The following is a 72,089-nucleotide window of genomic DNA, read 5'->3' as shown; positions in this document are numbered from 1 at the left end:
TTGGAGGTTTTAGAAGCTAAAAAGCAAGGAAGAGATCATACAATTCATATAATAACAACTAAGAACAAGGCTTTAGCAGAAAGAATTAATGTCTTAAAAGAACAAGTGGCATTGCTACAGGAAGCACTGGGAAGGTAGAATGGCAATGCATGAAGGCAGATGTGCAAAACATAAAGAAATTTGTAGTGGAAAGTATAGAGGTGGTAATTGTGAAATCATCCCAGGATAAAGGGAAAATGATTTCTCAAATAGACAGCCATGAAGAGAAAGCAAGGGAAGAAAGGAAAGGAGATTCCACCAAAGTTTCCAAAACTTGGGTTCAAGTTATTAGCAATTTTGCTAATAAGGAAGGAGAAGCAAAAGGAAGGAGAAACAAACATTCAGGTTGACAACATGCAAAATAGAGAAGGAAGGAAAGACAAAATACGGTAGAAAACATAATTATTAAAGGGGTGAAAGACTACATGAGAAAAATGAACGTACTCTTGACCTTGCAAGAGACTTCTTGAAAGACAAGTTTCTATGGCAAGGACAAATATGTCAAGCATGGAGGGTGGGTAAGTTTAACAGTGAGAGAGCCAGGCCCATAAAAGTCATCATGTTTAGCTTGCGTGATAAATATATAATTCTAAGCAAAAAAACATCTCTTGAGGGGTTCTTGCTTTTTCCTAGAAGAATATTTAACTCTAAAACAATATGAAGAAAAGAGGGAGGAAATGTTAAAGGTTAGGGCAGCAAGAGATGAAGGCAAGAGAGCATGGATTTATAAAGGCAAATCTATGATAGCGCGATTTGGACCTCCTTCCAAAACAGAGTAGCAAGATGGTAATAAAGAAGAGGCAACAAACTCTTCAATAGGAAATCAGGAAGCAAGGTCAGTATGGGAAAGCAGGGACAGACTCAAATGTGAGTCTTGCATATCAAAATAAATAGCAATCAAGTCATACCCAAGTTTCCTTAAGACTAGTTTGTTGGAACTGCAGAGGCTACCCATGGAGATGAAGACCTGGGTTAGGGCCTATTGCGGAAGATAGAGACATAATTTGCCTCATAAAAACACATGAGCATGAAGGGTGCAAGACACCTCTTTTTGAATGATACTGGAAGATGGCAGCGTGGAACAAAGCAACAGGGAATGGTAAAGGCACGGGGGTATCATGGTTTTAGTAAGGGAGAAATAAGGTCTTCTCTTTCAGTTAGAAAAAGAAGACTCAAATAAGCAATTCATTTCGTTTAAAATATCATAAAATGGAAATCACATCATAATTGCAGCATGCTATTTTGAACGGCTATGTAATTTTTTTAAGGCTTGTTCGATAGCCGAGTTTTATGCTCTTGTTTTAAATATCTGTGTGGTTTAAGTAACGAGATACTCCTCTTGGTTTATCTATAAATTTTGAGAATCCCTAGTTTGGGGTTTCAGTATATAATTTGAAGTTTATCATCAACAAAATCTTTATCATTTGATAGTTATATTTCTTTATTTAATAATTAGTTCTTGTATTTATTTAGTTATTTATGCACATGTAGCTTAAATCAATTCTTTTATTAGTTAATGTCAAAAGACTTGTTCTATTACTAGCTTGTTGTTTAATGCTTGCATTTTCTATGTTTGTGTTTGTACCTGGGTCATACATTATTTCTTTACTACCATTTATTTATTTGGCTTTGAATTTACATGGTTATTTATTTAACATAAGAGTGAAACCATCATGTGATTAATTTTATTTCAACAATTATGACATGTATCTTTAGAGGGAGGGAATTCAACCCATTGGAATTTGTTCTTCGATTTCAGGTATTAATATCTTAGTTTAAGAAGAAGGATTGTCTCCTAAAGAACCTCTGGTTTAGTATCGAGACTAACAAGCTTCCGTTATTACTACAACACACCCAAAATGGCCATAGTTGTTTATTGTTAAAACCTATTGGGACGTACTCTTCTTTCTTAACGCTACTAGCCCTCCTAATCCCTATTGTTAGTTACCTTAACCTATATAGGAATACATACAAATAAGAATTATATTTTAATCAGTGAAAAAGTTTAATATTTCACACTGGAAATCAACTTTGCAACCAGTTCTACCTATTTCTTTTAGTTCAACATAAAAAGAACCTTCAAGTATCTTTTTCTAATATAAATAAATTATATTACACATGCACCTTTAATACAGTGAGATTTATGTGAGTTATACCAACACTTTTCTTTAGCAATACCATGTTTAAACTGAACTTTCACAAATTTATTTGTTTGCTCATACTTAACAAACAATCAATCTTAGAAAGGAAAAGACCCTTTCACATATTTCAATAAGAATCGACTCTCTTTTCAAAAAATAAAAATTGTGTTTAAGATATCATAATATTTTCAACTAAAAATTACTTATGTGTCTAAGTTAGCTCTACCAGAGAAATAGAACCACAAAGAGAATCCTTTAACCGCCCAGCCTATGAGACTAGAAATTATGTCTAGGTCTCCCCCCAAGCTTCTTTGAGTTTCCAGAGCAGTTTAAGACAATGACTATTATGGGACCTCAAGACCTCGAGTCAAGTCCAAAATTTCATTCCAAGGTTTCCATCAAGAACACCCTTCAGTAATACACCTACTCAATTGATAGTGTCCTATTACAGTCTATTCTATTTTCCTTATTTCCTCCTACTTCCCTCTCTAGCGACTCATGGCTTTTCCCCAAATGAGATGTTTTCTTTTTAATCTCTCTAGGGGAAGGGAGTAACTATCTAACTATTTGGAAACTCAAGATTTCTCTTTTCTTGAAGTCTTTCATATAATTTCTCTGACTTAGCATAACTTTAAAACAAAATAAAATTGATAAATAAACTTTTATAATCCAAGTCCTTTTACCAACCTATACCAAATCCAAATTACCGAGTCTTGCATAGTAAAAAGTAAATGACAATTATTTACATGCCTAGGGGTGTTACATCTTCCCCACCTTGAGTAAAACACAATCCTCGATGTTTACTCATGCCCTTGAATGAGTCAGGGTATGATTTCCTGTATCAAGCTTTCATCCAACTAGGTGACCTCTTCCGGGCTAAAGTGCCTCCACTTTATTTTAACCAAGGTGATATCTCACCTTCGTAGATTTTTTTCTCTCCAACCGAGAATATGTAGAGGCTCTACGAGGAATTATCCGTCTAGTTATACCTATTCCACATCACAAAATATCATTAGATTATGATTATTTAATAAAAATCATTAATTATCATGGATAGATTATTTATTAAAAAATTTACCTCCACCTCTTGCAAGTTAATAATATGTTTAAAGTCATATACATATTTCTTTAATAAATAGATGTGAAACACATTATACACTCGAATGTAGCTAGGTAATGCAAGCTAATATGCAATAGGTCTAACTCTTTCTATAATTCGGAAGGGTCCACAATATCAAGGGGCTAATTTCGCACATCCCTTCCACTACAAGGTGCTTCTCTTAGGTTTCACTCAAACATACACGTGATCCCCTACCTAAAACTCCTTAAAATTCCTTTTCTTATTTGTGCATTCTTTCTGCCTGCCTTGGGTGGCCATCAAATTCTATTAGACCTTTTTCACAATGAGCTCAACCTCTACTAACATATCAGGTCCCAACATTAACTTATATTCTAGGCTATTCCAATTAATGGGTATTTTGAACCTCCTTCTTTATACGACTTTGAAAGAGCTCATCTTCAACAATTTGTGATAATTCTTATTGTATGTGAATTCCACTAAGCGGAGGTACTCCTCCCATTTACTTGGTTTATCCATTACACACATTCTTAACATATCTTCCAACACTTGGTTTACTCGCTCCATATACCCACCGGTCTACCTGTGATATGCAATGCTAAATTGAACATAATTGCCTAAGTCCGTAAAGAGAGTTTTCCATAATTCTGATGTGAACTTCACATCTCTGTCAGAGACCATCACCTTTAGCATTCTATGTAGTTTGAAGATTTATCGCATAAATATATCCACAATTTGCACAATCTTGTATGTAGATTGAATAGGGAAAAATGGGCTACTTTACTCAACTTATCTACTACCACCATGATTGAATCATTATGTTTCTTAGTTTTAGGCAAGTTTGTTATAAAATCCAGAGTAATTACTTCCCACTTCCACTCTAGAATGGGAAGCGGGTGAAGAAATCTGGCTGGATGTTGATGTTCAAACTTGACTTGTTGACACTCCAAGCATTTGGCCAAATATTCAATGATTTGTTTTCTCATTTCGGTCTAGAAATAATTTTTCTTTATGGTAGAAGATAGTTTACGATATCTGAGATGGGAAACATAAGGTCTTTTATGAAATTCATCCAATATTAATTGTCTAGCAACCATTTGATTGGGAACATATAGTCTTCCCCTAAATGTGAACAAATTATCTTTATTTGTGCCATACTCAGTATGTTGTTTAGAAATATTTACTTGTTTAGTTTGTTGCCACAAAAACATATATTTCAGATCCTTATTCAAATCCTCCTTAATCAAATCTAAAAAATTAAATTCTACTTGACTATATGAAATTTTGTATATGTGATGTGATTTTCTACTTAATGCATCTGTTACACAGTTTTCTTTCCCTTTTAGATGCTTAATGTCAAAATCAAATTCACTTAAAAAGTTTGTCCACCTAGTTTTTCATACATTAAGACTAGGTTGTTTAAAGAAATTGGTTAGGGTGTTATGGCCAGTCCTTTAACACAAAATGTTTACCCAGTAGATAGTGCATCCATACTTTCAAAGAGTGTACTACTGCAATTAGCTCTAAATTGTAAGAAGAATATCTCTTTTTGTGATATTTCATTTTCTGGGATTCATATGCAATTACCTTTCCCTCTTGCATCAATACTCCTCCAACTCCTTCCTGACATGCGTAAGTGCAAGCGACGAATTCCTTCTCAGGGTCTACAATTTTTAATACTGGTGTTGTGGTTAAAAAATGTTTCAATATCTCAAAACTACATTTACAATCACTGGTCCATTTGAAGGTTTTTCCTTTCTTTTGCAATGAAGTTATAGTATAAATTATTATAGAGAATCCCTCAATAAAATGACAGTAATATCTTACTAAGCCTATGAAAGATCGGATGTCAACAACATTAGTAGGGACGGGTCATTCCATAATAGTCTTAATCTTCTCTAGATCAACAACTATCCCCTCTGCAGAAATTATTATCCTATGTATTGTATCTAATCCTTATAAAAGTCACACTTACTTTATTTGGCTTACAGTTGGTGTTCGCGTAATGTTTGCAAAATTATTTGCAAATACTTCTTATGTTCCTCCAAATTCATTAAGTATATAAATATGTTATCAATAAAAATCATAATAATGTTATCAAGATAGGGATGAAACACACTATTCATAAGACTCATGAATGTTGCCAGGGCATTGGTAAGGTTGAAAGGAAAAACCCAAAACTCATAATGACCATAACAGGTTATGAAGGTTGTTTCAGGAATGTCCTACTCTCTTACCCTTATCTGATGATATCTATATCACAAATCTATTTTAGAAAACACCATATCCCCTTTTACTTGATTGAATAAATCATCGATTCTTGGAAAAGGATATTTTTTCTTAATAACTAGCTTATTAAGTTATTTGTAGTCAATGCATAGTCTCATATTACCATCTTTTTCCTAACAAACAAGATAGGTGCTCCCCACGGGGACACACTTGGACAAATATAGCCCTTTTCAAGTCATTCTTGTTGAAGCATCTTTAGCTCAATTAATTCAAGACTACTCATTCATTAACGAGTTTTTGACACAAGTGAAACCCCCAGAATTAGTTTTATGGTGAAATCTATTTCTCACTTTGATGATAGCCATAGAATTTCTTCCGGAAACACATCAACAAAGTCCTGAATAACTATCAAACTTCTTAAGGAGGTCAAATTATCTTTTGAATTAGTAAAACCCACTTGAACTGCATATATTTTACATCCTTTCCTAATACACTTACCTAGCTGGGAGTGTTTTGTGTAGGAATTTACAGGGTAAGTTCCTCAGACAGAACACCAAAGGACACTGCTCACAACCAGATCGCAGATCAATACACCAGTATTTTTGACGTGGTTAAAACCCTCAAAGAGGGAAACAGTCCATGGCCTGAGCCAACGCAGCCACTTCAGGCAATTTATTAATAAAAGAATGAAAATTTACATAAGCTTCTCTCATAGACGGATTCCCTACAAATGACCCTCCATGCACTTTAAATAGAAATCATGGACCAATCGGGTGTCAAGCCACAGATCAAGTGTCGGTAATACCGAGGAGAGAATGAACTGTCGGATCACTACATATCATGATCGTCGGATTGTAAGTTACAAAATGTACAAGGTAAAGAAACACACTTTACCTAACTCTATACTAGACCAAGTTGTACTTAACTATTTCCTATGTGTCAGAATATCCTAACATCCCCCCTTAAGAACAACTTGGGATAGGATTGAAGGATTTACAAATATGACACAGTAGGAGAAGGAAGGAGGCACTAGAGCCTATCCCCCCTTAGTGACAACTTCCTGAACTCCAACCATAAATCGAAGTTTAGTGAACTTCGCCTCTATGAAAGCCTTTGTGAAGATGTCTGCAACTTGATCATCTGTTGAACAATATTGCACTTCAAGAACATGGTCGTGAATGAGCTTTCTGATGAAGTGCATGTGTAGTTCAATGTGTTTGCTGCGCTGATGTTGGACTGGATCTTTGCATAGTTGAATGGCACTTTGATTATCACACCAAAGTGTAGTCGGATGCTGCTGCTGAAAGCCAATCTCTGACAGGATCTGACGAAGCCACAAGGCTTCCTTACTAGCTTCTACGACACCACGATACTCTGCTTCTGCTGATGAAAGAGAAATGGCACCTTGTTTCTTGCAAGCCCATGTAATAGGTCCTGAACCAAGAGTGAACACATAACTGGCAGTAGATTTCCGATCATCAGGGTCACCAGCCCAATCGGAATCAGTGAAACCAACCAATAGAGGAAATGCTTCGGCACTGTAATGAATCCCAAACTGAACTGTACCTCGAACATAACGAAGTATTCTTTTAGTTGCTTTCCAATGACTTTCACATGGGTTTTGCATAAACCGAGCAACAAGGCCAACGACAAAGGAAAGGTCAGGTTGAGTATGGGTTAGATACAGAAGTTTTCCTACAAGTTGACGGTATAAGGTAGCATCAACTTCAGTAGAAGTACAAGTGACTGAAAGTTTGACTCCAGACTGGAAGGGAGAAGGGGCTGGCTTACAGTCTTCCATGTGAAAATGGCGTAGAATATCACAGGCATACTTGGAATGGGAAAGGGAAATACCCTCCTTGGATTGCAAGACTTGAAGACCGAGAAAATAACGTAAGTGTCCTAAGTCTGTCATTTCAAATTTCTTTTTAAGGCTGGACTTCACATGGTTTATAAGGTTGGGATCACTACCGGTAAGGATAATATCATCAACATAAAGAACAAGAATGATAAGGGACTTGCCCACTTTCTTGGTGTAGACAGTATTGTCAGAATGACACCTAGAAAAGCCAGATTCTAAAAGAAAGCTATCCATTTTGGCATACCAAGCTCGAGGAGCTTGCTTGAGACCATAAAGGGATTTCTTAAGCCAACATACAAGGCTGGAGTCTGTTTTTATGAAGCCAATGGGTTGTTCCATGTAGATTTCTTCATGCAAGTCCCCATGCAAGAAGGCAGATTTAACATCAATCTGATGGACTTCCCATTTGAACGAGGCAGCAAGGGAAAGAACAAGGTGGATAGAGTTCATTTTGGCAACATGGGAGAAGGTTTCAGTGTAGTCAATGCCTTCAACCTGTGAAAAACCTTTAGCAACAAGACGAGATTTATGTTTATCAACTTTCCCATCTGGTCCATACTTGGTTCTGTAAACCCATTTGCATCTAACAAGTTTTCGTCCCTTTGGTAGAGGAACAAGATCCCATGTATCATTTGCCAATAATGAATGATATTCTTCATTCATAGCTGCTTCCCAATCTGGATGGCCTGAAGCTTCTGCAAAGGTGTCAAGATCATAATTTACTGGAGCTTGAGCCAGTAAAGAAGAGGCTCTGTCAAACTGAGAACGTGTGCGTCGCTGATCTGTAGGATCACCGACAAGATCACCTGCTGCATCTCGAGTAGCACGAACCCATTTTGGAAGCTGAGGAGTTGAAGGAGGATCCTGAGATGGTGGGGGAGGATTGTCATCCTCACTTTCATCATCTGAAGAAGAAATGTTTTCAAAAGTAGAAGAGATAGGGAGAGGTGGCACATCCGCCGGACTAGGCTCGCAGGACGATATATTTTCATCAAATTTTACATCTCTTCTAATGATAACATTTTTGGACTTAAATGGAATAATTCTATAGCCTTTGACATCTTCAGAATATCGAACAAAAGTACATTTTTTACTCTTAGGTTCTAAAGCTTTATGCTTTTCATCTGGAATATGGGCCCACGCTTCACTTCCAAAAACACGAAAGTGACTTACATCTGGTTTGATTGAGCTCCATGCTTCTTCTGGAGTGATATTCTTTAAAGCCTTAGTAGGAGTGCGATTTATTATGTAATTTGCACAGTTAATTGCTTCTGCCCAAAAAATAAGACCAAGTCCTTTAGATTGTAGCATACAATTAGCCATTTCCTTTAAAGTGCCATTCTTCCTTTTAGCTACACCATTTTGTTGTGGAGTATATGGAATAGTATGTTGCATTTGAATTCCATTCTCAGTGCAAAAGTTGATGAATGTGTTTTTAACATATTCTCCGCCATTATCAGATCTTAGCTTGAGAATTTGATGTCCAGATTGTTTTTCAACAAAGGCCTTGAAGGCAAAAAATGTGTTAAATACTTCACTCTTGAGTTTTAAGAAGTATACCCAAGTGCGTCTGGAGAAATCATCAATGAAAGTTAAGAAATACTTGCACCCAGAGAATGACACAACTGGAAGTGGACCACATAAATCACTATGCACAAGCTGTAAAGGGGCTGAGGCGTGCCAAGAGGCACGTTTTTCAAAACTGTCCCGATGATGTTTTCCGAGTACACATCCGGAACAAACACCATCTCTGCAAGATACCATAGGAAGACCTGTCACCATATTTTCTTTACATAGATTCTAAAGGAAGCGATAGTTTAAGTGACCAAATCGCTCATGCCAAAGTTTGCTCACTTCATCGTTATGAGCAACAAATACTGAGGGAAGATTTGATGACCCAAAGTTGTGAAACTTATACAACCTTGTAGAATCATCAGCAATGCCAGTAGCTAAAATCTTTCTAGGATCTCTTAGGTCCTTGATTACAACATCATGAGGTGAAAATTCAACGATTTTACCTTCACCTGAATGAGTTATCTGATATACAGATAGAAGGTTGCAGGATAAGGTTGGAACACATAATACATCATTAAACTGACCATTGTCTAGATGAACATTTTCAGTTCCTACAACACTAAGAGATCTATCATCACCAACATATATATTTTTGGTGTTACAATCATTTAAAGAAGAAAACATGGCTTTGTTTTTGGCCATGTGATAAGAAGCTCCAGAATCAATGAGCCACTCATGAGAAGAAGAAGATACATTTAGTGCATAGCCAGACCAAGATGCTTGACAACCACATGCAGAAAGTGCCATTCATGAAGATGAAGTTGAAGTTGAAGATTGCTCCAAATGGATGTTATGTTTCTTCATCGCTGCTTCCAAGGCTTCCATCTTCTTAAAGCATTTGGATTCTAAGTGGCCATCTCGATTACAAAAGTTGCAATGTCTATCAGTCTTCTTCCATTTGTTTTTATTTGTCTTATCATTTTGTTCAAATGATTTTTCATTTTGAGGCTGAGATTGCTTAGGACCCTTGTTTGGTTTATGACCATTCCTTTTAGGATATGACTTCTTAGGATTCTTTGAATTTGGTTGCTACTGGGCGGCTAACGCTTTCTTGGAAGAGTTTCCAAGATTAAGAAGACCAAGGTGTAAGAGTTTTTCTTGTTCTCTTATTAAAGAATCACAAAAAGAGTCAAAGGAAGGGGACCTGTAGTCTGTTCCTTGAGAAATGAAGGTTTCTCTTGTAGAATGGAAGGTGGAAACAAACACAGAGTAGGCTGGTCCCAACTTAGTAAGAATGGAATAGATAAGGTTACTATCTCCTTTCTTAAGTTTAACACCTTCCAAGAGATATCTAAGGGTCTTGAACTTGGACAAGAAATCTTCAATGCAAGAAAAATTATTAGGGTCCAATGTAAGCAACTCATTTTCAAGTTGATGGGCTCTAAGTTCATTTTTAATCCCAAAAACTTTATTGATTTGTTTCATTGCTTCATCAGGAGTATCAAGTTCTACAATATGGAATCTAAGATCTGGAGAAATAGACATTCCTATCAATCCACGTGCTTGATCTTGCCTATTTTCCCATTTAGAAACGTTATCTTCATCCTTCAGTTTCTTTCTTGGCCTGAGGCTATTCTGTAGACACCTTTACTTCTAAGTAAATCCTCAATGTAGGACAACCATTGGAAGTAGTTGGTGCTGTCAAGGGTAACTTGGTATTGACTTTCCATTTCAACAAAAAATGAAGCTAAAGATGCTGAAACTAAGTGTTCCAATGGATAGATCTCAAAAAATTAGGCTGGTTTAAAAAAAACGGCTCTGAAAACGGCTTCCGGATGAAGAAGTTATGGCTTTTTGAAAAAAAAGTTGATGAAGTTGCCGACGAAGGGCGGGAATGTGCGGAAATGAAAAAGTCCGCCCCCACAAAATGGAAACTTGAACCCAAGACCTCTTACTCTCTTAAAATAACTTTGAACCAATTGAGCTATACAAAAAATTAGAGAGAGAGAGAGAGAGAGGGGGGGGGGGGGGGGGTGCTTTGGGTTGCGTGCTTGCTTTGAGAAAGCTCTTTTTCACTACAAAACAAAAAACACAAAACCAAACACGGACATGCAAAGAAAACGAACCTTACGGCTCGAAGTTAGCTTTAGCCGAAAAAATAAATATTTTCAAAAATGAACCTTGCGGCTCAAAGTTAGCTTTAGCCGGAAACTAAATATTTTTCTCAATGTTTCTGATTTTCCGAGATCACACTAAGGCGCAGCGGAAAAGAGCATACGCATGAGAAAAATCCTTCCTTTCTGTTTCTGATTTGCCCAGATCGCATAGAGTCGCAGAGAAAAGAGCATACGCAGAAATGAAAGGTATAGATCCGGTAATAAAAAAGGCTAAATAAACCGAAAATCAAAATAAACAGAGAGAAAATAACTGTAAACTGCAAATAAACACTGTATACCTCCAGATCTTAAAAATGACGCAGCTAGGGCTACCGGAAACCTTTTCGCGTGAAACGAAAGGGTATCCTCACTGGAATAGATGCTCCCAACACAACAGAGCAGTCCTCTCGGCCCGAAAGTAGTCAGAAACAGTAGATCTAGGAAATGGCAGTCGGATGCAGTTCTACCGGCTTCAGATTTGGATCACCAACGGACGCGGCCCTCAAATAGCTCTAATACCATGTAGGAATTTACAGGGTAAGTTCCTCAGTCAGAACACCAAAGGACACCGCTCACAACCAGATCGCAGATCAATACACCAGTATTTTTGACGTGGTTAAAACCCTCAAAGAGGGAAACAGTCCATGGCCTGAGCCAACGCGGCCACTTCAGGCAATTTATTAATAAAAGAATGAAAATTTACATAAGCTTCTCTCATAGACGGATTCCCTACAAATGATCCTCCATGCGCTTTAAATAGAAATCATGGACCAATCGGGTGTCAAGCCACGGATCAAGTGTCCGTAATACTGAGGAGAGAATGAACCGTCGGATCACTACATATTGTGACCGTCGAATTGTAAGTTACAAAATGTACAAGGTAAAGAAACACACTTTACCTAACTCTATACCTAGCTCTATACTAGACCAAGTTGTACTTAACTATTTCCTATGTGTTGGAATATCCTAACATTTTGAAGAATTTGGTATCTACAGATAAATACTAATTCCCTAGATAAGTAGTTGTATCTATAACAAAAATTTAAAGTGTTTTAGTCTTTTATTATAAGCAATAGATAAGATGAGAAGAACTACTTGTAGTTCCTCTTTCCTCTCATCTCATTTGTATTGATCCTGTTGCTCCTTCCTATACTTAATACACTTGAGAAGTACCCTATAAACACAACAGAAAACAAAGAACCAATCAAAGCACACGATCTATTGAATATAAGTGAAAGGAATCAAATACAATTCACACATATAAGCATTATGAAACAATACAAACATATGAGAGAAAGGTTCAAACACTTTATTAGATAGAAGAAGGAATTACAACCATTGGTGTCTGATTCAAATTCGTTCCTCCAGCTTGGATCCCATCCACATCACATCAAAATCATGACAAACTAGTAGCATTACAATACTTGCTTCAAAGCCAAATCTCATAGCAAAATTATCTCCTTACAATTCAACATAATCCAACCCCTTATCACTTAGATGAGTGATCAATTTATAGGAAGGTGAAGGAGGTTTTGTCATAAATGGTGACATTGAATGGCCTTCCATACTTAGAATAAGTTCCATGGAGGAAGGGATGAGAGAATATGGTACACCTTAACTCATTCCTCATCCATTTTTGAGCTCATAGGAGTTGATAAGTGAGGGAACATTCTAGATTAATCCAAAAGATAAGAATATTCCCCAAACCCTATGTGAATTTCTCTCAATCTTGGCTAGCGCAGGTGAAAGGAAGCCTAAGTGCTCTACGGAGCACCCTAGCAGTGGACTCAACTGCTTTACAGCGCACCTTTACAAGGGCTTACCTGTGCTGGTCCCTCTAGAGGTTATTTCTATATGTCTTCAAGTCATGAAACTGTCTAGGAAGGAGGCATTCAAAGGGGTGACACTTTTAGGCATGAAGCAATAGAAATTAGGGTTTGATGAGCCCTAAAACACTAATATGGATGATGGGATTGATGTGCCCAAATGGATCTGTAATAGGGAGGTGATAATTGGATGTAGTTTTATAGGTCTCATTACCCCTTGAATTTATTCTCTGACACCCTCCTCAGTGAGATAATAGATAGTTTTATCTCTATAGTTTACTAAGGACTATTTTCCTTCCAACCACTCTATCCCGATTAGGACATTGTAAAACCCAAAAGTTAACACATTAAGATTTACATTAGTTAATTGGCCTACTATCTAAATAGGGTAGTAATCTATTTCTGTTGTCACCCTTCTTTTTGCCCTGGTGTCCAGCTGTACCTACCAAGGATTTTTAAATTTACAAGTTTGTAGGTGACACACTTCCGCGTTTTTAGGAATGATATAACTTAAACTGGTTCTTGGGTCTATCAAAATTAACATAACATGGTTGTGTATTTTACCTTCAAATTCGATCATAATAGGTTGGTACTCGACTTGATGATCTTCCAAGGTAGCATTAATCTTAGGTATACTCCTAGCCACCTCTCTAATTGTAGAAGTCTCTTGAATGTTGGCAGTCTCCCCCGTTCTGGTGCAATGAGGGCATTTATTGTAATAATGAGGCTCCAGACAACCCCAACACTGTAATGGAGGTCTCTGCAATTTGTTGACCTCTGTTTACTAGATACTTCCACTTCCTTATAGTCATTTTGTGATCTAAATTAAAGTTGATTCTTTCTAGGGGGTTTGCTGTGTTGTTTCTCGTGTAAATTTCTGGCATTTCTACTTATAATATTTTTAATGTTTTGGAATTTTTTTTGTCCTTTTTTATTAACTTAACTCTTGTTGCCTTCCCCCTTCTGTTTTATCTGTTGATAACAGATATGTGCCTTCCTAACGGCCTCATCCATGGTTTTAAGATTGTCAGGTCCAAATGCTCTTTCATGAATGTTGGTAAGATGCTCATAAAGCGTTGTACTTTGGATTTCTCCCCCTGTATAGAAGGTGAATATCTCAACAGGGATGTGAAATTGGTCACAAACTCATCCATAGAGAGTTGTCCCAATCAGAGGTCGTGAATTCTTTTACCTTATCATCATAAAATCGCTGAGTCAAGTAATTTTTTTTAAGTACTTTTTAAAGTCTCCCGGAGTCTTCCCCTATCCACCAATTGCATGAAAAATATTAACCTCTTCCCACCACAATCTAGCCTTCCCCTGAAGCTGATAAATTGCTAATCTCATCGTTAAGTTATCATCATATTCATAGATTTGGAAGTATTTATTCATGTTAATCATGTAGGCTTCAATGACTTCTTCCAATTCCCCATCAAAATTCAGGGGTTTAATCTTCTTGAACTCCTCAGTTCGGTTTTATGTTTCTTTCTTTTCCTAAGGGTTGAGGCATTATCAAATTCCTCTTCATTTTCACCTTTTTCCCTTTCGGTCTCATAGTTTGACTCTTTCACCTCTCTGCCTTTTTTCCTCATCCTTGTCTTCATTTTCGGGGCCAAGTATGGAATTTCTATGGTTTTGGTGATGAGAAAGAATTTTCAATATTTATTCTTGGTCTCACATTAGTCTCTCATTATCTGCCCACAGACTAGCCCTCTCGGTCCTTAACAACTGAACAATTTCCAAGAGCATAACAGTGAGGTTTTGGTGTCCTCTTTCTAGTTGAACCCACATCTCTGGATTAACTCCTAAAATAGGTATGGAACGAGATTCTACAGATGAACTTATTGGTTGTGTACTTCCAGCTCCTCTCCTCATTGTGCTTCATCCTGATCACAACATATATATATATATATATATATATTTGTTAATTCATTGCCCAAATAGGCCACAATATTACAATCTGGGCGCTTTGATACCACTTGTAACACCCATCCTTAATAAATCCAATAATTACACCTTTGATATATGTATATGCATTCCTAACTAGCATACAAGTACATATTATAATACTTCCCATGGAAGTATTATAATATGTACTTGTATGCTAGTTAGGAATGCATATACATATATCAAAGGTGTAATTATTGGATTTATTAAGGATGGGAGTTACATTAAGCTTTAGTGGACCAACCATTAACATGGATATGAGAGTCGATGCAAACTTAATGAGCAAGGTTTGGATAAAAAATCATGTGACCCGTCACATGCAAAGTGCAAATTTGATAATTATGATACTTATGAATGAAAAGAGGTTTTAACGCCAAGCATATATAGTTAATGTATGATGAAATTTAGAAATATGGCAAAAAAAAAAAAAAAAAGGGTTAAGAAGTCATTTTTAGCTAAAAAAAACTCTCAAATATTTCATCTCGAAAATGCAATTTCTCTTTCTAATTTTTATTTGCCAAGACACACAATGTGTATGGAAAAAAATATATACCTAAAAGAAAATATTTTCTAATCTTCCAACATCACACAAAGTGCACAAGAAAAAACATGTATAAACTCGAAAAAGTAATAAATTGGGGAAAAAATAGAAAATCAAATTACTTCTATATAAAATAAAAAAAAGTATTGTATCATTGGTTTATGCAATAAATCAATATGAGAAATCATACTCATACATTTTAAAGAAATAAATTTTTACCAAAAACACATTAAACTAATGTTAAATCTCTAAACATAATACTATAAGATGATTATTCTAATATAAAATTGATAGCATGATGGATTCAATTAAATTTGATCCAAATTTAACAATCATAGCATTAAATCCAGATAATTTTACTATATTTTTAAACTTATTTCATTATTTAACAAGATGAGTTGCAAGGCAACTAGTCCCTGCCTAGGGGTAGGGTCATATGGAGCAGAGCCGACGTCCAAGGTCCCCTAGCTATGTTGTTGTTCGTAAATACATAGACTGCTGAGTATTTAGATTTGATATTGTTCGTTTGTAGTTATTTAGATTTGATATTGTTCGTTTGGAGTTCGCCCGAAGTACAGGTAAAACAGGAAAGGTTATTAGCAGAAAGAGCTTCATTGCTGACTTCAGTCCGCCTGCTGGCCAACCAGATAAAGAATCACTTCCAGCATCCAATGAAAAGAGCTGCATATCGAAGAACTTTGCACTGGAGCAATAACACATTGAACTGCGCATCAGAGAGATAACCAGATCGACTCTGACCCCTACTCGAAGGCGTGGTCGCATAATCACACGTCAAGTACAAGCTACTTTTCAATTATGGCTACGTTTATCTAGTTAGAACATATGTTTATTCTATTGATATACTGATTAATTTACTGGATATTTATATTTGGAAATGCCTACTGCTAGAACTTCTCGTGATTTCAACTCATAGTGAATAGTCCACTAGATATTTGTAGCTGGAATTGCATGTTGTTAGAACTTTTACTTATATTATTTGCATAGTAAATAATTGTTTGGAAAATTGTATTTTGAAAACATGCAGGCTATTAGAAATACTCTGAAATCTGTACAATTAGAATTATGTTATACAACTACAGTTTTCTGTTATTACAAATGATCCGTGAATAAATGATAAAATAGCCATGATTAAAAAAGTGTACAACTAGAGATACATTTACTATTTCAACTGCCGGAACTATACTAAGTATTATCATTCCTCTAATAACTCATATATCTAGTGAACAACTACTTGGTTATTTATGTTTCAGACTGCATGTCTTTAGGAAGTACTTTAAAACTTACATTGCTTGGAATAGTACACTTGAGGTTTTTTACCATTTCACCTCGCCAGTACCTTGCTGATTTTGCATTTATACTAGAAGATAACTGCGTACGACTATACCCTGATTTATTCCTCAAGAGAATGAAGTTAAGTGTGAAAATATGGCATGGATATGGGGGGATCAAAGACGAAGTTAAATGCGAAAATATGGCATAGATATGGGGGAATCAAATAGGAGATTGATTTCACTAGGTTATAGGTGGGTATCTAACAACAGAGGGAAGTAAATTAGATGAATGAAGTTTTTCTTATATGCATATACGAAGAAAAAAAATCTTGGGGTAGATATAACTATAGGAGGGTAGGAATAGCTATTAATAGAATGATTGTCACCAGGCGTAACGCCAGTCTCAATTGAAAGAAAATGAAAAGTATGAGATCCACCATCCATTAGGATAAATAAGAGTAGGTTCAGTACACTCTGTTAGAGTCGATTGCCTCCTAGTTTTTCCAATAGAAGACATGGGGTGACCTAATACATTCGAGTGGTGTCCTGAGAGGGAAAGTGATCAAGGGAGGGTTTGCATAAACAAAATTAGGGAAGCCTATAAGGTAGGTTGATAACCTCCCAACTTCTTCAATTAAGAGGATAGTGACTTAGTTATAGCAGTTGCGTCATATATAAGAAATAAATAAAAACTAGAGCAAAAACGCCCTCACCATTTGAGAAATAAATAGAACTGGAACAAGATGCACATAAACATAATTAATGAGATGAATTCGGAAAGAAAAAGAGATAACATTACTTCATTCTTCTACACTGATATGAAGTGTAAACCATATGCATTAGATAACTTAGGAAATTAATAAGATGAATTCGGAAAGAAAAAGAGATAACATTACTTCATTCTTCTACACTGATATGAAGTGTAAACCATATGCATTAGATAACTTAGGAAATGTTGACAAATTAAATACTGCAGCCGTTCAAAACCATAAACGGAAGTTTATATACCAACAAAATGCACAGGCACTGTACTGACCCTTATCCTCCCGTGAAATAAATTTGTGTACACAACTTAGCAGTGCCCAAGTAAATAGGGCTATGCCCATTAATCCCGGAAAACGATTCAAACACATCATAGACTTCAACAAACAAGTAAAAATCAAATTCTGGAATAACATTAACCATCAAAGATCTGGGTTCGTCGAGAAGGCATATAGCCATAACCTCTTACTAAAATGTACCCTCAGTTGCAACGATTATGGGGCAGTGAAAAGTTAAAACCCTGCTACTGTAGAAAAATAACATAGGATACATAATGTCTAATCTAAATAGCTAAACTGGGAAATGGGAAAGACCCAGAAATAGTGACCATCCTGAGGTAATACGAATACAATAAAATCCAGCTAAGAAAGGATTGTAGGAAGAACACGCGTCCACATGCATGATAGACAAAACAAATGCAGCAATCAGTACCTCGTAGATAGATTAGGAAAAACAAATCCACCGACCTGTGTGGTTGGAGAACTGATTAGTTTCTCATTCAAATATTTAAGGTAGCTCAATAGATATTTAAGGTAGCCTCAATAGAAAAGTATGGTCGGATCAATACCTGCAATATAACCTGTAAAAACGTGTAAATAAGTATAGGGACAACAAAAATTCTAAAAGACAGAAATAAATGGAAACCTGGGGCACAACTAAAGGGGAATAATTACCTAGAGCACGGTAGCTAGACATGAGTGCCTCGGATTCGTTACTGCAAGCGATTAGAAGATTAGTCCTTACCACGTGCATTGCATGCAAGCCATGTGCTTGGCAGCAGGGAGGTGATCTGTGACATTATATCATTCCAGCCATTATGAGGCTGGTTATTCAACCTTCGCCTCTGGTTAACGATTCTTGCCAGACGATTCTTGCCAACGCTAGATTGGGAAATAACCAGAGAAATTCAGCTTATTGGATGAATTAACGCAGGCGTAGATGTACTTGAACTTGAACATTTAAATAGGTTTCCGGGTTGTCCATTTATAGCGAATGCATCTGAAATGTTGGGGCCAGCTCCTGTTCGGGTTTCCTGCGAATGCAAACAGGGTCAATAGCTGGAAGCCATGAACTGTGTGCGTGCCACCAGAGAGTCCCTTCTTGACCAGCGATAGTAAATCTATATGTATAACTTCGACCTGGGCGAATGGGGCATTGCGTTATGAATTCAGGTCCATCTTGGCGCACTCCATGCCTGCAATTACATGTAGAAACGATTTTCTACATGAGGTACATGCTGCTACATGTCTTTTAAAATTCAAATCAGAGATACGAGTTTAAATTGCAGTATATCAGGATGATCTACTTGACGAATAACTGCTTGCATAACATTTTCTCAGGGTTAATTATTTCCCAATCAATATTATTTTGTTTTTAGGTACTATACCTGCACGCCATTAGAATGAACAGCCATCTCTTAAGCAGGTAACAGATAATGCATAATTATGCATACTGTTCAAAAAGCATTAAAAAAAATGCAAAAACACTTGAAATAACTTAGATTGTCTCAGCAAATAAAACCCTCATCATATCCTCAATGCAAACCATTTCACTTTTGTGCTTGTATGAACATGATGCCTAGATTTCAAGAGACTGAAATCCCAAGTCTGCGATGACTAATTTATCAGTGATATTTACTATTTTAGGATGCAACTTAGCAATTTTGCAGACTTACTAAAAACTAAATTAATTTCATCAGTTATTATGGAAGTTCTGTTTTGCCCTTCATCACTCTTTGTACTCTCAGATTCCTACTAAATTGGCAATTAGTCCAAAAGGCAATATATACATACTACTCTAAGGGCTCTATACTGAACAGAATCTGTAACTGATATTGACTATGAAGTCTAACAAAGCCGGTATTAAACAGAGTTCCCCGTTACAGTGAAGACAGAGTGTGGAAGTGAAAGCACGGACGGAGCCAACGAAAGAAAAGGGAATTCTGTAGGACTCGTTAGAGTGAAGAAACAGCATGGAAGTGAAATTACTGCTGGGGACGAAGAAGAAAAAGGGAATTCTGTGGGACTGGTCACAGTGAAGCAAGAATATGGAAGTGAATTCACTACATGGTTTAACGAAGGAAGAGGGAATTACGTAGGACTGGCAGAGGCTGCTAGCTTGAACATGAATGCCACAACAAACGTAGAGAATAGGGGTGGAATGGCTGCACTGGCCACTGTAGGAGGGAATACTGTAAGAGTGACCGAGTATGGAAATGAAATCGTTGCGGTGGCCAGAAAAAGGAAAATGGAATTCTGCAGGACTGGTTACAGTGAAGAAAGAGAACGGAAGTGAAATTACTGCTGGGTTTGATTTACCTGAATGATCTGCGCCCTCTGCACAGAAATCCCGCCACAGTCTCAGCATTTGAGGCCTGGAAAATGGAATTCTGCAGGACTGGTTACAGTGAAGAAAGAGAACGGAAGTGAAATTACTGCTGGGTTTGATTTACCTGAATGATCTGCGCCCTCTGCACAGAAATCCCGCCACAGTCTCAGCATTTGAGGCCTGTTCTGCGCCCTCTGCACAGAAATCCCGCCACAGTCATTTGAGGCCTCAGGTTCATTCGAGCATGCTTTCATTCGGTCCAGCTCCAGCTCCAGCTCCAGCTATTAGTCTTTATCCGACAGCATCTGTTCTGCATGCAGAGTGACACATTGCAACAGCTATGTCAACCGGTTCAGCCTCCTCTGATAGCTCAAATGCAATAAGAACATAAAATGCACATAAAATGCCGGAGATTTAATGCTGGCATTAGTCCAGCATTAGTTCAAACCCGTTGACGGTTAGCGAGAATGCAGGGCCATAATTTCCAAGTTAAGGTATTTTCGGGCCTCTTCCGCCTCGGGAAGAGGCCAAATAAGATGAGAAACGTTAAAGCGGAATGCGACTTTGGTTATGTTCACAGAACACCTCACACGACTTTAGTATAAGCGGTGTATAACAGATGGGGAAAGCACTCAATTAATGCTAAGTCGGCATTGAACGATTACAATAGTCCCTGCCGGATGACAGATGGCAGGGACTAATAATATAAGATGATTATTCTAATATAAAATTGATAACACGATGGATTCAATTGAATTTGATTTCTAAGTTGATTACTTGGCCTGTCAAAATTAATAGTTTGGATAAATTTCCAAATTGAGAACTTGATGTGTCAAATTAATAGCGTTATTTTTACCCGAATGATCGTTGGTTGGAGAGTTTATATTTTTATGCGAGTTGAATTGGTGTCAAGCTTGAATTTGACTGTGGCAGGGTTTCAATTGCTTTTATTTTAATCCATTTTCCATTATAGATATTCTTATAATATCTAAATGTTTAAATTTGAAAATATACATTTTCACTTAGAGATGGATTGCATGAAAAAAAATTAAAATTGAAATTTTAATTTTTAGATATTTAAATTTGAAAATATATATTTTCACTTGGAGATGGATTGGATGAAATTTTTATAAAAAATTGAAATTTTAATTTTAATTTTTTTTTTTTTTAATTTACTTAGAGTTAGTGTTAATTTTAAATTTATTATAATTAATTTTAAGTTAGTGTAGGTATATAAATTATATGGTTGGTAAATTCTAATAAGCATCAATATATAATAGACATCAAAATACTTGCTTCAACCTCCTAAATCGCTAAAACAAAAACAAAATATAGACTAAATTATATATTTTTTAAAATTATTATTTAATGATAAAAATAATTAATGTACAAGTCAAACATATATGCATTTAAAAAACATGTAACAAGATTTTTAAATATGAACCAATTTATTATGGAGATTCTTAATTTGTAAATAGTTTTTGTTACAATACCATGGCCAATATCATGGCTTATTAATACCACATGCCCAAAAAACAATAATAATAACTCATTTTATATGACTTATTTTTTAATTAATGAATTTAATTAAATAGATAAAAATGAATAACTACTTTGGAAATAAAGATCATCAACATATAGTATTAAAAATATTCTAGAATATTCTTTATAGAGTTTAAATCTCTACCATCTACTTAATAATTACTAATAATTAAATTAACATTGTGGAAATCTTGTTCCAAAATAAACATTTCTGGTCATATAATTACTTTTATTGCAAAATATAATATAATATTTTTGATAAATTATTGAATAAAATGAATATGATATTACTTTATTTATTTGTTGCTTTGAATTAGATATAATTCCGTAAAGAAAAGCCCTACATACACAGGAATTTTTTTCCCCTAGATGAAGCCTACAGAAATTTGGAAACTTGTTGGAAGCATACGTTCAGCATGACCATAATCAAAATTCCTTTACCTAAGAAGCATCAACCAGGGACTATTTACAGCGATACTAAAACCAATCAATAACGGCAACTCGTTTTCCAGAACGGAATGAGCTATTTACAGAATTTCTTTGTAGAGGAGTATCTAAATATGATTTCTCATAGTGATCATGACATAAGGGAAGCCCATTACAAGGTCTTCATTCATTTATGAAATTCTCACTTTCGTTATATTGCTTAAAGCACACATATTATACCTCGAATGGATAATTGGCCTTTTCCTATTAAGTTTCCGATGATGTACCTTTCCGCAAAATAACCGGATTGGAACGAGGCATACTTGTGTGGGGCGAGCAATATTTCCTATGCTATTGGGTATTCAATGCAGTGTAAGAGTACTATGATGGGATCTCAAGTCTGCCAGCAATCGTTTAACAACTTCACCATGCATGCATGGGCATGTAACGGGACAACTCTCGGGCCGGGAAAGGACTCCAGCGTCACCGGAAAACACTGACGCGACCTGCGGGCCGGACGAATTGGGCGGGTGCTGAACAGTGGATCAATTTGAAATTTGAATTTATCTGCATTCATTGTGAAAATTTGCAATGTATCTGCTTTTCTCATTCTCGTTCTCATTCTCAGACACAAAGGGCACCAGAAAAAGCAAAACGATTCATCTGTAGCTACTCTATGCCTTGGTCCTCATACTGTTCATATATATTTTTCTTGATATTTATGTGAACCACATGCACAGATTTGGCTTTCTTGGCATTGAGTTTGGCGTTTCTGCGACTTGCAAACACCAAGGCTTCACTGCGCAAGTGTTTAAGCATAATGAATGGGAAGCCAAGTGTTTAAGCATAATGAATGGGAAGCCATGGCCAGAAACAGCAGCGAGTTGTGCAGGACGAGAGAAGGATTCTTGGACAAAAATGAAGATCAGGTTGAGAATCCATGGCGGCAGATGAAGTGGATAGGAGGCAGCTGCCTGCCCTCTAAAAGGTCATCTCATTGAGAAGCTCGACGATCGCAACAATTTCCGCAGAGGTTTCGCCCTCCGATTTTCCGACGATGTGCAGGACAAAACGCACATCTTGCCGTGGCTTCTGCCTTCCAAGGCGATCGATCTCCATCGCAGACAGCGATGGGTTCTGCTGGATCTGGGTGCTAATGCATTCAGCACCAGCCTAGCCTGGTTTATTCACATATACCCCTTCGATTTAATTGACATTCACGCATTCGAAGTCGATTCCAAGCTCCCGCAAAAGCCGAGCCCGCTTGGTTTTGACAAAGAGTAACGTGGCACAGACGAATCCCTCCTCCCTCACTGTAAAGGCCACTCCCCAACCTCCGCACCAGCTGCACTACAGCTTTGTGTCAAACTGAGATGATAAAGCCAGTGTTGGTGTACATGCACCTAGATTAGCTCCAGTTGTTGGTGTACATGCACTTAGACTAGCTGTGTTGGTGTACATGCACCTAGATTAGCTCCAATTAACTTATTGCTTGCATGTGGCACATGTACACATTAACATAAGATAAAGCACACTTAGCTTTAGTTAGCTTTAGTTATTGCATGTACAACTAAGCTTAACTTAGTTGCTTTTATGTATTTATTCTAAAACTAATATTGTAGAATCAATTTTTTCTTTTCTCAATTCTTGCTCGCTTCCTTCCTTCTCTTGCAAGCTTGTTTATTGTTTTGCAGATCTAGATCTGTGTATCTCAAAAATTTTACATGGTATCAGAGCTTGGACCCAGGTTCGATTCCCCCAAGTTGCGTTTGAGGGGGGGTGTTGGAAGAATCACCGCACCTCTATAGAATCCGTAATTTCCACCCTGAGGATCCTAGTTACTGGCTTGTAATGTTTACCAACATCTGCGGGTTTTGGTGTAACGGCAAACCTCCACATGGTATCAGAGCTTGGACCCAGGTTCGATTCCACCAAGTTGCGTTTGAGGGGGGGTGTTGGAAGAATCATCGCACCTCTATAGAATCTGTAATTTCCACCCAAATTTTGTACGCTGCAAATCTGATTCCAATGTTTATTTTCTGAAGAAAATTGACTCCTTGTTGATCATAGTACTCTACGTAGATGATCTTTTGATAACGGGTAGTTCAGCTTCTGTCATTACTAACATCAAAAATGCATTGCATAAGCGGTTTTCTATGACAGACATGGGCTTGCTAAATTTCTTCCTTGGACTAGAGATCCATTAGCATGATTTTGGCATTACCATTTCTCAACCAAAATATGCCAGAGATCTTTTGGCACGATTTCACATGAGTGACTGCAAGCCAGCAGCCACACCTTTTTTATCAGGGATAAAGCTTGAAAATGGCAAAGACACACCATTGGTTGATTGCACATTGTATCGCCAGCTTGTGGGAAGTCTTCTTTATCTCACTCACTCCTGTCCTTATCTCTCCTATGTTGTCGGAGCAGTTTCCAGATACATGCAGGAGCCACATGAGTTACACTGGAATGCTGCAAAGCGCATCCTTCGATATGTCCAGGGGACAATCACCTATGGGATTCATTATGCAGCCAATTGTTCTTTGAATCTCATCGGGTTCACAGATTCAGACTGGGCTGGCGACACCATTGATCGCAAGTCTACTTCCGGTTATGTACTTAGTTTGGGATCCGGCCCAATTTGTTGGTCAAGTAAGAAGCAGGCTGCCATTGCTTTATCATCAGCAGAGGCCGAGTATAGAGGAGCAGTTAATGCCACTATTCAGGCAATTTGGCTACAACATTTCCTATCTGAGCTTGGGATTAGTGTCCATCATCCAACTGTCATCTGGTGCGATAATCAAAGTACGCTAAAGTTTTGCAGAGATCCAGTGCAGTGGCAGCGTACCAAACACATCGAGATCCACATGCACTTCATTAGAGAACTCCTTCATGATGGGATCATCGATCTTCAGTACTGTCCTAGTTCCGAGCAGATTGATGACATCTTCACCAAGACTTTCACTGAGTAGAAGTTTTGATTCCTGCGAGATCGTCTCGGGGTGAAGGACACGACTACCTAGCAGTTGTCTTTTCTCTACTTTTGCATTATATTTTGAGGGGGGGTTTTCTTCCCACTGGGTTTTCCCTCTTTCCTCCTTTTTATGCATTGTATATGGGTACCTAAAATGGCCGTGTTGCCGGGACTCATTCATTTTGCATCACACTCACCTAAGTTATGCTTAAGGGGGGGTTTTGGTGTACATGCACCTAGATTAGCTCCAGTTGTTGGTGTACATGCACCTAGATTAGCTCCAGTTGTTGGTGTACATGCACTTAGACTAGCTGTGTTGGTGTACATGCACCTAGATTAGCTCCAATTAACTTATTGCTTGCATGTGGCACATGTACACATTAACATAAGATAAAGCACACTTAGCTTTAGTTAGCTTTAGTTATTGCATGTACAACTAAGCTTAACTTAGTTGCTTTTATGTATTTATTCTAAAACTAATATTGTAGAATCAATTTTTTCTTTTCTCAATTCTTGCTCGCTTCCTTCCTTCTCTTGCAAGCTTGTTTATTGTTTTGCAGATCTAGATCTGTGTATCTCAAAAATCTTACAGCCAGCAATGTCATAAAAATAACAAGGTTTATGAAAGGAGAGCTGCAATTGAAAGCGATTGATACAGTGGTTGTAAAGATGGACATCGAGGGAAGCGAGCGGCCGATTCTGAGGCGATGGCTCAGCAATCCAGAGATGCCTCTCATTCTGGACGAGCTCTTTGTGGAGGTTCACTACAATCACCCATCCACATGGAACTACTTGGTAAGATCACCAGGCAAAATGCGAAAAAAGCTTCTTGCAGTTCTCAGATGGCATGGCTTCTACGCCCACTTTTGGCCCTAACTCATTAACCTACCTCACGCCCTCCTTTCACGTTCACCGCAGTTTCTCTCTTTCCACTGACCATCTGCCATCTCTGATCATCAAAAGAAAGGAACAAGACATAATCACATGGAATTACTGGCCTGTTTTATTCTTGGAGGGATCTTATTTCGCTCTCTTTCGCTTTTATTTATTTTTTTGCAGTTAGACACAGGTTGACAATCATGCTAGAAAAGTGTTGGGCATTTTGAATTGATAGAGCCAGTCTGCTTTTTATGATACTTTGTAAAGTAGAAAGTATAGGTAAGTTTGATTTAAGAAAAGTTCTGAGTTGATAGTTGAACATCCTTCAAACGGCACTGTAAATTTGGAGTTTACCAAAAATTGCAGCGTTTGGCTTATGGAATCTCTGACCAATTTAAAAGAAATTGTACTTTGATCAGAGATAACAGTTGAACATATTTAAAATAGATTATTATGGATAAGTAGTAAGAGAAACGGTTTAGCTTATGAAGGCTTAAGCAAATTAAAACAGATTGTAATCGATAATAAAAAAGAGAGAAATGATGATCATTTAAAGTCGTATATAGAGATGTTGTATTTGATATGTATTTAATATTAAATTTTAATTATAAAAGGGGTTTATAATTTTTATTTTTAATTTATATATTAAGATAAAAGTGGAAGAAGATAAATCAGTTAAAATAAAAATAAGACCAAAAAACAATTATGTGAGAGGGTGAAAACAATACAAATTAGATAAAAATATTATAATTATTAAAAAAAATAAAAAATAAGATGTAATATTTAAAAAATATAAGTGAAATTTTTTTATTATTAAGTTGTTGATTTTGAATTAAAATAATAATGAAGAAAAAATAACATCTTATTATTGGTCTTCTACAAAATATTTTTAGTTTAAAATTATATATATATATATATATATATATATATATATATATATATATATATATTAGGAATTTAAACACTAAGCATTTACATGTACAAATTTGAAAATATATTGATTTTGACAAAATGTCATTTTCATTTACATATAAAATTTGAAAATATCTTGATTTTGACAAAGTGTCATTTTTCTAAGATTCATGAAACTTCCATTGTATAGAGCATCTCATTTAGGGATCATTCCTACCACATAGTTTCTCATTTCCTAAGATGACTCTATAGCATCTTAAGATGACCCTATAACATTTTGAATTTCTTGGTTGAAGAGAAATCCAAATTATTCTTCCAAGATAACTATGATAATACATTCTTCAAGCTATTTGTTAGGATATTTGTGATGATCTTATAAATTGAGTAATTAAGAAATTAGTTTATAGTCCTTGAAAGATTTCAAAAGATTTTTCTTTAGAAATAGGGCTTTAAATGTCAGATTTAGGGTTTTTGGATTCTTTAATTAACTCTCAACAAATCAGTCTCCAATAAAATTTTATAGAAACCCATATAAAATTCCATTATCTTTTCTTCACCCTCAAGAAATCCTCTTCCAACATGTGATAGATACCCCAATAAATTTCATTGTCGAAGTGTGTTTGAAGAAAAACCTTTGCCTCTTTCTTTAACTCCCAACAAATCCTCATCAAACATGTTATAGAAACCCAAATAAAATTCCATCACCTTTCCTTACCCCTCAACAAATCCTCTTCCAGGATGTTATAGAAACCAAAATAAAATTCCATCATCTTTCCTTACCCCTCAATAAATCCTCTTCCAATATGTTATAGAAACTTAAAGAAAATTCCATTATCTTTTCCCAATACAATTCCATCATTTTTCCTTACCCCCCAACGAATCCTCTTCCAACATGTTATAGAAACCCAAATAAACTTACATTAGAAACCCAAATAAACTAACATTATCTTTCCTTAACCGTTAACAAATCTTCCTCTAACAAGGGGCTATGTGTAAGTATGTCCGAGCTCAATTTGGAGTTGACACGTCCCTCTTAAAATAAAAATAAAATGTTCTCTAAATATAAACGCAATGTTGGCTATAACCAACATAGACCAACACACATTAAAATGGTTTTGGTTTGTTATTAATATATTTTTAATTCTAAGTGAATAGTAATTCATAAAATTCACAAAATATCTTCATTTTATAGCCAGTGTGAAGCAAAGTGCTAAAAATTTCTCTTATGTGATTTCTACCGAAAGACTTTGCTTAATTTATTATGGATCACAAAAGCTTGAATACAGATATTAATATATTTTTAAGTATACTTGAATATTAATTGATATTAAAATATTTTATTAGTAACTCACATTATACACAACCTTAAAATATTTTTTTTAACATTATATATATATATATATATATATATATATATATATATGAAATTTTAACCTTTGTTATTGGGTTTCCAAGTTTTGACAACCAATGGTATTTGAAACTTCATATATATCTGTATACGAAAAAAAAAATGTTAAAAAAAAAACTTTACTATTGTATATAATAAAATATCTAATGTGAATTATGAAAATAATATTTTAATATGAATTAATATTGAACTATACTTAAAAATAAAAAGTTTGAAGTGGTATGGTGTTAGTATTTTACATTTTAGTGTATATATACATACATACATATATATATATATATATATATATATATATATATATATATATATATATATATATATTTGTTCAAATCCAACAAAGATTTTTTGGACATACGAGTTTAAGTTATGTAATCTCTATAGCATTCAAAAATACAATTAGACAATGAAATGCTACACATTGTTTTTGCATTCTAAAATAAGTTTGCACCTGAAGAAATTTAACCCCTCTTAGCTCATGTTAGATTCGTACTTACGATAGATCTATGCTACTAAAATACATGTTATAGATACCCAAATAAAATTCCATTATCTTTCCTTAACCCTCAACAAATCCTCCTCCAACATGTTGTAGATACTAAAGTAAAATTCCATTGTCCAATTATATCCAAAACAAGACTTTTGATTTTCCAATTGTATCAGAAGCAAGACTTTTGGCTTTTTGAATAAGCACTTCACTAATTTTATTTTATTTTGGATATTTCAACTTATTGCCTCAATGGGTGCATCATAATGAAAAGGTAAGTGGCTAGGTTGAGAGTTACACATCACACTTCATGTTTAGATTTATACAGATCTTGATGCAATGTAAGCTATATAAATTTTCAGAGTGTTAGAAATTACAATGCCCTAATTTTATTGAACAAAGTTGATTGTGCAATAACAATATGACCCTATAATAATATATAAGGTCAAAGGATATTATGATGCGATAAGGGCTTGGAACCAAAGATGGATTTAGAAGGTTTGAATTCTAGTTAATTCGAGCATGCATTCTAGTTACTGAAATGAAAAAAAATAAATAGCTTTAAGCTAGTTCTTTGGTAAGGAATTTTTAATTGATTGAAAATTTTAAATGTCCATTCTCTCTTATTTTGAAATAAACAATCCAACAATGCTCATGTCATAAAACAAAGACAATATTGATTCATAATTTACTACAAACATATATGGAAGATGTTTAAACCCCACAATATAAAAAAATAGATTATGTAAAATAACAAAGGTAGATACCAAAATACATGAGCAAGAAAAAAAAGAAAACTCAAACTAGGAAAGTGTTCACCCATAATTGAAAATCATCAACAACTCCTTATAAATGAAATTTACTTTTCCACCAACATTATGAGCTATGCCCATATCAATGATGCCTAAATTGATTCCCATATTGGCTTTGACATTGCCAATGACAATCTTGGTACGCTCTAGCTCTCAACTTTTTGTTTGCTAGTTTTTGTGACTTGCATGACTAATCTATGGTTTGAGTAGCCACAACCTAGAGGCATCTAAGTAATAAAAATTACTAAGGGATCACACGTGGCTTGGGCCACACCAACTCTTAGCATGTATGGACTTTTGCCCACAGAGTTTCGAACCAGTGACCTTACACCATGGAGTGCCTTAACATAGCACCGTGTCACTATTTACTCTATGCCTAGTGGGATACCCTAGCTCTCAACTTTGGTTGTTTACTTTACCCTCAATAAAAAATAGTCCACAAATCCGTGGAAGTTATCAAGGCCAAAAAGTAACTTGTAAGAACATTAAGGGTTGCAACTACATTTTAAAGAATGAACAAACAATTTGCAAGGAAAAATGAGAGCTTATATCCATTTTCAAATATGTCAATACATGGTTGATAGTGCTGGAAACAAAAATAACCCTAATGCAATTTCAAGTTATATCAAAATGTCATTCTTGCATAAAGAAACATGTTCAATGATTTCTATCTTATGCTTTTTTACTCTTACAAGTTATCTTGGTCATTTAAGGATTTACATCCCATCAATATACTCTTCAAACAATGGCAAGAAAGAATTGATGAACCGTGGAGATCGGTGAATGCTACGTCCATGGAATATTTGTAACAAACAAAACTGCTACGTCCATGGAATATTTGTAACAGGAAAATCCACCCAAAGGGATCACTTCTTGTCGACTCAACCACGGAGTCTGACCGCGAGAATGCTAAAAGAATTGAACAAGTGACATCTCAATAACTATGGTACTTTAATAACAGGACTCAACCAATTAACCCTCGAGACTATATATATATATATATATATATATATATATATATATATATATATATATATATATAAAATTTTCAAAACTATATAAAAAATTAATGTAAAGAAAATGAACTAATAGCAAGCTTAAATAATTTTACTTCCAACAAATCAAAATTATGACAATGGCTAATAATAAAAAGACTTGAAAAAAGAGAGTTAATAAACATAATAATTGTGTTGTCTTATAATAGTAACTTGATACACCTAGTACCATGATATAGCCCATTCAAAATGATAATTTGTGTTACATGCCTTGAAGTCATGATTGTAACTTAATATACCTAGTACCATTAGTACCATGATAGGGCCCATTGCAAGTGTGATTCTTTATCCCTCCTAGAAATTCATTGGATAAAAACTTGAAGTCACTTGTTTTACCTACAATTTTTGAAATATCATAGTTCTCTCTTTATATACAATTGAGTCTGGATGAAGGTACACAAATGCACAACTTTACTCTCATTATTCATAAATTTACACCCACACTTCATATACACAAATATTGATATGCTAACTTTGCACTTCCACTCAACCTTAAGCTACTTTTCTTGGCTTTAATTCGCACGTATACATGCTCTCCTACCTGAAACTCTTTATAAGTGTTTTTTTTATCAACATATGTTTTTTGCCTATCTTGGGCAACCTTCAAATTCTATCAAACTTTCTTCATTGTTTGTTCCATTTCCACAAGCATATCAAGCCCTAGGATTAACTTATCTTCAAGATTGTTCCAATTTGTAAGTGTTCTGCACCTTTTTCCCTACAACACTTCATAACGACTCATTTTCAAAGATTCATGATAATTGTTGTTGTATGAAAATTCAACAAAGTGAAGGTATTCCTCCCATTTGGTTGGTTATTACATCACACACATTCGTAGCATATCTTCTAGGACTTGATTAACTCGTTCGGTCTTCCCATCTATTTGTGGATGGTATATTGTACTGAATTGAATATGAGTGCCTAACCCAGTAAAAAGGGCTTCCCAAAATACAGAAGTAAATTTTACATCCTGGTTGGAAATAACTACTTTCGGCATGCCATACAACCAAAATATCTCCCTCATAAATATATCTACAATTTCAACAATTTTGTAAGTATATGTGATAGGGATAAAATGAGTTTTTTCTCTCAACTTATCCACCGCTACCATGATAGAATAATTTTTCTTTCTGGATTTGGGCAAGCCTATTAGAAAGTCCTATTGTAGCAGCTACAATCACCTTCCAAAATTTTTCCTTCGCTTCATTTTAGAGCCTCCCTCCTCGAAATCATAGTAGCTATCCTACAATGATAAGGTACTTATGTTTATTTGTTTTTATCCGTCACTTAATAGCTTGTGTTCACTCACTTATTCCGTCCCAAATATTGAATTGGATCCTCACAAAAGTCGTATTTGTTGTACTTAGCATAATGCTAATTTTCTCTTAAGGTTTTCGACATTATCTGAAGGTGCTCCTTATGCTCTTCTAAGTTCCTTGAATATATAATAATGTCGTCAATAAAAATCAAAACAAATTTATCTAGGTAAAGGTGAAAATACTATTCATTTAACTCATGAAAGTTGCAAGGGAATTAGTAAGCCCAAACGGTAAGACGACAAATTCATAATGACCATAATGGGTTCAGAATGTTGTCTTGTAGATTACTCACACTTTTATTTTGATTTGATGATACCTTGACAATAGATCAATTTTAGAAAACTGAGTCGCTCCCTTGACTTAATCAAATAAATCATCAATTCTTGGAAATAGATACTTCTTTTTAGTAGTTAATTTATTTAGTTTCCTATAATCGATACATAGGTGCAAGGTCCCATCTTTCTTTCTCACAAACAACATTGGGGCTCCCCAAGGTGATACACTTGGGTGAATGTACCCTTTATCTAGCAACTCTTGTAACTGCATCTTAAGCTTTGTTAATTCAAGCATACTCATTCAGTAAGGGGATTTTGACACTAGGGTAGCTCCTGGAACTAGCTCTATATTGAAATCAATTTCTCTTTTTGTGGGAAGCCCGATAATTTTTTTCGGAAAGACATCCAGGAATTCTTGTTGTCACACATGTGAACCTTGTAGTATTCATCATCATGTAGAATCATAGAATATCAAGGTTACTTTCTATGATCACCTTATAGTACCTGGACCTATTTCTGAGCGCTATGTTGTAGATGATCTGCTTCAATATGCCATCGAGTATCATGAATATGAGTTGTCAAGACTGTATTCTTTATAGCAAATGATTCAATCCGAGGTAGTGATTGTCACTATTATGATGCCATCATGTTATTATTGAGATCACTGTATGACATAGACCGAAACTATGGGAGACACCAAAATTGTTGATATGTACTCGAGTTCTGAATGCTTCATCTTTTAACTGAGATTACCTGATCCTAGAACTTTAGATAAGGATCCAAATCAGCCTTGCTGTAGGGCTAAATTGTCTTGTTGTTGTAGACTTTCTCCTTAATTATATAGACAAAATCCCTTACCATTGTATACTGCTATTATAGACTGATCCTTCAATCCCTGAAGTAGGTTTTGAAACAAAAAACCCTTCAACTTTCTTTGATGCCCTTCTTGAAAAATGATCCTTGAATATCTCTTTTTGCCTCCCTTCCTTTGACTTTAGCACCTTAGCTCTGATACCATGTTGAAGAATCTAGGGCAAATTATGTTAATAAGATTCTTCTCACCAGGATAACTATTTTTGAGCTATTTTTAACTATTTCTTATTAGCACTATCTTCGCTTTTTATTATTAAAGTGCATTCTTAGTTCATCAATAGTTACCAAAACAAAAGAGACAAGGACACAAGATGTTGGCTTTCTGCCAGGGCCAAAACCTCTCACTCTTAAAGAGGAAAACCTAGCACACAAAATTTTTCTTATAGAGATTCCAATTGACAAATACCAAGACCATTACCCTTGACCTATTAGGCCACTCCAAGACCAAGACACTAATCCTCTTCTTTGTCGCTGCTGAGATCATCATCATCACTGTTGCTTCACTGAGGTCATCATTATTGCACCTCATATATCATTATAGTTGCACCATTGCAACACCTTTATTGAGATCATTGCTACTCTTCCACTAAGATCATTGTTGCTCCTCCATTGAGACTTTCACCATAACACCGAGATCTTTATACTAAGATATGTATATATATACCAAGATCTTCATCATACTTATGACTATGTATTAACTATGATTACTTCTATGCTCAAATTATAGCTGCATCTTAAATGTATGCCGAGACAGAGAGTGATAGTTTAAGATCCTCCTCTTCACAAGAATGTCAAGACTGTATGTTGAGACAAAGGTATGCCAAGAGTATATTATTAAGAGATCTTCATTACACATATGTGGACAATGGGACTACATCTTAGTATGTCGAGACATTACTTCATTAAGACTATGAGGAGGCCGAGACATCACCGAAAAACACAGAGATCCTTATTCATCCACAACACTGAACTACTGTACTCATCGGATATTTCTGAACCACTGTACTTGTCCAAGATTTCAAAGGATCCGAGTTCCTATCCTTCTTATAATGTAGATCCTTTTCACGCCTATATATAGTGGTTTGCCTTGTATATATGCATACATGAGAGAGGGAACCATTGTGTCTCTTTATTTGAGCCGACATGACTGTTTTTTATTCATTTTGCAGGCCGACATGACGAAGAAGATTGTGCTTATCATTTGGAGGGCTTCTTGACATTTCTATAGACTTGTATGCATTAAACATATGCTCAAGAAGAGCTTCTTCATACATGACATTGACTCTTTGACTTAATAATAAATCCTAAGGCTCTCAATGTGAGCCACTAACAAAAAAACCTATTGCTCATGAAACCCACGCAACAAGGCATACAAAAATAATTTTATTTCTTTTATTTCATCATTTACAAAGATCATTTCATTATGAAGACTGAACCTAGTTACACCTTTTTCAACACAATGTCACATTGTGACTAAGATTTTCTCAATATGAAAATTAACCATGGCCCAACGTCACATTGTCACAAAGATTCGCTTGATTTGAAAATCAATCATGCTCAAGAATGGTCAACCATGGTCGAATGCCACATTGTGACAAATATTTTCTGAATATGAAAATGAACCATGGTCAACCATATTTATTTTAGGGTTTATAATATTTATATTTCAGTTTATCTGCTTTGGGTTTATAATATTAATCCCTTGGGTTTAATATTATTGCCTTGGATTTATAATAACTTGGGGTTTTAGAAAAATGTATAACATTTTATAAAGATAGATGTTTTCTCTTTGTATTAACATTTTAATATGGAGAATATGAATCATAAATAAAATATTTCAATGTCAACTACTTATAAATTATATAAAACAAGTGAAAATAAAAAATATTATAATTAAAACATTTTTTTTAGTGTGTTTCCCAAAACCAACCTCGATCCATTTAACTATGGATCTACCAATACTAGTCCAAAGGAATAAAATCTCTAAAGGTGCAAAATTTTCCTTGAATTTTACATTAAAAAATGTTTGCATTTTGAGATATTTGATCCCTCTCAATCCTTGGTTTATATATATATATATATATATATATATATGGGGAGAGAGATTAGATCATATCGACTAGATTTTTATATGTAATGACATTTTAATGTGGAGATTGAGAGTCATAAATAAAATATTTTAATGTGAACTACTTATATATTATATAAAACAAGTGGAAAAAAAAAACTTATAGTTAAAATATTTGATTAGAGTGTTGGTCAAAACTAGCATAGATTCATCTTAACACTGGTATATATTATATAAGACAAGTGAACAAAAATAATTTTTTTAAGTTAAAAATTTACTATTGTGTTGCTCGATATTAGCATAGATTCATCTTAATTCTAGATCTACCAAGAGCTTAGAGGAATCAAAACTCCATATGTAAACCTTTACTCAAGTTTTACACTTAGAATGAGATTTGTAATTTGACAGATTTGATTCTCTATGTGCTTGGTAAATCTTGATTCAAAATGGTTCTATCCTAAATTTATAATTTCGTTCATCTATTTTTATATACCTTAAAATAATTGTAGTATCACTTTATTTCTTTAATATATACTAAGTTTATTTAAATATTTTATTTTGGTTATTTACATTTCTTCATTTATCCTATAAAAATGCTTCACCAAAACATTTACACATATTGATTATTTTACTTTTATTTATTTATGATAATTATAAGTAAAATATTTTCATGTTCATATTAAAAACATAATTTTATATATAGAGAAAAAAATAATTTAAATTAAAAAATTTCTTATATTTTTATTTTTTATTAGCCTATATATATAACCTTATGGATATATGTTTTCTATTTCCAAATATGTGGCATTTATTCACATTTTAAAGTAGAGAATATGAAACATAAATAATTTAATGTCAAAAATTTATAGTTAAAATAGTTTATCAATATAAATCTATAGATTTACCAATAGTCAAGAGAAATCAAATCTCTATAAGTGCAAACCTTTCCTCAAATTTTTCATTTAAAAATCATTTGCATCTCAAAATATTTGATTATTTAATCATTTATGGGTAAATGAATCTACTGATTGCATCACAATGAAACTCAATTATTTTTAAATTTTCAAAACTTTATATGGTATACTATTAAACACAATATTACAATTTTTATTTTTAATTCATTTATTTTAGAAGTGTTTTGGGAAAAGGGATATTGAGTTTATATTAAGCATTTTGTAAAAAAACCGTTAATTTGGTATAATTCTCTTTTTCTTTTTTTTTCTGGTTTTTGAAAGGTAGTGAAAAAGGAGCAAGGTGGGTTGGTTGGTTTTTGAAAGGTAGTGAAAAAGGAGCAAGGTGGGTTGGTTGGTTTTGTTTGCAGCATTATTAAGTTTGAAGTTTGGAGGTGATGGTTTAGGAAATACGAGGATTTTGAAGTTTATGAAATGAAAAAATTACAATTGCTGTAGCTTTTTCTGTAGGTTGATTTTAAACTTCTCATTGTGATAGTATTAGTCGTTAATATTATAGTTTAACGCAAGTTGTCTTTTAAATTCGAACAAAAATGCCATCCCTAACATGTTTTTTGAACATTGAATTTTGGAAATGATTTTAGAGTTTAGTTTGCTCAAAAAAAACCTTTTGAAATTGTTATTATTTTAATCTTAGACTCGCGCATATCAAACCAAATTCCAATATGTTTTTAGGAATTTTTTAAATTTTAAAGGTAGATATCAAAGCATTGATCCATTTGAAATGATTTATTTCAATGCATTTTAATGGGAAGAGTTCGATTCATGTCCGGTTGATACTCGGACACCCCACGAAACCCAGCGCATTAAAACTGTTAAGAATGGCACTTACCTATTTCGCCAAAGCAGGAATCGAACCCGATCAACAGATGCATTTTCATTTCAAGTCTCCAATTTAAATTTTAAACAACCAAATACAATGAATTGAACCTATTTGCCAAGCTGAGAATGGAGCTCGATAATAAGATTCCCTTGTCACATTCAAATCACAAGATTCCCTTTCCTATCAGATTCAAATCACGACGGATAAATTTTTTCCATCCCAGCCTGTAGCTTTCACGTCGAACTCACATTCAAAATCATTCATGTGATATTTCCACTTGAAATGGAGATACAAGAAGGAAATCGTAATGGAATCACGGGCACACTGGCAATCTTTGTAAAAGTGCGCGAAAAATTGTAACAATTGTTCAAAATGAAATCGATAGCTTCTTGTCTTCTTCTACCGTCCACAGTCCTGGGCCCTTTAATCCCGATTGCAATTCATAATCGGTGACCTTCCGTTGGCACATAATCAGTGATGAGGCCTTTAAAAGTTGTGTGCTCAAGCAAAAAAAGAATGGCGAAAAATGCAAAAGCTGTTATGATTCCGTTGTTCTTGAGCGCCCAGGCGAGCGCGACAGCGACCAGGGAAATTTCATTAGCAGATAAATTCCCCAGGGAAATTCATTAGCAGATAAATTCAAATTTCAAATCGATCCACTGTTCGGCCGCCCACCCAATTCGTCTCGCCATCCAATCCGTCTGACATTGGAGGCCCTGCAGGTCGCGTCACTATTTTCCGGTAGAGGCTGGAGTCCTTTCCCGGCTGGTGAGCTGTCCCGTTACATGCCCATGCATGTATGGTGAAGTTGCTAGGCGATCGCTGGCCGACTTGAGGTCCCATCATAGTTCTCTTAAACCACATTGAATACCCAATAGCATAGGAAATATTGCTCGCCCTTACTGTCAGCGTCATGTGCAGAAATTGCGTGTTGGTGTACGGCGAGTCCTATTTCCACCCCTATAGCAAAGTTAATGCTATAGAGGTACCCCTCTGACAGCCTCATAGAGCATCATGGACCATACATCATCGGACCATGTATCTGTCTCCGGCATCCCGCTCCCGGCTGCCCATCGAAACCCCGGCAACCCTGCCCCAGCCACCGGCAGCCTCCCATCAGATCGTATTTGTTGCGGCAACAGTCCCTCTATTTCAAATTTCAGATTTGAGTTTTGAGCGGGATGCACCTTTGTATACGATACATATACGATTGAAGTTTGAAAACCCTCCAAACTTTGAAATTTGAATTTCAATGCGCGCAAATAATCTGGTGTTGTTCATGAATGACAGAAGCATCTGCTCATCGATGATCTGGTTCCACTCCGTTAATCGATTGTTGTAGCGAAGTGATTACGGAATCTAAACACTTATACAAGCGCCGATCGGACCGAAGATAGTAAAATGTTTAATATACATTTCCTTTTCGGCATCTTCGGTGCGTATACACGCTCTATCCACTTTAATTTCTTGGATGCAAGAAGCTTGTTTCCGGTTTCTTAATGTTTCATTTGTTCTTTCATGACAGGCAACATCACTGCCCTGATACTCTTCTTAGTTCCTTTGTGAGTTTTCCCAACTTATGTAGTCATTTAATGAGGACACATATTGATGCATATATAATTCGTAATTGTTTATGATCCTATTGGTACTTTGCAGAATTACTTTCTGGAAGATTATTAAAAACAAATCGACAGAACAGTTCTCTGGATTTCCGTATGTTTCCACGCTTTTGAATTGCTTGCTTTCTGGATGGTATGGCATGCCGTTTGTATCATCCAATAACCTTCTAATGAGCACGGTTAACGGAACTGGGGCCGTCATAGAATTCTTCTACGCAGTTGTGTTCATCTGCTATATTCGTGACAAGAAATACAGGGTAAGTATAGTATTGATTAATAAATTTGTTTCTGAGCAGGGTGATGCCCATTTGAATGACGGTGGATGAAACAGGGGAAGATATTTGGCCTTCTGGTAGCTGTTCTCAGTTTTTTTGCAATGGTTGTCCTGGTATCGCTCTTGGCAATGCACGGAAAAGTTAGGAGGTTATTTTGCGGCTTCGTTTGCGCCATCTTCTCCATCTGCATGTACGGGTCTCCTCTGTCAGTAATGGTAAATCTCTCTACTTCCTCTTTAGCAAAACCAATTTTCAGTGAGCATTGTTTAAGTCAGCATAACGGTCAAGAGAATGCGGTTTTTTTCAACAATTTACATTTATGCCTTAGTATGATATGTGAAGTGACCTGAAGCGCGATTTCGATGATGTGCAGAGGTTGGTGATTAAGACGAAGAGCGTAAAGTATATGCCGTTCTTCCTGTCTCTCTTTGTATTCCTATGCGGCACCTCCTGGTTCATATTCGGCCTCTTGGGAAACGATCCATTCGTTTATGTACGTTTAACAATACTTACCATAGATGATAAATATATTTGCACGACAATTATAAACATTCACCTTTTGGGTAACTTAGATAAAAAAAAAATCTGTTTCATGATTGAATAACCTTCATCATAAAGATCTTTTACAGAAGTAAAAATTGTATAACAAAATAAAATAGGTAAGTATTCAAATTACTTGTCCGAGAACATCATTAAACATGACTGCATAGCATGATCGAAATCAAAGCTGTAGATATAATACTTTTAATTCAGTGTAATATCCTTTAAAATCTACAAGTAACAAAGAATAAAGTAAATATTTTTAAGCATTACACGTTCAGTTCTCTATTATATGCCTTTACCTGCAATCTTTACCGTTGCAACCTAAAATCCTTATAAAACCCGAATTTGGGTAACTCTATTCTAGTGTAACTCTATGTTAGCGCTGTATTTATGAGATGGAGGTGTTAAATTTTTCAATGGTTTTATGGATCCACAGGTACCAAATGGGTCTGGAAGTTTCCTCGGAGCATTGCAGTTGATTCTGTATGTTATTTACAAAGACTGGAAGAATACGAACAACGACAGTGCTACATCGTCTCCTCCTCCAGAAAAAGAGGCAAAGGTACAGGACGTTTATCAAATGAGCCAAGTGGAAAAGGAACAAGGCCGCGTTGATCAAATGAGCCAAGTTGAAAAGGGATATGTTTTTAAATGAGCGAAGTGGAAAAGGGATTTTATGGGCAGGCAAAAGCTTATACTATGGAATGGACATTAAACGTGAATGGAATGGAAATTAAAGTGTAGTATTAAGCAACGAGGAGAATGGAATGGAAATTAAAGTGCAGTAATAAGAAATGATGTTCAACAACATAATTTGTTGTGAAATAATTTTTACATCTATGTTATAGATGTGTGTAACATAGGTGTGTATTATGAGTTGGTTGTTAATGGTTGAGAGTTTTTATTGGATTTACTCTGTCATCTACTTTTATTTATGTAACTATGCTTTTATCAATAAACCAATAAAGTATAGTGTGATTGGTCTCTGGTGTGTAACTATGTTTGTTTTTGGTAGTTTTTTATGTTTGTCTTTGGTAGTTTTTCCAAATTGGTATCAGAGTTAGTTCCACCATGAGAGGCTATAATTATGCAAATTCTACAAGTTTAAATCATTATATATGAGATAGTGCAGGAAGGTGATTGTGTATTTTTCATGTGTTTATATTTTTGTGTGCATGTGTGTTGTTCTACTATTTAATTGAAGAAGCAATCATTGCCTTATTGTGATTTGATGTGGATATAGTCAAGTTGCCACTAGTGACGAATCCATTAGTGGAATTGTTGAACCCATACCAGATCAGATGTGATATCCAGAGCTAAATAGGGAACATCATCGTTATTATTTTGAAGGGTTGAGATCTTACATTTTGAGTGGGATCTCGTGTATGTATATGAAGTTGTATGAAATCCTCGTAAAACTTTGTGGTGTGGGTTCCAGTTTTCCTATGTTGCAATATGTCATTATTATTATTGAAGTGTGTAATGATGAACTGAAAGTTATTATTGAATAAAGTAACATAGTTTGTATTGAATAAAGTAACATAGTTTGAGTTAGTCATTATGTTATTTTGTTCCAATAAAACATATCACTAATTTGGTTATGTTTATATTCCATTATATGTGGGTGGTCAAATTGTTTTTTCAATGCTTCAAGATTAACAATTATCATTTATCTTTGTGTGTATGTTAAAAATAGTCAAGTTGTATGATTGACTTCTCAATATACAAAATACCAAAACCATTTAACTATATAACTATCAAAATTGTAATTATCTTTTTGTGTATGTTAAAAATTGTCAAGTTGTATGATTGACTTCTCAATATACACACTACCCAAACTATTTAATTATATAACTATGAAAATTGCAATTCAATGCATTTTGATAGATAGAAGTAAGTCCATACAGTGATTCAATAACAAATTATTTTTCTTTGTAGTCAAGAGCCTTTGGTCGTACAAGTATGTCAATGATGGTCACAAGCTGTTAAATTAGTCAAGTGATATGCTTGAAGTTTTGGCGGAGAGAGAGGGTAGTATGTGAGGCTCCACTGTGGGTGTAGGTGTTAATGAAGATCAACAAAACAAAGATCAATATTGCTATTGTAATTTGTGATTTTAATATTTGACATGTAAACATTAAGGGAAGGGCTTGGAAGTAATAGTTCCATGTGTATTACATGTGTGTTACACATTGTTAATTGTTGTGAGATTTTAGGTTAGCTATTTTTAGTAATTATGATCAATGATCTATTTTGATATATGTAACTATTGATTAATTAATAAAATATAGTGTGACTTTTGTTTGGTGTATAACTATGTCTTCTTTGTTCTTTTTTAAATGTTCCTTCAATTATTATTCCATTGGAGGTTAGTGAGTGCAAAATTTCCTAATAGAAGATATGTGTGAATCTTTGTTTGGGTTCTAACACCTTTGCTCTTCAAGGTGGATAAAATATCATTCTTGTAATGCAATGCAATTCATCATTATTAAATAAGTTTTACGGAGTTGTATGAGTCTAATTAATGTGAAGAGGGCTTATTAGAAAGTTTTTCCCCATTGATAAAAGTGGTATATATAGAGATATAAAAATTGTAAAAGATATCTTTTGGAATAAATTTTAAACTAAATTTTGTACAGTCATAGAGGCAGTTGTGCACAATGATTCCATATTAATGGAAGCATATTGTTCTCTCTCATATGGCCATTGTATTCCCTACACTAATTACTTTAGAAGAACACCAAGATAACAATTGTTTTCTCACTCCCAATATTTCTATTGGGTATCATACAAGTGATACAAGTGGTACCAAATTAAATTTTTATACCAGTAGTACAAATGGTATGAGAGCAAGTGGTACAAGTGGTGCGTAGTACAAATGGTATGAGAGCAAGTGGTACAAGTGGTGCGTGTAGATCTGAAGGGGTTAGTCCCTCTTGTGAGTAGGTCCTTATAAACATTGATGTAATCAAAGCTGGGGCTTCTGATTTACATCATAATAAAAATAAGCTTTGTGTTTTTCTCTAGGATTCGTTTCCAAGTAAAATCACTATGTACATTTGTCATGTGAATAAGGTCTTGCTATTTGCCAATTTTATTAGATTGAATGATTTGTTAAAGGAGTGTACAATTTGTAAAATATTGATTCATGCCCCCACCTCCCTTGGTATATCCTAATTCCCAATAATTTTCTAGTATTCTCGTTCTTAGATCCATTCACAATGATCAAGCTTTGGACTTGCTAGAAATAGAACCAAATCCAATTTGTGGTTCAAAATGAACAAATTGTATTCCTCATTCATTGTTGCTTCCAAGTTGGGATTTCTTTTATCCTCTTCATAAAATTGAGGATCAGAAGATAATATCACATAATAATACAAGGGCATGCATGGTTCCGTTGCTATAAGTGCATGTTGAATTTCTTCCACTTAATATATTTTGGAAAGATAATCTAACAAATTACTGTGATGCACCCGTTCTATGTCAATGGTGGTGGTGAATCTGAATCTTCTACTACTTGCTCAATAGGTTTGGAATTTTCATTTCAAGTGTAAGAAGAATCATAATCTTGAATATTGGCATATGGAAGTGGTGGAGGTTATGGAGTAGGTTCCTATGGAGTTGCATGTAGAGGATCTTCTTCAAACTTTATAGTTTTTTGTGGACATATATAACAACCTACCTCGTTTGAATCCTTCTGAATATCCAACGAACATGCACTCCTTACTCTGTGGCTCTAAATAGTTTCACCTATCCAATGATATTTAATCCCATTCTCATGATCCAAGGATATGGAGATGGGTGACTTCCGATCTCTTAGTGCAGCATGACTCATAAGGAGTTTTGTGTTTCGTGGATTCATGTGGTACTTTGTTCTAGATGTAAGAAACATAGTTGATTATTTTAGACCATAACTTTGAAGGTAATGAGTTTGCATGCATCATGCAGTTGGTAATTTCTTGTAGTCTCCTATTCTTCCTTTATACCACATCATATTGATTGTATGACACTATGTGTTGTAACTAGATAACTCCATCTGAACAAAGCCTTTCCATGCCTTTGTTCACATACTCCCCCCTATTCTCTATGTGCAACATTTTGATGCCCTTCCTATTTTTTCTACATGTGGTTTAATGTCCTGGAAAAGTTCAAAGACCTCTGACTTGGATTTAATAAAATAGACCCAAATTTAACGTTACTAGTTGTCTATGAACGTAAGAGACTACCTCACTTTTTATCATAGATGGTTTAGGAAAATATCTAGTGATATCATTTTGCATGAGATTAAGGGTTTATGACGGCCTTCTTGCATTTCCTTTCTTCAAATATCCTCTAGATGTTTGCCCATAATATAGCCATGGAAAAATCCTTCAAAAGATTGAATGTTGGGAATCCTTGTAACCATTCCTTCTCTATTAATTTGTTGTAGGTACTTGTAGTTCAAGTGTCGAAAAATTGCGTGTCCCAATGGACTCTCTTTGTTTGCATGTGTTACTAACATAATCTAAGAAGATTCGGAAGCAAAATGAAAAGGAATAAAACCTTGCGGAAAGGTCTACTTTACCTAGAATAACTATAGAGCCATTTGTCATCTTACAAATGCTAACAGTCTCAGGTGTAAATTCTACTGGCTTTCCTCTACAAAAATTCATTGTCTGGTAGACTCATAGTATGAGTATGGATTAAATAGGTCATCAAAGAAACCATTATCCCTATCTACTCTTCTTTTTCCACGTACTTTGATAAGGGTATTATCTCCCATAAGTATGGGAGGACCAGAAATGTTTCCATGGTCAAAAAGGAATCTCTTAAGGTATCCATATGGTGTGGTTCCACACTGTGAATAATTTAAGAATAATTGATCTAAACTTAAACATGAACACAAAAACTTACACATATAATCATAAACAGAGAGATGCAATAGAAAAAACCTTCATTTCATTAATAGAAGAATACTCAACTATGCTTATAAACATAATGGAAATAAGATAGTGTTGGCTATGTGGGGCTTGACCTAGGTTCAGATGTGATTTTAGCCAAGCAAATCCCTGTACCACTAGCCCTTTCTGCAACAGTCTATGGAACGCGGACTGAGGTCTCACTCGAAGCAGTATGGGAGGGTGCTAGAACAAAGGTTCGACACCGTGGGGATGTCTGGTAGGTGGCGATAGGGATGCAATCAAACCTCCATGCTTATTGGACACGAGCATGTTGCTTCCTGTGTTATTACCTTCATGCAGCTCTAGCCGCAGCACGACCCGTGTTAGTTACGCAAGTCTTCCTTAATTAAGTTCTAATTGCTAATTAATTAGAATTTTGTCATACATAAGCATTCATACCAGTGTTTATCAAGTGTAGACATATAAATAACTAGATAAAAATAATGCATAACATCAAAATATAGATCCACGAACAGATGGAATGTACTTTGAATCAAGCTTATCTTTATTAATAATATTTTTCATGTTCAATTCAATTACAGACCCAACTACGCCCTACGCACTTAGCTATAGGGGTCTGCGCACTGAGCTGGAGACTCTACTAGGCCTCTGTGCACTGAGCTGCAGAGCCTCTTCCTACTGCTGCGACCCAATACGCTTCAACTTCCCTTCATTCTATAACCATGCCTTCGCATCTATCTATTAGTTGCTTGCCAAAAAACTATCTTTACACTTAGAGCTTCTCTCTATTTATAAAATCCCATGGTCCGCGGACCATGGGTAGGTCGACACAACTTTACATTATTTTACAATTCTTAGGACGGACAACCCTATGACTCATCCTAGACTTTTGCACTCCGCGCCCACACTTTACGGAGTCTTATATTATAATTGACCAAAACTCAGGCTTTAAGCCCCAAAACCTACTGTGGGGGATCCCATGCCCAACAGGGCCCCAACACAATCATCATCATCATCTGTTGTTATGAATGGAAGCTTCACCCATTTTTGTGCTAGATCCTTGCATGCCCAGATATACAGGTTATGCATATCTACTTTGAACTCTGTCGAGCTCTGCAAGCTGTTATAAACTGTATGGAATAGGCACGGCCTTCGATTGATCCACATTTGGATGCTCGTCTCCATGAACACCCAGAACACCTTCGTCTTGCGAATTCTCTTCGCATCTTCCTAGCCCAGAGCAAGGTGTACCTCACGGCTTCAGGGAAATCATCCTCAATATTGGGAAACTGGCTATCCTTGGGTAGTTCCCCTACAACCAACAAGATGGATAAGAGAAACCATGCGTAGTGGAAGGTCTTACCTTACTCCTAGGCCTCCTTGAAGTTTTTCAGAAACTCCTCGTAGAGGAACTGCACCCAGTTGAACTGTACCCCCTCTGTGCACTGCTCTTCCAAAGCAATCACATACATTAGTACTTCGTCGGTGCGACATTTCCTCATCAACTTGTCGGCTAGCGGTTGGGTGGCTATGCACACCCCTTTGCCCTTAATTCTTGCTATTGCGTACCCCCTCTTTTTCTTCTCTAGTTTATACTTCGCCTTCATGGCTTCTGCGAGGGCCAAGTCACTACTAATTTCCCGCTATGGTCGCGGTGTGTGTCCTTTGAAGGGAAGTTAAGAAATTATGTGAATTAGGTTGGCCATGATGGGAATAGGCTCCTCCAACCAAATATACCCGTCATGCATTAGGAACGACAGCTGCCTGATGATGAAAATGTTGATTGGCGTGTGGTGGTAGTGGGGTATCCATCGTAGATGGAGTAAACCAACCTTCTGCACATCAAGGAGATTAACTTTGCCTCCCTTGAGAAGAAGTTTGCTGAGAGAGAGAAGGTTTCTTGGAAGAAGACAACTCCTTAGTCTTCTAAAGAAGTTGTGTGTATTGAAGATAAAGAGAAGAATCATACTCAAGATTCTTCTAGAGGAATAGGTGGCCGAAGAGGTAAAGGAAGAAGAGATTTTAGAGGCAGGGGTGGCAGACAGTTTCAAGGAGAAAAGCCTGATCTTCATTGCATATGTTTCAATAGAGATGGATATGATGCATCGACATGTAAGTTTCTTTAGGACAAAATTGAGTAGGAAATAAATGAGGCCAAAGGTAAAACCCTTGATGATGAGACAGGTTATACTTGTTTCTATGGCAGACTTGATGGATGGCACATTGCAGATATGATGGAGGTTGCTTCATAGACCTGGATTTGGCAGATCTTCCGTATATGCGCACATCTTCCATATATGCCCAGTTTCCGTATATGCGCACGTCTTCCGTATATGCCCAATTTCCGTATATGCGCACATCTTCTGTATATGCCCAGTTTCCGTATATGCACACATCTTCCGTATATGCCCAGTTTCAGTATATGCACACATCTTCCGTATATGCCCAGTTTCCGTATATGCGCACATCTTCCGTATATGCCCAGTTTCCGTATATGCGCACATCTTCCGTATATGCCCAGTTTCCGTATATGCGCACATCTTCCGTATATGCCCAGTTTCCGTATATGGGCACATCTTCCGTATATGCCCAGTTTCCATATATGCGCACATCTTCGGTATATGCCCAGTTTCCGTATATGCGCACATCTTCCGTATATGCACAGTTTCCGTATATGCACACATCTTCCGTATATGCACAGTTTCCGTATATGCGCACACCTTCCGTATATGCCCAGTTTCCGTATATGTGCACACCTTCCGTATATGCCCAGTTTCCGTATATGCGCACATCTTCCGTATATGCCCAGTTTCCGTATATGCGCACATCTTCCGTATGGGCATATACGGAAGATGTGCGCATATACGGAAACTGGGCATATACAGAAGATGTGCGCATATATGGAAACTGTGCAGACAGTTTCAAGGAGAAAAGTCTGATCTTCATTGCATACGTTTCAATAGAGATGGATATGATGCATCGACACGTAAGTTTCTTTAGGACAAAATTGAGTAGGAAATAAATGAGGCCAAAGGTAAAACCCTTGACGATGAGACAGGTATATACTTGTTTCTATGGCAGACTTGATGGATGGCACATTGCAGATATGATGGAGGTTGCTTCATAGACCTGGATTTGGCACATCTTCCGTATATGCGCACATCTTCCGTATATGCCCAGTTTTCGTATATGCGCACGTCTTCCGTATATGCCCAGTTTTCGTATATGCGCACATCTTCCGTATATGCCCAGTTTCCGTATATGCGCACATCTTCCGTATATGCCTAGTTTCAGTATATGCACACATCTTCCGTATATGCGCACATCTTCCGTATATGCCCAGTTTCCGTATATGCGCACATCTTCCGTATATGCCCAGTTTCCGTATATGCGCACATCTTTCGTATATGCCCAGTTTCCGTATATGCGCACATCTTCCGTATATGCACAGTTTCGGTATATGTACACATCTTTTGTATATGCACAGTTTTCGTATATGCGCACATCTTCCGTATATGCCTAGTTTCCGTATATGCGCACATCTTCCATATATGCCCAGTTTCCGTATATGCGCACATCTTCCGTATATGCCCAGTTTTCGTATATGCGCACATCTTCCGTATGGGCATATACGGAAGATGTGCGCATATACGGAAACTGGGCATATACAGAAGATGTGCGCATATACGGAAACTGTGCAGACATTTTCAAGGAGAAAAGACTGATCTTCATTGCATACGTTTCAATAGAGATGGATATGATGCATCGACATGTAAGTTTCTTTAGGACAAACTTGAGTAGGAAATAAATGAGGCCAAAGGTAAAACCCTTGACGATGAGACAGGTATATACTTGTTTCTATGGCAGACTTGATGGATGGCACATTGCAGATATGATGGAGGTTGTTTCATAGACCTGTATTTGGCAGATCTTCCGTATATGCGCACATCTTCCGTATATGCCCAGTTTCCGTATATGCGCACGTCTTCCGTATATGCGCAGTTTCCATATATGCACACATCTTCCGTATATGCCCAGTTTCCGTATATGCGCACATCTTCCGTATATGCCCAGTTTCCGTATATGCACACATCTTCCGTATATGCACACATCTTCTGTATATGCCCAATTTCCGTATATGCGCACATCTTCCGTATATGCCCAGTTTCCGTATATGCGCACATCTTCCGTATATGCCCAGTTTCCGTATATGCCCAGTTTCCGTATATGCGCAAATCTTCCGTATATGTCCAGTTTCCGCATATGCGCACATCTTCCGTATATGCTCAGTTTCCGTATATGCGCACATCTTCCGTATATGGTTTCCGTATATGCCCAGTTTCCGTATATGCGCACATCGTCAAGGATGTCGTATATTGCATACGTTTCAATAGAGATGGATATGATGCATCGACATGTAAGTTTCTTTAGGACAAAATTGAGTAGGAAATAAATGAGGCCAAAGGTAAAACCCTTGACGATGAGACAGGTATATACTTGTTTCTATGGCAGACTTGATGGATGGCACATTGCAGATATGATGGAGGTTGCTTCATAGACCTGGATTTGGCACATCTTCCGTATATGTGCACATCTTCCGTATATGCCCAGTTTCCGTATATGCGCACATCTTCCGTATATGCCCAGTTTCCGTATATGCGCACATCTTCCGTATATGCCCAGTTTCCGTATATGCACACATCTTCCGTATATGCGCACATCTTCCTTATATGCCCAGTTTCCGTATATGCACACATCTTCCGTATATGCCCAGTTTCCGTATATGCACACATCTTCCGTATATGCCCAGTTTCCGTATATGCGCACATCTTCCGTATATGCCCAGTTTCCGTATATGCGCACATCTTCCGTATATGCCCAGTTTCAGTATATGCACACATCTTCCGTATATGCCCAGTTTTCGTATATGCGCACATCTTCCGTATATGCACAGTTTCCGTATGTGCACACATCTTCCGTATATGCACAGTTTTCGTATATGCGCACATCTGCCGTATATGCCCAGTTTCCGTATATGCGCACATCTTCCGTATATGCACAGTTTCCGTATATGCGCACATCTTCTGTATATGCCCAGTTTCCGTATATGCGCACATCTTCCGTATATGCCCAGTTTCCGTACATGCGCACATCTTACGTATATGCCCAGTTTCCGTATATGCGCACATCTTCCGTATGGGCATATACGGAAACTGGGCATATATGCGCACATCTTCCGTATATGCCCATACGGAAGATGTGCGCATATACGGAAACTGGGCATATACGGAAGATGTGCGCATGTACGGAAACTAGACATATACGGAAGATGTGCGCATGTACAGAAACTGGGCATATACGGAAGATGTGCGCATGTACAGAAATTGTGCATATACAGAAGATGTGCGCATGTACGGAAGCTGGGCATATACGGAAGATGTGCGCATGTACGGAAACTGGGCATATACGGAAGATGTGCGCATATACGGAAACTGGGCATATACGGAAGATGTGCGCATATACGGAAACTGGGCCAAATCCAGGTCTATGAAGCAACCTCCATCATATCTGCAATGTGCCATCCATCAAGTCTGCCATAGAAACAAGTATATACCTGTCTCATCGTCAAGGGTTTTACCTTTGGCCTCATTTATTTCCTACTCAATTTTGTCCTAAAGAAACTTACATGTCGATGCATCATATCCATCTCTATTGAAACGTATGCAATATACGACATCCTTGACGATGTGCGCATATACGGAAACTGGGCATATACGGAAACCATATACGGAAGATGTGTGCATATACGGAAACTGGGCATATACGGAAGATGTGCGCATATGCGGAAACTGGACATATACGGAAGATGTGCGCATATACGGAAACTGGGCATATACGGAAACTGGGCATATACGGAAGATGTGCGCATATACGGAAACTGGGCATATACGGAATATGTGCGCATATACGGAAACTGGACATATACGGAAGATGTGCGCATATACGGAAACTGGGCATATACGGAAGATGTGCGCATATACGGAAACTGGGCATATACGGAAGACGTGCGCATATACGGAAACTGGGCATATACGGAAGATGTGCGCATATACGGAAGATGTGCCAAATACAGGTCTATGAAGCAACCTCCATCATATCTGCAATGTGCCATCCATCAAGTCTACCATAGAAACAAGTATATACCTGTCTCATCGTCAAGGGTTTTACCTTTGGCCTCATTTATTTCCTACTCAATTTTGTCCTAAAGAAACTTACATGTCGATGCATCATATCCATCTCTATTGAAACGTGTGCAATGAAGATCAGACTTTTCTCCTTGAAACTGTCTGCACAGTTTCCATATATGCGCACATCTTCTGTATATGCCCAGTTTCCGTATATGCGCACATCTTCCGTATATGCCCATACGGAAGATGTGCGCATATACGGAAACTGTGCATATACGGAAGATGTGCGCATATACGAAAACTGGGCATATACGGAAGATGTGCGCATATACGGAAACTGTGCATATACGGAAGATGTGTGCATATATGAAAACTGGGCATATACCGAAGATGTGCGCATATACAGAAACTGGGCATATACCGAAGATGTGCGCATATATAGAAACTGGGCATATACGGAAGATGTGCACATATACGGAAACTGTGCATATACGAAAGATGTGCGCATATACGGAAACTGGGCATATACGGAAGATGTGCGCATATACGGAAACTGGGCATATACGGAAGATGTGCGCATATACGGAAACTGGGCATATACGGAAGATGTGTGCATATACGGAAGATGTGTGCATATACTAAAACTGGGCATATACGGAAGATGTGCGCATATACGGAAACTGGGCATATACGGAAGATGTGCGCATATACGGAAACTGGGCATATACGGAAGACGTGCGCATATACGGAAACTGGGCATATACGGAAGATGTGCGCATATACGGAAGATGTGCCAAATCCAGGTCTATGAAGCAACCTCCATCATATCTGCAATGTGCCATCCATGAAGTCTACCATAGAAACAAGTATATACCTGTCTCATCGTCAAGGGTTTTACCTTTGGCCTCATTTATTTCCTACTCAATTTTGTCCTAAAGAAACTTACATTTCGATGCATCATATCCATCTCTATTGAAACATATGCAATGAAGATCAGACTTTTCTCCTTGAAACTATTTGCCACCCCTGCCTCTAAAATTTCTTCTTCCTTTACCTCTTCGGCCACCTATTCCTCTAGAAGAATCTTGAGTATGATTCTTCTCTTTATCTTCAATACACACAACTTCTTTAGAAGACTAAGGAGTTGTCTTCTTCCAAGAAACCTTCTCTCTCTCAGCAAACTTCTTCTCAAGGGAGGCAAAGTTAATCTCCTTGAAGTTTCACTTGCTTGCAATGACTCAAGATAATTTGAATAAGTAGGATATAGTGCATTGACATAAGCTATAAGAGGAATGTTTATTTGAACACCAGTGGTTTTGATATCATGCATAATAGATCTTACTTTTGATGCTAAAGCAAGAGGATCATCATTTTTCAATTCAAGACTGAATAATTTAATCATCAATTGGACAACTTCAAGTTGAGAGAGTGAGTCATAAAGTTCCTTCAACTTATGTAAGGCTTCAAAAGAATTTGAAAATGGTGCATTATGACGACTCACCTCTTCATTTACAGATGATGCAATCAAGGCATAGGCATTTTTGTTCTTGTTTTCCCAAATGGTAATCTTCTTATCCGAGGTGGCCTTTGCAGGTTCATTCTCTCCTTCTCATATACACACTCCTTTCCACAACTCATTGAAAATGAGAGTTTGTTTTATCTTCCTTGACCAATCAGGATAGTTCTCTTTTCCCAGTAGAACTACTCCAACAATAGATATCATTGAATGTATTAAAAATGTACTTTGCTTCCAATATATCAAAAAATTGTACTTCTGGTGGAAAATATATGCAGTTCTAGTGGCAAAAAATGCACTTTTGGTGTAAAAATAGTAAAAATTGCACTGATATATAGGAAAGAGGTATTACTTAGGGGAGGTTGTATATGGGGGAGAATGATGTGGGGGAGGTTGAATTGAGATTCGGTATTATCAGTGTGGTGGGAGCATTGTATGGGAGTCGACTAGGGGAGCAATGCGTTATAATGAGCAATTGCAGCCGAGTGACCCAAGCTCGAGGGAGAGGTCCGAGAGGACAAGGCTCTGAGCAACTGTTGAAAATGTGAGTAGGAGGGTGGAGGGGAGGAGTTGGGTTGTGCGGTAACGAGGAGCCACAATGGGTGACCAGTGGAGATTGTGTACAGTGTAGGGAATCCTGAGGTCGATCTTGGGACAAGTGTGTGGGAGGTATCACTGTAGGATGCCATGATCCAGGTGGATGTTGGTGGCCACCCACCTATCCCACTTGGACCCCCACAACTGTCTCTTTTAGTTTTTCAGTTTCCGTAATTGTAGCACAATTCACTATTTTTAGGAGTTTTTCGGGTCCTGACTATGGTATGGTTCGCTGCAGTGACTCAAATCTTCTGTATATGCACAATTTCCGTATATGCACAATTTCTATATATGGAACTTGCACATATATGGAAATTATGCATAGAGAAATTGTGCATATACGGAAATTGTATATATACGGAAGATATGTGCATATCTTCCGTATATACATAACTTTCTTATATGTGCACATTTCCGTATATGCACATTTCCATCGGAACGCATCTCCGTCGTCGATCTGGGGGCCCCAGATCCTATGGTCATCGTTCATATCGGGCGAGTAAGTAACATGATGTTTACCCGTCTGATGTGAACGGTTTCCTCTCTCTTCCGCCGGACGCGTGGCACCCATTGTGTGGCATCGGGCGGGACTCGGTTGAAACCACTTACCGCTCGAAGCCCTTCCGATATTCTGCCGGTTTTTGTGGGCCCCGCTTCTGACGAAATCGGTGCGATATCCGTTGCATTTTATGGTTTTTCGGGTCCGGGCGTTCGGGGCTTTTCCTTCTTCGATGGGTTTTCCTTGCGATATGTCGCTAATCACATATCAGAAACTACCCCCGTTTCTTGAAATGACCTCCTATTCTGCTAATTCGTGATAGTGCACATTACCATGGGCCGCCAAGAAGGCATTAATGACTCAAAATTTGGGGGAATGGTCAAATTAAAATTCAAAAGATGCTATAAGATCCCCAGGGCTAGCCTTGAGGCAACACTTGGTTGTGTGAGAATTGACCAGTTACAAAGAATAAGCATCGCGTACTCTTACCACCTTTGACTATAGACACGATGACCGCTGCTAGAACAAGAGTGCGATTCGTCGAAGATATCGTGGAGCCCGATATGGCCCATGAGGAGCCTAGAGAGGCAGCAGTTTCACTAGAAGTTCCAAAATCACCACGAACGCCATGACCATAGAAAGATAAGAAGATTATGGGCCGAGTCCTTGTATCCCCAAGAAAACCACGGTTTGGCAAATTCTCAATGGTAGAAAAGGGAAAATCCATCACTATTGAATCAGATGAGGAGGAGAAAGACTTGCAAGCTCTAATTGCTCAAATTTAGGTGCAAGACAATGAGGCAAATCATGTCTCACCAATGCCTTTCGAAACAAAGTTACTTACATATGTCCCCCCATGGAAATGGAAAGCCAAGATACTGAAAGGCCTGGAGGCCACAAGGAGTGCGCTCTAGACCCTACTCCTCCCTGAAAGTATAACGTTTGAAGGTCTACCTTTGGGACGAATACCTACCATGAATTTCGAGGACTAGGACCTCATGGGTAGCGAGAAGTTCCCACAACTGGCCACAGAGAGGTTAATGAAGCAGAAATGGTTGCACGATGTGCAGAAGGTTGGTTTACTCCATCTACGATGGATACCCCACTACCACCACACGCCAATCAACATTTTCGTCATCAGGCAGCTGTCGTTCCTAATGCATGACAGGTATATTTGGTTGGAGGAGCCTATTCCCATCATGGCCAACCTAATTCACATAATTTCTTAACTTCCCTTCAAAGGACACACACCGCGACCATAGCGGGAAAAAGTAGTGACTTGGCCCTCGCAGAAGCCATGAAGGCGAAGTATAAACTAGAGAAGAAAAAGAGGGGGTACGCAATAGCAAGAATTAAGGGCAAAGGGGTGTGCATAGCCACCCAACCGCTAGCCGACAAGTTGATGAGGAAATGTCGCACCGACGAAGTACTAATGTATGTGATTGCGTTGGAAGAGCAGTGCACAGAGGGGGTACAGTTCAACTGGGTGCAGTTCCTCTACGAGGAGTTTCTGAAAAACTGCAAGGAGGCCTAGGAGTAGGGTAAGACCTTCCACTACGCATGGTTTCTCTTATCCATCTTGTTGGTTGTAGGGGAACTACCCAAGGATAGCCAGTTTCCCAATATTGAGGATGATTTCCCTGAAGCCGTGAGGTACACCTTGCTCTGGGCTAGGAAGATGCGAAGAGAATTCGCAAGACGAAGGTGTTCTGGGTGTTCATGGAGACGAGCATCCGAATGTGGATCAATCGAAGGCCGTGCCTGTTCCATACAGTTTATAACAGCTTGCAGAGCTCGACAGAGTTCAAAGTAGATATGCATAACCTGTATATCTGGGCATGCAAGGATCTAGCACAAAAATGGGTGAAGCTTCCGTTCATAACAACAGATGATGATGATGATTGTGTTGGGGCCCTGTTGGGCATGGGATCCCCCACAGTAGGTTTTGGGGCTTAAAGCCTGAGTTTTGGTCAATTATAATATAAGACTCCATAAAGTGTGGGCGCGGAGTGCAAAAGTCTAGGATGAGTCATAGGGTTGTCCGTCCTAAGAATTGTAAAATAATGTAAAGTTGTGTCGACCTACGGACCATGGGATTTTATAAATAGAGAGAAGCTCTAAGTGTAAAGATAGTTTTTTGGCAAGCAACTAATAGATAGATGCGAAGGCATGGTTATAGAATGAAGGGAATTTGAAGCGTATTGGGTCGCAGCAGTAGGAAGAGGCTCTGCAGCTCAGTGCACAGAGGCCTAGTAGAGTCTCCATCTCAGTGCGCAGACCCCTATAGCTAAGTGTGTAGGGCGTAGTTGGGTCTGTAATTGAATTGAACATGAAAAATATTATTAATAAAGATAAGCTTGATTCAAAGTACATTCCATCTGTTCGTGGATCTATATTTTGATGTTATGCATTATTGTTATCTAGTTATTTATATGTCTACACTTGATAAACACTGGTATGAATGCTTATGTATGACAAAATTCTAATTAATTAGCAATTAGAACTTAATTAAGGAAGACTTGCGTAACTAACACGGGTCGTGCTGCGGCTAGAGCTGCATGAAGGTAATAACACAGGAAGCAACATGCTCGTGTCCAATAAGCATGGAGGTTTGATTGCATCCCTATCGCCACCTACCAGACATCCCCACGGTGCCGAAACTTTGTTCTAGCACCCTCCCATACTGCTTCGAGTGAGACCTCAGTCTGCGTTCCATAGACTGTTGCAGAAAGGGCTAGTGGTACAGGGATTTGCTTGGCTAAAATCACATCTGAACCTAGGTCAAGCCCCACATAGCCAACACTATCTTATTTCCATTATGTTTATAAGCATAGTTGAGTATTCTTCTATTAATGAAATGAAGGTTTTTTCTATTGCATCTCTCTGTTTATGATTATATGTGTAAGTTTTTGTGTTCATGTTTAAGTTTAGATCAATTATTCTTAAATTATTCACAGTGTGGAACCACACCATATGGATACCTTAAGAGATTCCTTTTTGACCATGGAAACATTTCTGGTCCTCCCATACTTATGGGAGATAATACCCTTATCAAAGTACGTGGAAAAAGAAGAGTAGATAGGGATAATGGTTTCTTTGATGACCTATTTAATCCATACTCATACTATGAGTCTACCAGACAATGAATTTTTGTAGAGGAAAGCCAGTAGAATTTACACCTGAGACTGTTAGCATTTGTAAGATGACAAATGGCTCTATAGTTATTCTAGGTAAAGTAGACCTTTCCGCAAGGTTTTATTCCTTTTCATTTTGCTTCCGAATCTTCTTAGATTATGTTAGTAACACATGCAAACAAAGAGAGTCCATTGGGACACGCAATTTTTCGACACTTGAACTACAAGTACCTACAACAAATTAATAGAGAAGGAATGGTTACAAGGATTCCCAACATTCAATCTTTTGAAGGATTTTTCCATGGCTATATTATGGGCAAACATCTAGAGGATATTTGAAGAAAGGAAATGCAAGAAGGCCATCATCAACCCTTAATCTCATGCAAAATGATATCACTAGATATTTTCCTAAACCATCTATGATAAAAAGTGAGGTAGTCTCTTACGTTCATAGACAACTAGTAACGTTAAATTTGGGTCTATTTTATTAAATCCAAGTCAGAGGTCTTTGAACTTTTCCAGGACAATAAACCACATGTAGAAAAAATAGGAAAGGCATCAAAATGTTGCACATAGAGAATAGGGGGGAGTATGTGAACAAAGGCATGGAAAGGCTTTGTTCAGATGGAGTTATCTAGTTACAACACATAGTGTCATACAATCAATATGATGTGGTATAAAGGAAGAATAGGAGACTAAAAGAAATTACCAACTGCATGATGCATGCAAACTCATTACCTTCAAAGTTATGGTCTAAAATAATCAACTATGTTTCTTACATCTAGAACAAAGTACCACATGAATCCACGAAACACAAAACTCCTTATGAGTCATGCTGCACTAAGAGATCGGAAGTCACCCATCTCCATATCCTTGGATCATGAGAATGGGATTAAATATCATTGGATAGGTGAAACTATTTAGAGCCACAGAGTAAGGAGTGCATGTTCGTTGGATATTCAGAAGGATTCAAACGAGGTAGGTTGTTAGATATGTCCACAAAAAACTATAAAGTTTGAAGAAGATCCTCTACATGCAACTCCATAGGAACCTGCTCCATAACCTCCACCACTTCCATATGCCAGTATTCAAGATTATGATTCTTCTTACACTTGAAATGAAAATTCCAAACCTATTGAGCAAGTAGTAGAAGATTCAGATTCACCACCACCATTGACATAGAACGGGTGCATCACAGTAATTTGTTAGATTATCTTTCCAAAATATATTAAGTGGAAGAAATTCAACATGCACTTATAGCAACGGAACCATGCATGCCCTTGTATTATTATGTGATATTATCTTCTGATCCTCAATTTTATGAAGAGGATAAAAGAAATCCCAACTTGGAAGCAACAATGAATGAGGAATACAATTTGTTCATTTTGAACCACAAATTGGATTTGGTTCTATTTCTAGCAAGTCCAAAGCTTGATCATTGTGAATGGATCTAAGAACGAGAATACTAGAAAATTATTGGGAATTAGGATATACCAAGGGAGGTGGGGGCATGAATCAATATTTTACAAATTGTACACTCCTTTAACAAATCATTCAATCTAATAAAATTGGCAAATAGCAAGACCTTATTCACATGACAAATGTACATAGTGATTTTACTTGGAAACGAATCCTAGAGAAAAACACAAAGCTTATTTTTATTATGATGTAAATCAGAAGCCCCAGCTTTGATTACATCAATGTTTATAAGGACCTACTCACAAGAGGGACTAACCCCTTCAGATCTACACGCACCACTTGTACCACTTGCTCTCATACCATTTGTACTACGCACCACTTGTACCACTTGCTCTCATACCATTTGTACTACTGGTATAAAAATTTAATTTGGTACCACTTGTATCACTTGTATGATACCCAATAGAAATATTGGGAGTGAGAAAACAATTGTTATCTTGGTGTTCTTCTAAAGTAATTAGTGTAGGGAATACAATGGCCATATGAGAGAGAACAATATGCTTCCATTAATATGGAATCATTGTGCACAACTGCCTCTATGACTGTACAAAATTTAGTTTAAATTTATTCCAAAAGATATCTTTTACATTTTTTATATCTCTATATATACCACTTTTATCAATGGGGAAAAACTTTCTAATAAGCCCTCTTCACATTAATTGGACTCATACAACTCCGTAAAACTTATTTAATAATGATGAATTGCATTGCATTACAAGAATGATATTTTATCCACCTTGAAGAGCAAAGGTGTTAGAACCCAAACAAAGATTCACACATATCTTCTATTAGGAAATTTTGCACTCACTAACCTCCAATGGAATAATAATTGAAGGAACATTTAAAAAAGAACAAAGAAGACATAGTTATACACCAAACAAAAGTCACACTATATTTTATTAATTAATCAATAGTTACATATATCAAAATAGATCATTGATCATAATTACTAAAAATAGCTAACCTAAAAGCTCACAACAATTAACAATGTGTAACACACATGTAATACACATGGAACTATTACTTCCAAGCCCTTCCCTTAATGTTTACATGTCAAATATTAAAATCACAAATTACAATAGCAATATTGATCTTTGTTTTGTTGATCTTCATTAACACCTACACCCACAGTGGAGCCTCACATACTACCCTCTCTCTCCGCCAAAACTTCAAGCATATCACTTGACTAATTTAACAGCTTGTGACCATCATTGACATACTTGTACGACCAAAGGCTCTTGACTACAAAGAAAAATAATTTGTTATTGAATCACTGTATGGACTTACTTCTATCTATCAAAATGCATTGAATTGCAATTTTCATAGTTATATAATTAAATAGTTTGGGTAGTGTGTATATTGAGAAGTCAATCATACAACTTGACAATTTTTAACATACACAAAAAGATAATTACAATTTTGATAGTTATATAGTTAAATGGTTTTGGTATTTTGTATATTGAGAAGTCAATCATACAACTTGACTATTTTTAACATACACACAAAGATAAATGATAATTGTTAATCTTGAAGCATTGAAAAAACAATTTGACCACCCACATATAATGGAATATAAACATAACCAAATTAGTGATATGTTTTATTGGAACAAAATAACATAATGACTAACTCAAACTATGTTACTTTATTCAATACAAACTATGTTACTTTATTCAATAATAACTTTCAGTTCATCATTACACACTTCAATAATAATAATGACATATTGCAACATAGGAAAACTGGAACCCACACCACAAAGTTTTACGAGGATTTCATACAACTTCATATACATACACGAGATCCCACTCAAAATGTAAGATCTCAACCCTTCAAAATAATAACGATGATGTTCCCTATTTAGCTCTGGATATCACATCTGATCTGGTATGGGTTCAACAATTCCACTAATGGATTCGTCACTAGTGGCAACTTGACTATATCCACATCAAATCACAATAAGGCAATGATTGCTTCTTCAATTAAATAGTAGAACAACACACATGCACACAAAAATATAAACACATGAAAAATACACAATCACCTTCCTGCACTATCTCATATATAATGATTTAAACTTGTAGAATTTGCATAATTATAGCCTCTCATGGTGGAACTAACTCTGATACCAATTTGGAAAAACTACCAAAGACAAACATAAAAAACTACCAAAAACAAACATAGTTACACACCAGAGACCAATCACACTATACTTTATTGGTTTATTGATAAAAGCATAGTTACATAAATAAAAGTAGATGACAGAGTAAATCCAATAAAAACTCTCAACCATTAACAACCAACTCGTAATACACACCTATGTTACACACATCTATAACATAGATGTAAAAATTATTTCACAACAAATTATGTTGTTGAACATCATTTCTTATTACTGCACTTTAATTTCCATTCCATTCTCCTCGTTGCTTAATACTACACTTTAATTTCCATTCCATTCACGTTTAATGTCCATTCCATAGTATAAGCTTTTGCCTGCCCATAAAATCCCTTTTCCACTTCGCTCATTTAAAAACATATCCCTTTTCAACTTGGCTCATTTGATCAACGCGGCCTTGTTCCTTTTCCACTTGGCTCATTTGATAAACGTCCTGTACCTTTGCCTCTTTTTCTGGAGGAGGAGACGATGTAGCACTGTCGTTGTTCGTATTCTTCCAGTCTTTGTAAATAACATACAGAATCAACTGCAATGCTCCGAGGAAACTTCCAGACCCATTTGGTACCTGTGGATCCATAAAACCATTGAAAAATTTAACACCTCCATCTCATAAATACAGCGCTAACATAGAGTTACACTAGAATAGAGTTACCCAAATTCGGGTTTTATAAGGATTTTAGGTTGCAACGGTAAAGATTGCAGGTAAAGGCATATAATAGAGAACTGAACGTGTAATGCTTAAAAATATTTACTTTATTCTTTGTTACTTGTAGATTTTAAAGGATATTACACTGAATTAAAAGTATTATATCTACAGCTTTGATTTCGATCATGCTATGCAGTCATGTTTAATGATGTTCTCGGACAAGTAATTTGAATACTTACCTATTTTATTTTGTTATACAATTTTTACTTCTGTAAAAGATCTTTATGATGAAGGTTATTCAATCATGAAACAGATTTTTTTTTTATCTAAGTTACCCAAAAGGTGAATGTTTATAATTGTCGTGCAAATATATTTATCATCTATGGTAAGTATTGTTAAACGTACATAAACGAATGGATCGTTTCCCAAGAGGCCGAATATGAACCAGGAGGTGCCGCATAGGAATACAAAGAGAGACAGGAAGAACGGCATATACTTTACGCTCTTCGTCTTAATCACCAACCTCTGCACATCATCGAAATCGCGCTTCAGGTCACTTCACATATCATACTAAGGCATAAATGTAAATTGTTGAAAAAAACCGCATTCTCTTGACCGTTATGCTGACTTAAACAATGCTCACTGAAAATTGGTTTTGCTAAAGAGGAAGTAGAGAGATTTACCATTACTGACAGAGGAGACCCGTACATGCAGATGGAGAAGATGGCGCAAACGAAGCCGCAAAATAACCTCCTAACTTTTCCGTGCATTGCCAAGAGCGATACCAGGACAACCATTGCAAAAAAACTGAGAACAGCTACCAGAAGGCCAAATATCTTCCCCTGTTTCATCCACCGTCATTCAAATGGGCATCACCCTGCTCAGAAACAAATTTATTAATCAATACTATACTTACCCTGTATTTCTTGTCACGAATATAGCAGATGAACACAACTGCGTAGAAGAATTCTATGACGGCCCCAGTTCCGTTAACCGTGCTCATTAGAAGGTTATTGGATGATACAAACGGCATGCCATACCATCCAGAAAGCAAGCAATTCAAAAGCGTGGAAACATACGGAAATCCAGAGAACTGTTCTGTCGATTTGTTTTTAATAATCTTCCAGAAAGTAATTCTGCAAAGTACCAATAGGATCATAAACAATTACGAATTATATATGCATCAATATGTTTCCTCATTAAATGACTACATAAGTTGGGAAAACTCACAAAGGAACTAAGAAGAGTATCAGGGCAGTGATGTTGCCTGTCATGAAAGAACAAATGAAACATTAAGAAACCGGAAACAAGCTTCTTGCATCCAAGAAATTAAAGTGGATAGAGCGTGTATACGCACCGAAGATGCCGAAAAGGAAATGTATATTAAACATTTTACTATCTTCGGTCCGATCGGCGCTTGTATAAGTGTTTAGATTCCGTAATCACTTCGCTACAACAATCGATTAACGGAGTGGAACCAGATCATCGATGAGCAGATGCTTCTGTCATTCATGAACAACACCAGATTATTTGCGCGCATTGAAATTCAAATTTCAAAGTTTGGAGGGTTTTCAAACTTCAATCGTATATGTATCGTATACAAAGGTGCATCCCGCTCAAAACTCAAATCTGAAATTTGAAATAGAGGGACTGTTGCCGCAACAAATACGATCTGATGGGAGGCTGCGGGTGGCTGCGGGCAGGGTCGCCGGGGTTTCGATGGGCAGTCGGGAGAGGGATGCCGGAGACAGATACATGGTCCGATGATGTATGGTCCATGATGCTCTATGAGGCTGTCAGAGGGGTACCTCTATAGCATTAACTTTGCTATACAGGTGGAAATAGGACTCGCCGTTGGTGTACTGTTTGACTGTCACAATCAATGTGCCTCGCATGCACACACTCCTCGAGTCCTCGCCCATGACTAATCCATTCTGCCATGGCATGGCACCTGAGGAGGTAATGGCAACTTCGATGGTTGCCGTGCGAGAGACTCAATCTGCTCATTATCAGAAGAATCTTCTTAGGATTTTAATCATCTGCAGTCGTCAGGTAAGTCTGGTTGCTTCCCTAACACCTGCTCCAGCTGCTTTGGTGGGGCGGGATTGAGACGCTCTGCTGACTGAGAGAGTTATTAAAATAGAACAGGTAGAAAACTTTTCGAAACTTTGATCTGAACGCCTGATATTGGAGCGCAGACGACAGGATCAACAGGTGGAGATGAATCTTTTCAAATCTATTGATCTTCTGAACATGGGTGGTGGTGAGTTGATGAGATGGATGCACATTGTGTTGCGGTGGCATTCTTGAATTGAAGGTAATTGTTGTCAGATAGTTTGCTTATGCACATTCAAACATATGGTGCGTGAATGAGATAGGAGGCTGCTGCGTCGTAGTGTGACTATGATCCAAAGTATCTTTCCATAAAATTTTCGCCAGAGCCTTCAACGTGGCTGTTGTACTCAGCATACGGGTAGTCTAAAAAAAGCTACAAATAATTTAGAAATAACTTACAAAATAATTTAGAAATATCGGTAAGATTAGGAAAAATTTGGGTAATTTTTTTATAAATCTAAGTTATAACGGTCTAAATTCAAGATTTTGAGTGGAATTAAATCCATTTTCACAATTAAAAATTATTAAACACTCCAATTACCTATTTTTTTTATTTTTTTTGGGACTAGATTCGATAGACATCGCGCTTTACATATACTCATTCAGCAGAGGTGTAGAGCGTTAATGATCTTGATGAGATGGATGCTACCTGCATTGTAGTGGCATTCTTAAATTCAAGGCATGGGAGTTGAAAATCCGCAAGTTCCATGTACTTTAAAAAAATATTGTTTATCACGCAGCTATCAAATTTTGGTGACAGACTTTAATATTATTGTTGGATATTTTGCATACTGTAGATATTGCTTATACGCTTTTAAGAGGTATAGTGCGTGAATTAGATGGATGTGGACGGTGTTGCAGTGCCATCCTTCAATTCAAAGACTCAGCTCTGGACAACCCGAGGATCCATGTATTTCAAAAAAACGCAAAATTGAAATCGTTATTAGATAAGGGTTTGGTTTACCATTTAATATTAATATAATTTAAGTTTTTTTAAGAGTTTAGAGATTTTCTATTATCAAAAATATGATTTAATATTTTTATTGTCGAATACTTTTATTCAAACATGTTCATTATCAAATACTTTCCCTATAAAACAGTCTTATTATTATATTTTTTTGAAAATTCCACCCACAATTAATTTATTTCTAAATTTGCTTAATTCAAAAACCTAAAATCATCGCAATCAGTTCACATTAAAGAAATTTAATTAAAATATATTAGAAAATTAAATTAAATTATTTTTTTATTATTATTTTAAATAAAATTTAATATTTATTATTATTTTTAAATATAATTAACATTAATGTTTATGTTTTTTCAATAATTACGAAACTAAATACAAAAATTATCTTATTATAAGATTTACAAAAACATGTATTATGTATATTAATCCAGTACGGAAAAACTAATTGTTTTATAGTTATTATATTGAAAAATATTGTATTTTTTTAATTATTAAAATTCTCATATATTATAGAATTTAAATAAAAATGAAATGAGAAAATATTATATATTTATTTAACACACACAAGTTAAGAAAAAACAATATTATAAGATTTATAAAAATATGTATTATGTATTTTATCATTATTATACTAAGAAATATTGTATTTTTTAATTAATAGAGATTTTGTAAAATAAAAGTAGAAAATATTATACATTTATTTGATAAAAATAAACTCAAATGCAAAAATTAAAAATTTATTTTAATAAAAAATATTTTAAAAAATTTGCTTTTGACTATATATTAGTTTGTCTTTTGACTAAAAAATTATGATGTTGATTCATAGTTTCACATTAGGAATTGAATTTTTGTTATTTTTTATTATTATTTAAATTTATTTATTTGTAAGGTGATTGGTTGAGGTCTTATTATTAGTTGTTTAGTAACTTCCATTTCTATTAGTTTCTATTTTTTTGTTTTTAGTTTTATTCTTTTTTATTTAACTTTTTGATTTTTTCTTTTTCTTTTTTCTATTATTTTTATTTTAATAAATTATAACATTTTCACAATATTTTCAATTTAAAATGACTTATTATTATATTAAAACCATATTTTTATAGAGTTTATTATAATTTTTTGTATATATATATGTATGTTAATATAAACAATATTAGTTAATTATATTTCTTAATTTTTGGTGATGACATTCAACAATACAATATTTTAATAGTTGTTTTATTTTTGTGATGAAACTTTTGTCTTTTGTTAAATTTTTGTTTAATTAAACTATATTTAAGCTAAACAACAAGTACTATCTACTATATAGCCCTTGTTAAAAATTAATTATTAATTTTTAAATATTTAATATTATAATAAATCTAATAAATAAATTTAAATTTAATTCATAATTTATCATGCTTATCAATTATAGTTTTTTTTCTTAAGCTTGGCACCACATTTCATTTTCTATTTATAAACGCAAAATTTACACCACATATATGAGATAGGTGGCCTCAACTTGCTCGGAAACCAAGTGTGTTGGCCACCTATCCTCACTATAAGCCATCCAAAAACAATAAAGTTTTAGTCTTTTTAACCAAGGTAAGTATGTCTCGGTTTCATGACAAGACATTATATGTCTATCTATCATAAGCATGCATAATGTAAAGTAAATGCTACCCGCTTAAAACAAAAAGAAACTAGATTAACTAACTATTCCTGCCACTCTTCTGATGTCGATTCCATCGGTGCCAGATCATTGATAGTTTCTTTGGGCGTCTCGGTTAGTTCAATGATGCATGGCATGTGCCTTTGGATTCTATCCAGATGAATGTCCTGCTTATGGAGCTGGAATTGGATTTGTTGCAAGTCCTATTTGTAATTGGGCATGTCTTGGAGGGGCAGAGCCATCCCCATTGATATTTGTTCGATGGCCTTCCCCAGCAGGCTTTTCATAAGCCAGTATAGATATAGGGTCTGCTTAAATGGAGTTATTCTTCCTCTGGTATTCCCAGGATCTGGGACTAAGGTCCTCCAGTTCTCTATCTCCTCTTCTGTCAAACTGTTTTTCTTAATTTCTTCTTCCCATTCTTCCAACAGATTACGGATTCCTACATCCGCTCCCTCCCGGTATGCTGCGGCGGCTTCGCTAATGAGGTTTTCAATATGATTCCTTCCTCTACCCGGTTTTGAAGTGCTCGGATCTTTGGCCGTTGCTGGCTCACTCCCATGTCTATCGCGACCTCTTCCTCTCGCAGGACGAACCATCTCCACTCTGTTCGAAACTTGTTCACAGGAAAGAGGTGTTAACCACTAGCTTTAATTCTTATTGCCGACATTCTCCTAATCCTTATCCTAGCCCAATTACTCTTGGAGCAGGCCACAGGTTAGGTGATAACCCAGTCGGAAGATGAACACCATCTCCTTACCCTGTCTTGCTTCTCGCTTCTCCCTTCCTAGTGTCGCTTATACCATGAATGGTTGATGGTCCCCTCTCTCGGCCATGCAAGAATCCCCGTGCTTAGGTAATCCTTCCCATTCCCCTCTGTCCAGTCAACCTGCGCCGCTCCTCTACTTTTCTTATAATCTACCCATCCCCATTACACAACCTCTCTCGTTCTGTGCCAGTTAACACTCAAGGTCACAATGCAACTCTTAGTAGGGGCCTCCTGGGCACTGGCCAAGTCAATACTCGGATGCCTTATAACTAAGACGCAGAACCAAACAACAGCCATGCAATGGCTGTGACGCTTTCCCCAACAAGTCCCCCAATTCCCCTTCCCAGGTTTCTCTCGATCCCTCCAGTAAGAAACAAACCATGTCATCATTGCAAGAGGGTTGTAGGGCTAAGATACATACCCGATCTCGCTCTGCAGATGTCATCGATGGTGTCAGCGCCTTGCTACTCTGGTGCTCCAGCTCCAAACTCTGCAAACAACAATACAATTACCACTCCCCTGTCTTACCTTAACGGCTGCACCTCCCTTCTTGTCCTTGCCATGCTTACCACCTTTCCCACCACCCTTGCATGTATTCATGCAAAGTACCACTGCACCGATCCCCTTGAGTGTGTGGGGGCAGTGAATAGTACCTTTCCTTTACTCCTCATAACTATCCATCGTCCCTACCATCCTCTAGCACACACCCCGATCAAAATCTAATTATTATTTTTAGCATATATCTTTATATATAAATATAAATATTAAACATACTTATCAACTTATTCTTATACATAATTTCTATATACATCCCAAACTTTTTCTTTTTCTTTCTTAAATCATGCACAACAATATCTTTTATAATTTGACCATGATATAAAATTCTAACCATTATAATTCAATAATACTTTACCTAGCAATTTTTGTATTTTGTATTTAAAAATACAGTCCTATACAATCAAATTACATTTTTGATAGTCTGAAAAGTATAATAGTTATAATTAATTAGTGTTGTGATATTAAATAGTTAATAATTTATGTTAAATATCTTTTTTATTATAATATACAATCATGTATTTTTATGATATTTAAATAATCAAATGTAAATATAACAATAATATTTTTGTTAATATTTAATATTAATATATTTACTAATTTTACCTTCAAAAAAATTGTTATAACGTACCATTATATTATATTTTTATATTTAGATAATATAATAAAAATATAATAATTATCCTTAATTAATATTTTAATAATAAATAGTTAAGAATTTATTTAAAATATATTTTTGTTTGCCCTCTAGCTAATAATTTGTCAAGATAGTTTATGATCTATTAAAATTTTGTAATATCATTAATATGTTTTATTATTATTATTCTTTTGAAGAGTTGCTTAAAAGTAATTTGAATACTTCGAAAACAAAATTAATTAAAAATAATAATAACATATTTAATCCATTTTATTATAATTTCACTTATATTCCCTCCAACATACTTGGTATAAGAATTAAGTACATAATAATATTGTTTTATTATATATTTTATAAAAAAATTGTAAATATAAATAAAAATATATTTTATTATGATATTTATAGAATCGTACATTATGTATATTAATCAATAATTTATACTTTATAATTATTATATTGAGAAATATATATAGTATTTTTACCTCTAGATTTATTAAGAATTAAGAGGGATCAAATCATTTAAAGTGTAAACTTCTTTATTGACTACAAAATATTTGGAAAGATTTGTACCATGATAATTTTTTTCCTGTAACATGAATTCTATTACTAAAAACCAGGAAATTACATCAAAAAGTCTTCAGAGGACATTCCAGCCCCTTTGGAAAGACCAGACCATGTCCAAAAGTGAACTCTACGGAGGTTCATAAGAGACACAAATAACATAGAATATTTAAAGTAAAACAATCCTATATTACAATGCCCAACCATATGCCTACAAACATACTCAAGCACAAAAATATTGTCAGAAGTAGAAGTTGAATTAGATAATCATGGGATTGGCTCAGAGTTCGAGCTTGTTATATGAATTTGGCTTCTTAGGTCTATTGGAGGCCTGGGTCTCACTAGTGAGATACCCAAGTGCTATTTAATGTGAGCAAAGTATCTATCTATTATGTCTAGTCTACAATATTTATGCTTCAAATTATGTGCAGATGGTCAGGAGTTTGAAGCATATCTCTTCTCAATGTCTAGTTATCCATTAACACTCTTCCCAGTAGAAATTTTAGTGTCCAATAGAGATCAATGACCTGTATGTATTGGTTCATCGCATTCCTCATTTGTCTAGTGTCTGGAATCCATGCCTCCTAATCCCACCTTACTGCAACATCAGAGAGTGTGTATCGCTGAGACATTGCCTCCCTTTTGACTCGGTTCAATTCCTCTTGTACGTGCATGGGGATCTAATCACGGTATCTTGCAATAGATCCTTCAACCCTTTCCTAAAGGTAAGGAATTCCCTCTATGGCCCTTTTCTGCATAATAATAAGAACCCCTTCTTACATGTCCCCTCTCCCATTGCAGAGTGTTATCTTCTTCAACAACCAAAGCCAAAATGGTTGAACTGTGTTGCGCCAAACAACATGCAAAGTTTACTAGAGAAAATAGTGTAGAGTGTTCTACTACAAGAAGAGGAACATGCCTAGAGAATGCAAATACATCGTGCCTCTCATCCCAGGTTATAGGTGAGACTGAGAGCTTAAGGTCACTATTTAAGAGGCTTTTCTAGCCTAAAAAGAGGAAAAAACTTATACTTTCATTCCAATTCAATAAAGTAATGCAAGGGTTAGACTCATTCCTAGCCCATAATCCACCTCAGAGGGTATGAGACCACAACATCCCTGTTGAGTCTCTTGGTGCTACTAAAGTGTATTCCTCTAAATTTCTCCCAAGCCCATTCCAACCATAGGAAATGAAATTAGAAAACCGAGACATACAATTGCGCAACTACAGACCAACATGGGGACCTAAATTTATCAGTGAACCCTCCCCTAAACTACTTCTAGCAGTGTTGGGTTGCCCCCATAATGAATTTACCAAACAAACATTAAGCTTTTGTTCCCTACAGTATTTCTAACTTAGTTGTAGGGAAACAACATTAAGGGTGTATACAATTTCCAAAAAATTCAAAAATCACATTTGAAAGGAGGGTAGTCCAAATAAGAAATTGTAGAGGAACTAAAAGTTGTCATTAAGTGTTGCGAAGTGCTAGGATTCAGTGAAACAAATACTTGAGGGAGGCAATTTAGGCAGGTTAGGAAGTGCACCAACTGTCATGGCCCGCACTAGTTCTACAACCTTCACTGAATTTTCGCTTGCCTAAATGCTAAGTCGAATATATTTTAGACACTAAGCAGCCCGATTTTGCTAGAACCCTCGAGTGTTGGGTGTGTTATGCAGCAATCTCATTGAACAAACACTATAATTACCCAAGACCTTCCTCCCCACAAACATGGTTGTGCAATGTCCTGCACTAACTATCACCCTCTATTAAAACTATCTCTCTATGCTCTTGACTCAACTTCCTGCATACAATTTCTAAATGTGAGACCCATATAGTTATTGTAATGTTATGTACAAATAAAAATAAAAATAAAATTATATATATATATATATATATATATATATCTATATAATTCATTTTATTTATTTTTTAATCTTTTTTATAGAGTCAAAATATTTACATAACATTACAACATCTCTTCCATTTTTCATTGATTGTCTCTTTTTTATTTATTTTTATTTCAAACGTTGGTACAAAAATGTTAAAACTGTGGATTCTCCGGTCATTGATCCAAAAGATTCAGGCCACAGATCTCTCAAATCCATAACATAATATAACAAAACATTATACTTCTTCCACATAGAGCCTCCGAGCACCTCTCAACAAAATAAAAAATTACATAGATTTCAAAACTTATATAAAAATAAATTACAAAATACTATATATTTAGGAATTTAGACTTCTGTGATCCATAACATTGTTTAGATAATCTTCCGCAAAATCACATAACCAATCTTTTGTCGACGCGTTTCGAACCAACCAGTGTGGTTCATCATCAGGACAAGTTGAAGAACCAATCTGACTAAGCTTGATTAAATAGAGGTGCAGAGACTCCAACGGCTAATTTTGACCAATGACCCTAGTCAAATTAGTTAATATTTAAAAAAATTTAATAACGGAGTTAATTTAAAAATAAATAAATCTAATATTAATGAGAGAATTCCTAGGTAATACCATATCTTAATAATCTAGTTATATTGGTCAATATAACTAGATTATTAAGATATGGTATTACCTAGGAATTCTCTCATTAATATTAGATTTATTTATTTTTAAATTAACTCCGTTATTAAATTTTTTTAAATATTAACTAATTTGACTAGGGTCATTGGTCAAAATTAGCCGTTGGAGTCTCTGCACCTCTATTTAATCAAGCTTAGTCAGATTGGTTCTTCAACTTGTCCTGATGATGAACCACACTGGTTGGTTCGAAACGCGTCGACAAAAGATTGGTTATGTGATTGTGCGGAAGATTATCTAAACAATACTATATATTTATTTAACAAAAAAACCAAATAACATAAATCAGTTAAAATACAAATATTTAAAATTTTATTTTAATAAAAAAAATATTTTAAAAATTCTCCAGATGACTTCTCCAAAAAAAACTAAACATTATATCATGAATCACAAAAACATAAAATCTAAAATCCCTATATTATTAAAAAAATAGTTATCAATTATTAAATATTTAATTTTATAATAAACACAATAAATAAATTTTCATTCATATAATAATAATATTAAAAATTATTAAATTTGTATTTTCATTTAAAAAGTAATAATATAAATTATTATTACTACACTGTACAGAAGGGCCACTGTATTAATTATAAATTTAACTATTTAAAAAATATTTAATATATAACATTTTTACGCATATACAACCATATTTTTGATATTTATTTTAAAAAAAATCTTTACATCACAATTATAATTCAATAATATCTCGATATTAAATATTCTTCTTCTATATAATTTCTTTGTACTAACAAACATTTTCGTCTCATCAGACCATACAACAATATCAATTATACTTAAATCATGATACGAAAATATAACCATTATAATTGATTAATACTTTGATATTAAATGTACCTACTAACTTTTCTTTTTAAAAATCTAAAAATACTTTAATATTAAATGTGCCTAATAACTTTTCTTTAAAACACTCTCAGTATACACCGATATCATATCTTTAGGCCTTGATATGGAAATATAATAATTATAGTTCATTAATATTTTGATATTAAATAGTTAATATTTTATTTTTTTAAATCATAATGTACAACTATATCTTTCTTTGATATTTAGGTAATGAAATGAAATATACTAATTATATTTAATTAATATTATAATCTTAAATATATTTACCAAATTTGTTTTGAAAATTTTATTATAATATATAATCATGTCATTTCATTTATTAATATTTTGATATTGATTAGTTACTAATTTATTTAAAACATGTTTCTTGTTTGCTAATTAATTAATAATTTGTTGAGATTATTTTTTATTATCTAATTCATTAAAATCATTAAGCAAAGTCTTTTAGTAGAAATCACATAAGAGAAATTTTTGGCCAATTCTTTTCAAACAACAAGTGTAGTTCATCATTAAAATTATTTTAAGTTACCACCGATTCTACATCTAATTATTTTTAAAAACATTAAATTTAAATAAAAATTTATACTTTTCAAATTTTATTTAAAATAATTTAAATATTTAGAAAAAAAAAATTAATAATAATAATAATATAATATTAAGTTAATTGATATTATTATAATTATAATTATAATCCATGAAACATATTTATATAAGAATTAAGTGTGCAATAATAATGTTTTATTATGGATTTGGTCTTAAAAGTTATTTATATATATTTATAAGAATAAAACTATCATATTGATGATAGGAATTGGGTGTAATTTATGATTTCATTTGAAATTTAGAAATGAGTTAGTTCTTCATAAAAGAACGAGATTCTTTTCAAAGGTCAATAGTTAAAGGGAATTATCATAATAGGTGATTTCATGATTATCTTTTATGTGTATAAAGAATAAGAAAAAAGAAAAGTATTATTAAGGCACCTTTTTTAGTTT

The 72,089-nt window shown here is 35.7% G+C and overlaps 2 protein-coding genes and 1 long non-coding RNA gene across 7 annotated transcripts; 1 reads left to right on the top strand and 2 right to left on the bottom strand.

Annotated features, from left to right (window-relative positions):
• Nucleotides 1–17,564: 17,564 nt before the first annotated feature.
• LOC149261505 (uncharacterized) lies at nt 17,565–20,478 on the bottom strand. Of its 5 annotated transcripts, XR_016248472.1 has the most exons (5): nt 20,119–20,285; nt 19,985–20,055; nt 18,806–18,861; nt 18,341–18,699; nt 17,565–18,246 (listed from the first exon to the last, which is right to left on the bottom strand). It is a non-coding gene; the product is annotated as an uncharacterized LOC149261505 (long non-coding RNA). The 5 variants fall into 5 exon arrangements; XR_016248470.1 differs by having other exon boundaries at nt 17,566–18,246; nt 18,341–18,861; nt 20,119–20,278; XR_016248471.1 differs by having other exon boundaries at nt 17,566–18,246; nt 18,341–18,861; nt 19,985–20,040; nt 20,119–20,277.
• A 17,787-nt stretch (nt 20,479–38,265) lies between these two features.
• LOC149261504 (bidirectional sugar transporter SWEET1a-like) lies at nt 38,266–40,130 on the top strand. Its single transcript, XM_089381918.1, has 5 exons — nt 38,266–38,380; nt 38,475–38,694; nt 38,769–38,927; nt 39,086–39,205; nt 39,692–40,130. The coding sequence occupies exons 1-5, from the start codon at nt 38,337–38,339 to the stop codon at nt 39,908–39,910; spliced, it is 762 nt and encodes a 253-aa protein (XP_089238044.1). The 5' UTR covers nt 38,266–38,336; the 3' UTR covers nt 39,911–40,130.
• A 19,631-nt stretch (nt 40,131–59,761) lies between these two features.
• Nucleotides 59,762–61,887, bottom strand: LOC149261503 (bidirectional sugar transporter SWEET1-like). The gene is made up of 6 exons (XM_089381911.1): nt 61,752–61,887; nt 61,625–61,661; nt 61,311–61,530; nt 61,078–61,236; nt 60,800–60,919; nt 59,762–60,313 (listed from the first exon to the last, which is right to left on the bottom strand). Exons 1-6 carry the CDS (start codon nt 61,783–61,785, stop codon nt 60,095–60,097), a joined length of 789 nt encoding a protein of 262 aa, XP_089238037.1. The 5' UTR covers nt 61,786–61,887; the 3' UTR covers nt 59,762–60,094.
• Between the last annotated feature and the right edge of the window lie 10,202 nt (nt 61,888–72,089).

This window comes from Pinus tabuliformis, chromosome 6, assembly GCF_031772625.1.
Source record: "Pinus tabuliformis cultivar Carrire ecotype Pingquan chromosome 6, CPIR1, whole genome shotgun sequence".
NCBI classification, from domain to species: Eukaryota; Viridiplantae; Streptophyta; class Pinopsida; order Pinales; family Pinaceae; genus Pinus; species Pinus tabuliformis.
Note: the sequence above shows the minus strand (reverse complement) of the source record. Positions and strands in the feature narration are given on the sequence as shown.

Excerpts from the sequence above, each read along its gene's own strand:
- LOC149261503 (XM_089381911.1), bottom strand. The coding sequence starts at position 61,785 with ATGTTTAATATACATTTCCTTTTCGGCATCTTCG. Across the intron at positions 61,531-61,624 it reads ATACTCTTCTTAGTTCCTTT|AATTACTTTCTGGAAGATTA; the intron begins GTGAGTTTTCCC and ends GGTACTTTGCAG. Across the intron at positions 61,237-61,310 it reads TTCGTGACAAGAAATACAGG|GGGAAGATATTTGGCCTTCT; the intron begins GTAAGTATAGTA and ends TGGATGAAACAG.
- LOC149261504 (XM_089381918.1), top strand. The coding sequence starts at position 38,337 with ATGACAGGCAACATCACTGCCCTGATACTCTTCTTAGTTCCTTT. Across the intron at positions 38,695-38,768 it reads TTCGTGACAAGAAATACAGG|GGGAAGATATTTGGCCTTCT; the intron begins GTAAGTATAGTA and ends TGGATGAAACAG. Across the intron at positions 39,206-39,691 it reads GAAACGATCCATTCGTTTAT|GTACCAAATGGGTCTGGAAG; the intron begins GTACGTTTAACA and ends ATGGATCCACAG.